We start from the raw sequence: 72,089 nt of genomic DNA on the forward strand, positions 1-72,089 counted from the left end.
CCTCCGAAGTTAGAATAAGAACCACTGTTGGAACAACAGCTGTCCCCAGCACCACAGCCACAACCAGAGAAGGCACAACCGTCATCGCTACCACCACCAGCACCTCTCCCCCTCAGACTGAAGGTACAACCGTCATTGTCCCAACAACAACAGTGCCCACGCCAGCAACAAGCACTGCCAGCACCTCCAGGACTACCCAGAGAAGTACCACAACATCCTCAGCCACCTCTGCTCCAGGAGAAACCTCCACTGCAGGAACCCAGGCACCAACATCTCCAACTACCACCTCCGAAGTTAGAATAAGAACCACTGTTGGAACAACAGCTGTCCCCAGCACCACAGCCACAACCAGAGAAGGCACAACCGTCATCGCTACCACCACCAGCACCTCTCCCCCTCAGACTGAAGGTACAACCGTCATTGTCCCAACAACAACAGTGCCCACGCCAGCAACAAGCACTGCCAGCACCTCCAGGACTACCCAGAGAAGTACCACAACATCCTCAGCCACCTCTGCTCCAGGAGAAACCTCCACTGCAGGAACCCAGGCACCAACATCTCCAACTACCACCTCCGAAGTTAGAATAAGAACCACTGTTGGAACAACAGCTGTCCCCAGCACCACAGCCACAACCAGAGAAGGCACAACCGTCATCGCTACCACCACCAGCACCTCTCCCCCTCAGACTGAAGGTACAACCGTCATTGTCCCAACAACAACAGTGCCCACGCCAGCAACAAGCACTGCCAGCACCTCCAGGACTACCCAGAGAAGTACCACAACATCCTCAGCCACCTCTGCTCCAGGAGAAACCTCCACTGCAGGAACCCAGGCACCAACATCTCCAACTACCACCTCCGAAGTTAGAATAAGAACCACTGTTGGAACAACAGCTGTCCCCAGCACCACAGCCACAACCAGAGAAGGCACAACCGTCATCGCTACCACCACCAGCACCTCTCCCCCTCAGACTGAAGGTACAACCGTCATTGTCCCAACAACAACAGTGCCCACGCCAGCAACAAGCACTGCCAGCACGTCCAGGACTACCCAGAGAAGTACCACAACATCCTCAGCCACCTCTGCTCCAGGAGAAACCTCCACTGCAGGAACCCAGGCACCAACATCTCCAACTACCACCTCCGAAGTTAGAATAAGAACCACTGTTGGAACAACAGCTGTCCCCAGCACCACAGCCACAACCAGAGAAGGCACAACCGTCATCGCTACCACCACCAGCACCTCTCCCCCTCAGACTGAAGGTACAACCGTCATTGTCCCAACAACAACAGTGCCCACGCCAGCAACAAGCACTGCCAGCACCTCCAGGACTACCCAGAGAAGTACCACAACATCCTCAGCCACCTCTGCTCCAGGAGAAACCTCCACTGCAGGAACCCAGGCACCAACATCTCCAACTACCACCTCCGAAGTTAGAATAAGAACCACTGTTGGAACAACAGCTGTCCCCAGCACCACAGCCACAACCAGAGAAGGCACAACCGTCATCGCTACCACCACCAGCACCTCTCCCCCTCAGACTGAAGGTACAACCGTCATTGTCCCAACAACAACAGTGCCCACGCCAGCAACAAGCACTGCCAGCACCTCCAGGACTACCCAGAGAAGTACCACAACATCCTCAGCCACCTCTGCTCCAGGAGAAACCTCCACTGCAGGAACCCAGGCACCAACATCTCCAACTACCACCTCCAAAGTTAGAATAAGAACCACTGTTGGAACAACAGCTGTCCCCAGCACCACAGCCACAACCAGAGAAGGCACAACCGTCATCGCTACCACCACCAGCACCTCTCCCCCTCAGACTGAAGGTACAACCGTCATTGTCCCAACAACAACAGTGCCCACGCCAGCAACAAGCACTGCCAGCACCTCCAGGACTACCCAGAGAAGTACCACAACATCCTCAGCCACCTCTGCTCCAGGAGAAACCTCCACTGCAGGAACCCAGGCACCAACATCTCCAACTACCACCTCCGAAGTTAGAATAAGAACCACTGTTGGAACAACAGCTGTCCCCAGCACCACAGCCACAACCAGAGAAGGCACAACCGTCATCGCTACCACCACCAGCACCTCTCCCCCTCAGACTGAAGGTACAACCGTCATTGTCCCAACAACAACAGTGCCCACGCCAGCAACAAGCACTGCCAGCACCTCCAGGACTACCCAGAGAAGTACCACAACATCCTCAGCCACCTCTGCTCCAAGAGAAACCTCCACTGCAGGAACCCAGGCACCAACATCTCCAACTACCACCTCCGAAGTTAGAATAAGAACCACTGTTGGAACAACAGCTGTCCCCAGCACCACAGCCACAACCAGAGAAGGCACAACCGTCATCGCTACCACCACCAGCACCTCTCCCCCTCAGACTGAAGGTACAACCGTCATTGTCCCAACAACAACAGTGCCCACGCCAGCAACAAGCACTGCCAGCACCTCCAGGACTACCCAGAGAAGTACCACAACATCCTCAGCCACCTCTGCTCCAGGAGAAACCTCCACTGCAGGAACCCAGGCACCAACATCTCCAACTACCACCTCCGAAGTTAGAATAAGAACCACTGTTGGAACAACAGCTGTCCCCAGCACCACAGCCACAACCAGAGAAGGCACAACCGTCATCGCTACCACCACCAGCACCTCTCCCCCTCAGACTGAAGGTACAACCATCATTGTCCCAACAACAACAGTGCCCACGCCAGCAACAAGCACTGCCAGCACGTCCAGGACTACCCAGAGAAGTACCACAACATCCTCAGCCACCTCTGCTCCAGGAGAAACCTCCACTGCAGGAACCCAGGCACCAACATCTCCAACTACCACCTCCGAAGTTAGAATAAGAACCACTGTTGGAACAACAGCTGTCCCCAGCACCACAGCCACAACCAGAGAAGGCACAACCGTCATCGCTACCACCACCAGCACCTCTCCCCCTCAGACTGAAGGTACAACCGTCATTGTCCCAACAACAACAGTGCCCACGCCAGCAACAAGCACTGCCAGCACCTCCAGGACTACCCAGAGAAGTACCACAACATCCTCAGCCACCTCTGCTCCAGGAGAAACCTCCACTGCAGGAACCCAGGCACCAACATCTCCAACTACCACCTCCGAAGTTAGAATAAGAACCACTGTTGGAACAACAGCTGTCCCCAGCACCACAGCCACAACCAGAGAAGGCACAACCGTCATCGCTACCACCACCAGCACCTCTCCCCCTCAGACTGAAGGTACAACCGTCATTGTCCCAACAACAACAACAGTGCCCACGCCAGCAACAAGCACTGCCAGCACCTCCAGGACTACCCAGAGAAGTACCACAACATCCTCAGCCACCTCTGCTCCAGGAGAAACCTCCACTGCAGGAACCCAGGCACCAACATCTCCAACTACCACCTCCGAAGTTAGAATAAGAACCACTGTTGGAACAACAGCTGTCCCCAGCACCACAGCCACAACCAGAGAAGGCACAACCGTCATCGCTACCACCACCAGCACCTCTCCCCCTCAGACTGAAGGTACAACCGTCATTGTCCCAACAACAACAGTGCCCACGCCAGCAACAAGCACTGCCAGCACCTCCAGGACTACCCAGAGAAGTACCACAACATCCTCAGCCACCTCTGCTCCAGGAGAAACCTCCACTGCAGGAACCCAGGCACCAACATCTCCAACTACCACCTCCAAAGTTAGAATAAGAACCACTGTTGGAACAACAGCTGTCCCCAGCACCACAGCCACAACCAGAGAAGGCACAACCGTCATCGCTACCACCACCAGCACCTCTCCCCCTCAGACTGAAGGTACAACCGTCATTGTCCCAACAACAACAGTGCCCACGCCAGCAACAAGCACTGCCAGCACCTCCAGGACTACCCAGAGAAGTACCACAACATCCTCAGCCACCTCTGCTCCAGGAGAAACCTCCACTGCAGGAACCCAGGCACCAACATCTCCAACTACCACCTCCGAAGTTAGAATAAGAACCACTGTTGGAACAACAGCTGTCCCCAGCACCACAGCCACAACCAGAGAAGGCACAACCGTCATCGCTACCACCACCAGCACCTCTCCCCCCGAGACTGAAGGCACAACCACTATCACAACAGGCACAACAACAGCGCCCACGCCAGGCACCACCACTGTCCACACCTCCAATACCACAGACAACTGCGTGGTAGAGCGCTGTGCCTGGACACAGTGGTTTAATGTGGATTCCCCTACTCCAGGCAGCGAAAATGGAGATTTAGAGACGTTTGAAAACATCCGAGCCGCTGGGTATGAGTTGTGTGATGAGCCACAGGACATCAAGTGCCGAGCTAAAGATTACCCTGACACCATTGTGAAAATAATGGGACAGAAATTTGAGTGCAGCCTTGAGAGGGGGCTTGTTTGCAGAAATCAGGATCAAACAGTCAAGTACCCCACGTGCTTCGACTACGAGGTCTCAGTGCTGTGCTGTGACAAGAAACACTGTCAGACAACAGTAGCACCCACAGGAACCACTGTGACCAGCTCCACAACATACTCAACAACAGAAACGACCACAGTAGCAACCCAGCCTGCAGATACACAAACTCCTGTCCGCACGGTTCCACAGAAAGAAATAACAACCACTGTAGGAACAACTGCCCTCTCAACAGAAGGAACCACTGTAATCACACCAAGATACACAGTGTCCACACCGGCTACCAGCACGTCCAGGACTACCCAGAGAAGTACCACAACATCCTCAGCCACCTCTGCTCCAGGAGAAACCTCCACTGCAGGAACCCAGGCACCAACATCTCCAACTACCACCTCCGAAGTTAGAATAAGAACCACTGTTGGAACAACAGCTGTCCCCAGCACCACAGCCACAACCAGAGAAGGCACAACCGTCATCGCTACCACCACCCTCACCAGCTCCACTTCACCTGAAATAAAATTCAGCACCACTACTGGCCCTGCAACTGTACTCACTACCACTCTTCCTCAGTTTGGGAGCACCACAGGTGTTACTGAAACTCTATCTACATTCTTTTCTACTACTGTGGAAAATATTTCTACAACAGGTTTCTCTGGTACCACTGTCAGCCCAGGTATGTCATTGTCTACTTATTAAAATTTTACAACCTGCTTTTTCTTTATACCAACATTTATATCTTCATGTTCTGTGGCTTCTTCTCCCAAACCTGTCTCTCATTTTACGAATCTATGACCATTTATATTGTTCCAAAACTCATAAACCAATTTTTAACCAATCTGCCCCCTTTTTACTAGTACCTATATTTGATAGCTGGGTTAACTTCATAGTACTAATTCTTACTTCAATGGAGAAAGTTGAAACTTTTGAAAAGTTTAGAGGTAAATCTCTTAAGATTTGCCAAAGTCCAGATGTTATTCAATGTATAATGAAAAAATTTCCACAATCTCCACTTGTGAATAGGTCAAATATTTGAATGCAGGAAAAATTTGCTTAGTTTTCCTGAATGTTGAATAGACCTTTTGAACATGTTAAAGTTATTAGATCAAAATCCTGTACCTGCAAACTAAATTTTTACTTGTGCTCAACAGTAGCTTCAACTGGTACATCACAATCAAGTCATGTTACAACAAGCACTCCTTCAAGCTTCGGTTCTTCCACCAGCACATCCGTTACATCCACCAAAATAACTCCATGCTTTTGTCATGTGTTTGAAACTTTATTTTCTCCGGGTAAGTATGTTATTTTATGATAATCAAAAATTTCATAAGCAATATAAACTCTTAAGACTCTATTCAATTAATGATAACCACTCAAAACCACCTAAAAATAGGACTTTTAAAAGATACAGAATACACTTTATATTTTCACAGTATTTTCTCGCTTTTTCTCCCTATGTATTTTCATTCTCATAATTTCTCCTCCAATTTTCTTCTACAGGGGAAGTGGTATACAACAGAACAGATAGAGCTGGCTGTAATTATTATGCACTTTGCAGCAAGGAATGTGAGATTGAGCCCTACTATGGGCCATGTCCTGTGACAACTCCTGTTCCTTCAGTCGCCTCCTCAACTACATCACAAGCTGCCTCACCAACCACAGCAACAACCCTCACAACTTCAGTAGAAAGAAACTGTACTGATGTCAGTCCTGCACGAAAGGTGGTTCCCGTCCCTACTTTCTAATACAACACTGTTGCAAAATCGGACCAATTTCTGTCCTTTAACAGCTAATTCAAATCAAACTCCATGTATCTCAATAACGAATGACCTGATAGCACACTATTATTTAACCTGGCATTACCAGACTTTTAAGTAATGTCTAGGTGGAAAAGCTCACTAAGACCATGGCAGAGACTTTGGTTTTAATAAAAGTCATTTAAATTTCACAGATATAGGTAGACTAGCCATGAAACATAAAATACCATTCTTTTTATGCAGAAGAAAATTCTGTAGTTGTTCTGAGGATACCTGCTCTTAAATGATGTGCTAAGACAACTCCAATCAGAATTTCCTACTAATTTTGAGAGTATATGTTAAGTTAAAACTGAACAACTAGAATGAAGAAGCATTTAAGAATAAATGATTTACATATTTTCAGCCTGGAGAGGAGTGGATAAATGAATGCCAGAAGTGTGTCTGTGACTCCCTCACTGCTACTGTGCAATGCCAGCCGCTTCCATGCCAAACAGCTCAGCAAACAATTTGTGACCTAGGATTTGTTTCCATGGCTGTGCTACCACAAAAAGACCCATGTTGTCCTGAATTTGAATGCCGTAAGTATTAAAAGTACATGTATTAATACTACACTGTATGCTCCAGTAAATTACATTTGCACTTCCATTAGCATCCAAAGAAGTTCTTCATATATCAAAGTAACAGCAAAATCTTTCTTAAATTGTTCTGTCTCAGTGAACACACAATGATTTTTAGCTAAATATGCATTAAAGCTTTGTTTTTAAAAAATGTTATTTTCACTTAACTTTGATGAGAGAATGGGTGGGAGAGTAGAATAATACTTTGAACAATCACTGGTCTATGTAGCTCAAATATCTCTGTACCTGTAATTAATTAATGTTATCAATGCATCTTTTTCATGTTGTTAATGGAACATTGGAGCACATTAACATTAGTCTAAATGCAACTAAACGAAGGTACATAAACATAAGAATAAGTCACTAAACACTTAACAGTTAACTACAAGACCAAGTAATAGGGACCAATAGTACAAAGTGAATTGTAATCAGTAACTGAACTGACAGTGTATGAAAAGTAATAATTACACTTACATTGTCACCAGATGCTCGTGAAAATAAAAAAATCCTAGTTATATTAGTTTATTTATGAACACACCTTTTATATACACGTATTTTATGTACATATACTTGTGCAAAAAAATAAAAAGAAAAAAGTACCCATAAATTAAGCCTGAGAAAGCAAGGTCAAAACAAAGGAACAGGCAAGTTTGAAGCAGTTCTGTGAAAGACATAGATAGGTTCCGTCATGTCAGATTTACATTACCACAGCAGGAATACATTTTTCTACAGAGTCAATCTTCTGTACAAGCCATGTTCTGAAAGGTCATAAAGAATCAATAACTGAAGCATCTTTGTATATCACTGGATTCCCAGGGTTCAAAGACGAAACAACTAATTTAATTTGAACCAAATATTGAAAGGCCAAAAAAGGGATTTTTCAGGCATAGCTCGAGTTTGAAGCCATTTCTCTACAACTCTTCCAGCTAATTTAAATGATGAAACTTTACTTAAATATTCAGTTACACTACATATCAAGTCTAAGCACACAGTTGGATTGAATTCAAGTTTTCTGTACTCTCTGTGCTACTAACAAAACCTGATAACATCTTGACTTCTCAGGAAGTCTCACAATTTGAGTTATTCTGTAATTCAATTTTTGTTTTGTTTTTCAGAACCAATACCTGATGTCTGTGTGATTAATGGAACGTTGTACACGGTAAGAATGATGTAGCAGTATACTGCTGGAAGTCAAAAGTACATCCTTTCTCCCAAAATAAGTCTTTGGGGAAGTTCTTTTCCCAGTACATGTTTTTTAGGGTTTTTCACTCTAGCCCTTAATTGGAAGTTCTTTGGGTAAATTCAAAATCAAATTTGTCACAGAATGAATAGTATAAAACAAGAATGTACCATTTTTAGTGATGTACTGTCTTTTCAAGCTTCCTCTCACTTCTGTAATTAATGACTTTGCCAGACAATCTGATGAATAGTCCAAACTTAATTGCTCTTTGAAATAAACCCAGAGAACCTTAAAAAACCCCACAAACCTAATGTTTTTGATTTCATTGATACCTAAACCCTTTTGCTAAAATTGGTACTTATGTCAGTAATTCATAATTTAAATATTAGCACTGGAGTCTTTGGGGATACATTTCAGAAAGACTAAAATCCATACATAAATTTAGATCTCTGCTTATGTAGTTGCATATGTAAAGGCTTATTTTAATCCCTGTTTTTAAATTATAATTATTTTACAACCACTGAGCATAACTTACAGAGAAAAAATATTCTTAAATAGAGTATTGAAAAGCTGGTAAAATAATTAGACAGAACAAACTAGTCTTAATTTAATTTCATTAATTTACTGCTTTTACATTGCTTCATTTAGTTTCCTCTTAATATGAGCTTTCCTGCAAGGCATGAAGCCAAAAAACTCTATGTTCAAAGAGAATTTGAGAACTGTTGTACTTGTACTTCAGCAACCTTAATGGTGCTCAACAATGCTTTCAACTCTGCCTTTATGTTATACAGAAACTGTTGGCATTTGAATGTTTGGGGTTTTTCTGTCTTGCAGGTTGGGAAGTCAGTAGTAATCGATTCATGTGAGAAGTGTACTTGCAGTTCAGAGAAAGACCCAAAGACTAATGCAAACATTATACATTGTGAAAGAGTCCAGTGTGAGACATCTTGCCCACTGGTGAGTTCAGGTTCTCTAGGCTGCCCACTCAGCTTACAGCAAGACTAGAATTCTCTATCACCAATTCAACATACTTCTCCTTCATCTCTTTCTGTGTAGGGTTACCAATACATGACTGAGGAAGGAGAGTGCTGTGGGAAGTGTATTGAAGTAGCTTGCAAAGTCAGACTCAGAAACAACACTGTTCATGTGCTTAATGTAAGTATTCCTTTCATTTTCAGATACCTCCGTTAGCCCATACAAGTTAGAACAGCTAAGAGTCAACTCATGTCCCTTACTGGTAAAAATAAAATACTGAGATTACTCTGAAAAACAATGTATCAGCTTTCTGAGTTGAACATTATTTGGAATCAAATTCTTGTTTTTGTGACAAATGGAGCAATGGTTTCTAATTTATGGTCTAAGTGTTCAGAATCAGGATTTAAACTTTCAAGCTAGCTACAGTTTGCAGAATTTCATTTTTGCCACTTGAAAGAAATTCAGAAGCATGTGAGAATCTTGAGGAGTGAGAACTTAATTAGCTCAGACATACTTGATCACAGTGAAAAAAAATAACTTTTGCTTTTCTTATAAAATATTAGGTTAACGAGATCCTGCCACTCGATCAATGCAGCCATTACAAATGTGAAAAAATTGAAGATCAATTTGTTGCAGTCCAGTCTAAAAAAGTATGCCCTGAATACGACCCTGAAGAGTGCGATCCTGTAAGTTTTAATCAATTTTTCATTGACTGAATTCAGTTTTCAATGAACAAGGAGGGACAATGAAGAATACAACAAATCACTTCCACTGAAGTTGCAGGAAGTCTTAAGAATTAAACTAGGCTTGCTCTATGATTAATAAGAAAAGCATAATATTTTCTCATGAGGCTACAAGTATTCAAGACTCCTAAGGTGAGGACAGTAAGTCATCCATTGTTTCATTCAGGGTTCATGACAGAGAAGCCTTCTGCCCAGTATCAATAGTGCTAATTTGTATAAATGCCCCCCACCCGCCTCCAGGGGCTTTAGCTAGCTCTGTTATTAGAAGGCTTTGGAGAGAATTACATCAGGAACGAGATAAAAGATACCAGAAGAGGTCCTTTCCCCGGGATGTTTGTCCCAGGTGTTTAATCTTCAAAATTCCAGGGGGGAAAGAGACAGAACAAGGAAGCACGAGACTTACGTAGCCCCCTGCTCAGGGGAAAGATAGCTGGACCACAGCCAATGAAGTCAGGGAAGGAAGGAAGGAAAGAAGGAAGGGTCACTCTATGTGGTAAGGAACTCCAGGGGGTCAGAAGGGAGAAACTATTCCCCCAGAGAATTACAACACTAATTCATATTCTTACTCATGATTGTCATCTGTGCACTAACACAAATCCTCTTTTACTTTTACAAAGGACGAAGCAGAGATTACATATGATGGCTGCTGCAAAATATGTAAACGTAAGTAATGCTATGCTTATGTGTTCTGCCTGAAGAGCACCCTATTCAATTTGTAACTATCTTTGAGCGGATGGAAGGATTCTTCACTCATGCTGTTCTCACATAGTCTATATATAGTCCTGTCTTTCACTGTTTATTTAAAAGAAATATGCAATTTTTTCCCCTGATACTAAATACCACAAATCAAAACAGCAATGCTCAGGCCTCTGCATTATCTTTCAAATGCTCTTTACAGCTGAAATCAAAAAATAATCTGACAACTCCATATACATTACACAGTATCCACCACATCAACTACATGCAGATTCTCAGTAGATATCAAGCACTTTGAAACTGGTTTGCAATTCCTTTAGTTCAGAAATAGAGAACTGAAGTATATTTTCTCTCCTCCCCCATTCTTTATGAAGCTAAAAACTGCAGGCCTCACACGAAGGAAACTGTGATCCGCCACGGTGACTGCGAGTCTTCTGAACCTGTTGAGCTGTCCTATTGTGAAGGAACTTGTCCTAGCTCCTCAATGTAAGTTCTAAAAATTAATTTAACATCTCTATGGCTTCCTTTATACTGGTCTGTCAAGTTAATTTATCACCCAAAGGTACGGAGGGAGCTGGATAAAGTGCTCACAAAGCCACTTTCAACCATTTGTCAGCAGTCTCATTAACCATGGAGGTCCCTGTTGATTGCAGGTCAGCAAACAAGATCCTCATCTACAATGAAGTTTGGAGAGAGGATACAGGGAATTGCAGGCTTGTCAGCCTGATCTTGGCGCAAGGGAAGAACATGGAGCAGATTATACAAAGTGTGATCAAAGAGTACATACAGGGTGAACAGGGGATCAGGCCCCAGCCAGGATGGGTTTGGGAAAGCAGTTGCTGTTTGACCAGCCTGATCTCCTTCTATGACAGGGTAACCCACTTAGGGGATGAGGAAAAGGCTGTAGATATTGTTTACCCAGACTTTTGTAAAGCTTTTGACAGCCTTTCCCACAGCATTCTCCCAGAGAAGCTAGGAACTCATAGCTTGGACAGATGAACTGTTCACTGTGTAAAAAACTGGCTGGATGGCCAGGCCCAGAGAGTGGTGTTGAGTAGAGTTACTTCCAGCTGGGGGCCACTCACTAGTGGTGTTCCCTGGGGCTCAGTGTTACAGCCAGTCCTGTTTTATATCTTTATCAATTGTGTGAGGTTCAATAAGGCTCAGTGCTGTGTCCTGCCTTGGGTCACAACAACCCCAGACAGTGCTATAGGCTGGGGCAGAGGGGCTGGGAAGCTGCCCAGTGGAAAAGGACTTGGGGATGCTGGTGACAGCAGCTGAACATGAGCCAGCATGTGCCCAGGTGGGCAAGAAGACCAAGGGCATCCTGGCGCGGATCAGCAATAGTGGATCAGCAGGACCAGGACAATGTACTCGGCTGTAGTGAGGCCACACCTTGAGTCCTATGTCCAGTTCTGTGCCTCTCACTGAAAGAAAGACAATGGAGCATATCCAGAGAAACAAGGACATGTGGGAGCCATGTCCAGAGAAGGGCAACAGAGCTGGGGAAGGGCCTGGAGCACAAGTCTTGAAGTGCAGCTAAGGGAGTTGGGAAGTGTTTAACCTGGAGAAAAGGAGGCTCAGGGGAGATGTTCACTCTCTCTACAACTGCCTGAAAGGAGGGTGTAGTGAGTTGGGGGTTGGTCTCTTCTCCCTCTTCTCTTAGCTAACAAGTGAAAGGATAAAAACAAACGGCTTCAAGTTGCATCAGGAGGGACTGATTGGATATTAGGAAGTATCTCTTCACTGAAATGGTTGTCCAGCACTGGAAGAGGCTGCTCAGGGAAGTCGTTGAGTCACCCTCTGTGCAAATATTTAAAAGACATGCAGGTGTGGCACTTAAGAGACATGGTTTAGTGGTGAACTGGATAGTGCTGCGTTAATGCAGCATGAATTTATTGCTGCATAATGCATGAATTAAATAGGATTCAATGGAAGCAAGAATAGTTTCAGTATTGAAGATAAAGGTAACAAAAATAACATTCGTAAGTGTGCATGAGAAGGAGGAAAATAGGATATTAAAAAAAAACCCCAAACCAAACCAAACCCTCCCAAAACAAAAAATCATTGAGGGAGTTTTCTGTGTGTTTTTAATGAGATGCATTTTTCCCCCTACGGAACACAGGTACTCTCTTGAAGCAAACCAGATGGAACACGAGTGTGGTTGCTGCCAGGAACTCAGCACCCAAACAAAAGAGGTGACCCTGACTTGCCAAAATGGAACCACCATAAATTACAACTATGTCTATGTGGAAAACTGCCAGTGTGTGAATGCTTGCTCTTCACAAACCACTGCAGCACGTGATTCCCAATTCCAACAATCCGCAAAATATGGCTCCCAACTGCAACAGGCTGTATCACTTGGTTCCCAATTGCAACTCAGCTGAGAATATGATCACTGGAAAAAGAAAACAGACAACAGAATGATGTCTTCCCCAGAATAACTTGTGCTTCTTCTTTAACATTCTTTTTTCATGTATTGTAAAAATAATAATAAAAAAATAGTCAATTAAAGTGTAGTGTTTGGATTTTTAAAAAAAAATTTACAGTACTGAAGTGTAAAACAGATGACTGCAATATACCTCATGTAACTTACAGAAATATGCAAACACATACTTTATCACAAAATCTGTATTTGGAGTAAAAGAGAATTATGGGGTCTTTAAAATATAAAGGAAGAAAACATTGCAGCTACATTGCACTTTTTAATCTTAGTGAAAGCGTTATTGCATAACCTTTTTATAGACACAATAGTCCTAACCCATCTCAAAAACAGTGACAAAGGTGTTTTATTTAATCAGTAAAACTTTCAGTACTTTCCAATTACAGTGACTGTTCAATACCCATCTTCACTACCTAAATGACAGACAGTTCAATGAATGGCATCAGAAGTTTTCTGACTCAGAGGGGCATATTCTCCCATGGTCTTTGGGAATACAGCCCTCTTCCTGGACTAGGTAAAATTCCCTCACCCATGTCCAAAAAGCTCTTCCCACTGGCATAAAAGGTACAAAGATGAAAAAACTGCTCTTACTTGCTCACTTCCAGCTCCTTTAGCTTGTTCCTCATGCTGCATGTACTGTATGTATTTCAAATGTGCTTCTGCATACTCACTCATCACGGAGCAGTGTGAAGGATCTTGCTACCACTCCATCTGTCCAACACTGATGTGTGGCCACCAGGCTTAGGTCCAGCAAGCCTCAGTTTAGTCCTTTTCCCCTTCAATCCAGTTTAATGCTCTTTCAATGAGCACTGCACCCTTGTGCAAAGATCTTTTTCTCTGTTTGAGACAAGTGTACACCAGCTGTTGCCACCAAGTATCATCAATCTGCTGGTTCTCCTTGTTTCTTCCCTCACCATTCCCTCCAACTGGAAGGATAGAGGAGAACACTACTCCTGATCCCATAGTAACTAGGTGTCCCAAGGCCCTAAAATCCCTTTTGATTTCATCCTTGGCCTTCATACTACAAACTTCATCATTGCCTACATGAAGGCAATAATGGGTATCAATCCAAGGGCTGTGCCAGAGCTAAAAGTTTCCTCATTACATCTCTAACCTAGCCGCCAGGGAAGCAGATGACTTCCCTAAGAAGTGGGGCTTGCCAGGAAATTGGAACTTCTGTTTCCCTACTGGAGGGTCTCCTATGACAATACCTCATCTTTCTTTCTTTCTTTCTGGAGGCAGTTTCAACACAGTGCATAGGGGAACTTCACTCGGTGAATCTTCCAACATAGATGAACCATCATCCAGTTTCCACTTGCAGAGCCTTGCACCTATTAAACAAGGGCACCTGGGAAGGTGGGGTAGTCACAGAGGAGTGTCCCAGCTGTACCAGCCAGGAATTTGTAACCATTCCCTCACTACATACTCTTTTATAACTACTTAAAGAATAATCTAAAAAATAGCTGCAAATGTTTAAAATCAACTTGAATACTCCACATTAAACTGATGACTATTACAGATAAAGTAGAAAAATATTGTCCTGTGACTTAAGTTCCTGATGATCCATAAAGAAACATGCACAGCAGAGACATGGAAAGTGTACTTTTTCATTCACTGGACTTATTTTATAATTGGACATAATTTTAAAATAAATTGAATCATCCTTCATTCTCTTTCAATGGTAAATACATTGAACTTATAAAAGTTAACCATTTTTTGTACACTGAAATGTTTTAAAAACATGTTCTAAGTGAACTCTGAGTACTTTAAACAGTAGTACTTCGTAGTTCTCTCATCCATGGAAACACAGATGTAGCTAAGATAATTTTCAATCTACTTGCTTTCCATAAATTCGCTTTTCCGATCTATATGCAAATTTTCCTTCAAAAGTTATGGTATAACCCAAGTATAGTCTATTTGTTCTTACAAAATTAATTATGCTTTTTGGCAAGATAGTAAAGAAAATACTTCTAAAATATACTGCTGTATGAAAATAGATTAACTTGGGTTTCTGACTAAGCTTCCTGAGGATCTAGAAGAGAAAGCTCAAGTCTTCAGTAGGACACAACTCAAAACTGCAGAGAAGATTGCTTATATGGGCTTTCATTTTTCCTTCTTATTCTAAGAAAACACATATTTGCATTTCTCCTAGAGGCCTTGCTCATACTGATGCTGTGATGTGTTTTAATAGTTCAAAATACATTGATTTTTCTTTATACCCCAACACATCATCACTGATTAACACTGAAATGAAAAAGCTAATAAAAATACAAAATGCAAATAGATGCTTCAGCAGCTGTAAGAACACCAACATTTATTTAAAGTAAACTAATTTTTGCTCTTCCTATCTCTCACAGCAAAATGGAGAAATGTGAAAGGAAACTGTAACCTTTGACAATAAATTAGGGTAGAAACTGATACTCAAGGGCTCGAAAAAAGTACAATTTGAACATAGTTTTATTTCATAGTAGGTACTCAATACATTAAGGAAATAAAGAAAAATCAGCTGTGAGAGATTCCTCTCAACTACCATTTGTTAAAAAAAAAAAAAAAAACCACACCAAAAAACAACCTCTTGATTAGAAAAAAAAAGCCCACTATGAATGGACAGTAAATCCCAAAATGTTAGCTTGATAACACAGTAATACTTCAGACTAGCATTTGGTTAATAATCACAGTTACCACTGAGCATGGTGATACTGTTAAGTGAGAAAGAGGGCCCCAGATACCTTTGCCATCACAGTACTAGAAAGAGATGCTATGCAACCCAAATCTTTCAAATTCATTATATATATTAGCAGATAAAGCCAGCTCTTTTTGTAGGCTGGAATATCACACATGGTCCATTTAATAACTCTTCACATGGACACCACTCTTATCCAGAGTCCTCAATCCTCCACACTGCAGTATTACCTCCATACCCACAGGCTGTTTTTCCCTCTTCCCTTACCCTCCAATTCTGTCCTTCAAACAATGCAGCCTCACTACTGCCTTCTTCTGTCCTCCAGACCTGCATCACCAGAATATTTCCTTGAGAAAGTAGCTAGAGAAGAGTCAGAAAGAGGCACCTACCTGTAGAGGAATTCTCAAAGTACTTTTGAGCATTTTATTGTTACTGTTCCCAGCAGATGGCTACATGAAGAACCAGTATAATTTGCCAACCAATGTTCAACACTGAATAAAAGACAGTAACCAATACTAGAATTTTAGATCGGTCTATAGACAAAGACTCATACTGTGGTGCTCTCCAACAAGAGACATAATACACTTTCATTCAGATGATACATTTATTAAATTAGAATGAAAAAAGTTAATGTACTTTAGAGTGCAAGAAACATATTTGGACACTGGACCTCGATACAGAGAAACAATGTCTTCAGAATAATTACAGCAAAAAACATCCTCTGTACGGTATTACATATCAACCAAACAGGCAGTAACGTTTATAAGGGGGGAAAAAAACCATTCAGTACCATCAGCAGATGCAAAGAGCAGTAGAGAAGTTGCAAGGATCTAGCTAGACAAAAAATGTTCCTACCTTTAGCAAGTTGAAGCTCTTGGCAGGACTCAAACTATACTGAGAGCACTAACTTTTAGCAGATGCCTGTCTTATACAGCTGATTTTGGCTCCCAAGCTGCTGGAAGCTGTTGAGCAGAGGAGCAGCATCAAACACAGTATTATCCCATTAGCATTTTCTCAAAAGCTACAATCATGACTGACAATTTGTTTGTTATAAACAAAAAAACCCAAACTTTCTGTTCCAATACCTTATTTCACAGACCCTGCCTTTTTTATTCTCTCTCCAATTCAAACCTAACAACAGCTTATCTGGAAGGATATGTATGCTGAAAAGCTGAGTAGGCTGATGATTTTTTTCTTTTTAACAAGAGAAAGTAGCACATCTTGATGTAAGAGTTTCATCTCTAATGCTTAATTACATAAAGACAAAAAATCCACAGAACAATATTTAAGTATAGTGTAAGATAATGAAATCCATCTACTGGCCATACTGCTCCTACGTATTCTATTTTCAACTCATACTTGTACCCTGTTTTGCATAAATTTGTCTAGGAAAAAAAAATACACATTAAAAATATATTTAAGAACAGGAGTCTCCCTCAGAGGGCCAAAGCCCAGTTTATGAAGAAAGCTGGCTAGCTTAATTTTTGCACTTACCCCTCCTGGCAGTTAGGACTGAAAGGTGGTTTTGTTCCGTGCTTGAAATGGAGCTGTAATGGGATGCAGTACAATTTACCAGCCATTCAGTTGAACCATGACCACTTGCTTTTATGAAAAGCCGTATTATGAATACCGCCGTTTTATTATAAAAATTCACGTATGTACATTTTCCCTGAATTGTTCCATCCCTAGCAATTCATGCTGTGTAAAAGTTAGAGCACAGGACTCTTCCTGGAGGTATCTAAGCTTTAAATCCTTACCAACATTCATCCTTTTGAGTCATGATGTCATAAAACACTGTGCTATAAAGACCAAACGCCTCTACACCTACTAAATCACAAAATTTACCATGACTGTAGGGAAGGGGCAAGGCTAGTTTCTTGAAGAATATCCATTTAATGTTAGTAAACAAAAGTGTTTCTACAACTACAGCACATAGAACTATAGCCTTGAATTTCATTATTCAAAATCCACTAGGAGGATGTTTAAAGACACTTATGCTTTCAATAGGAAATTTAAGATGTTAAGGGATTCATAACAGAACTTAAAACTGTATATAATGAAAAGACAGAAACTGGGATGATTTTTGGTGCCATATTTTAAAAGCTTCAGTATTACTTTTAATGATTAAAAAAATAAATATTCATGCTCTACTGCCAGTGCTACCTAAAGGCTACTTGAATGTAGATTGGGGTGGGGGGGGAAGATAAAATCAGGTTTCCATCAGATAATAAAGAAAATATTTTAAGCATAGGACATGAAATAAAAGTAGGGGGAAGAAGAGAATATGGGTTGTCATTCTCTATTCAAAACCTGGCTTTAATGTTCTCGTGAATCGCTCAAGAGCCTAGATTTCAAGTGTACATTCATTTCAACTCTTGAAAATATAAAGGTCTATGGCTATTGTAAAAAGTATTTGAAACCAAACATTAAAGAGACAAAACAGCAACATTGCACATCACTGGAAAAATAAATTGGTGCATACTATTTAAAGTGCATTACTTTACAAAAACAGACACTGCAGAAATTTGTCCAACAGGTGTAACTGGTGCATAACTGTATGATTCTGCAGCTCCAAAATCAACTCTTCGTTGAAAAAATTACACTAACAATAAATACAAACACCTCCTTTGAGGATCAGACTGTAACTCAGATATGTTAAATTGTCTCTCACAAAGAATTTTATTTCCATCTGTATCAAATAATAATAAACTGACTACAGCAGCTGTAGTCTAACAAGTCACTGAGCAATTCATAATACCATTCTAAGACCCTGAAGCTACTTTTCGTGCTTATTTCTAACTATAGGAAAAATACAATTGTTTTCCTACTAATGTAAAGCAATAACTTTGCTGAAACATAGGTATAAAGAAAGAAGCCTTATAACCAGATCAATAGATATCTGCTTTTTGAATGTAAGACAACATCTTAAATAATTCTTTACGGCTTCAATCATTTTCCAGGTGTAAGTATCTTTCCTTCTGCACCTATTCTTTGAAATAGCCACGGGAATGCAGAAGTAGTAGTTAAGTGCAATTAACTGTGGGAGTACACTAGGGCTTAGTCCTGTTCTCTGCTACAGCAATACATACTGTGTGAGTTAAAAGTTACCTCCTAAGATTTTACAGATACATAACAATACTATGTGGGAGGACAAAGCCCGAAATGCACACCAGAAAATATATTGCTTTGGTGCCCAATGACTAAATTGAATTGAAGATGCCCATTACAAATACCAACAGCACAACCTAGAAATTTAGCTTATTAAATTAAAAATCTTCCATCTAAAAGGTGTGAATATATCACAGTAATAATTAAACACCACAGAATAAGAAAGGGCCTCTCCTTTAACTTCTGGCAAAAATATGCTGCTTGCTGAAACCTAAATACTTTTAACAAATCAGTTGTATTTAAACAGCAAACCTTCCATGGAAACAGTTTTTTTTCCCAATCTTACACTAGTAAATTTTGTACTGCATAGAGTTACTTTAGAAGGTTATGAAACAGGGGGGAGAGAAAGAAACAAAGCAGCATTATTCCCCATCCCATCAGAATATAGCCACACAGGGCACAGCTGATAGTAAAGATGCTTCACTGCTCTATTGTAGGACATAAGCTAAACTGCGTATGTACAGACTGAGAAAGAAAGAGAAGAAGATCCAACTGTCCAAGGAGAAAAGGGGTTTAATCTGTCACACACGATGCACTAACAGAAAGCTGTTGGGAAAATCCTCCTCTAGCTAAATCCCTGGCTTGGCAAGTAAAAATAAGTGGCATCGAGGACGGGGACTATGCAGGAAGTGGGTATCTATGATTCTTCAGCCATCTGAAGTAAGGAGTTGATAGCTGCATCCTTGTTCCCCCTCTGAGCTTCGAGCACTGAGCGGATTACTTCCCTGTCCATGTTGGGAAACATGTCCTGGATAGATTTCAGGTCCTCTTCGTTACACAGGTGCTGAGGGTTGACCGCAGGAGGGGGTATTGCCACTGGTACCATGCCCGGATTACAGACTGCAGGCATCCCTAACAGGTTAAAAACAAAAGAAAGAAAGCCACAGAACATACATTAGTAGGAGGGAAAAGAAAAACAAACAAACAAACCAACAAACCCACAACAAAAACCTCCTGTGATTTTGAAGACGAAAGCAGCTCATGACTTGTCCCAACTTCAGCATTTATCTATTTTAACATGCACTCCAGAGGAGGAAGAAGATTACAGAAATTATACCTACACTGTTGCAACTGGAAAATAATTTTCTGGAACAGGTTCTCTCCCCAAGGTTATATTCCAGAAGTTATAAACTACAATATGGCAATAGGTACTGTTCAAAATTAGGTACAACTTACATTGAACAGGTTCACACATAATTCACTAACCAAACACTAAGCTCATCACAGAAAGGTGTGGTTGGTTTTCCTCACCTCATATTTTAGTTTCCAGTGTATTTATGTTGTGATGAAAAAAATGGTTCTACATGAGCAATTTACATAGCATATATTTAGAAAGACAATGAATGCAATCTCCAGCGTACTCAAAGGAAAGCAAAGTACTTTGGTCGACTAGGAGACTGGACCACACAAATAAGCAACTTTTAGCAGATGTTTTTCCTGGCTAAAGTTCCATGCAGCCTGCAAAGTCACTATGTGGCAAAAGAGCAACACCTCTAGGGGCACACACTGCTTTGCTCATCTCTCTTCCAAAGGATAAAATTCATCTGATCTGTCATTTTTTGCTAACTTCTTGTATATCCATGTAAAATAAAGCACTGGCAGTTTACAGAGTTTTAAAAATGAGTTTTCCTATTCCTGTTAAAAGAAATTGCTAGACAAAATCCCTTTTTCTTCACATAAGAACTTTTACCATTAAGCACAGAACCACTGCTGAAAACACTACCTTTTCTTCAGTATAAAACTGAAAACAGATAATAGTATCTATCTACAGTCTTTTGTTATCACTTCTGAAAATTGTGTATTTCATTTCTTCTCTGTGTAGTTTCAGATCCTTGAATATCTTAGTCCCACTCTTTTATGAGTTAGTTTCTGCAGTTATCCTGCAGAATTTTTAAGGCAGGGCAAGGAGAACTACCTGCAGCTAGACAGAAACAAGTTCTAGTATTAGTTTTCTATTTGCTTTCAAGCATTTTATGCACTGTTTCAAAGACTATTCACCAGATATTTTTAGAGTAGTCTAAAATAATTCAAAGACCTTCATGTACAGTAATGACCAAATTGAGAAACTGTCACCAAATAAGCATTACTTAATATTATTCTTTAAACATACTTTAACATCAGACTTAATATATAATTTTATTTCCCTTTTATTACAATGAGATCCTTCTGCAGCCTGTGGCAGTCAGAGAGGCTTAGAAAACTGTTAAGAGTTTTTATTTTGACAAATTGTCTTAGTCCCCTCACTTACTTTTTAAAGAAATCTGATGCACCTCACCAAAGGAGGTACATCAGATTCAACTCCTTTCATTACATGAATAATCACCAATTTTTATTTGTTCATTAGCTTTTAAAAATAGATTTTAAACCACAAGTTTACCTTTATTGCATCAGAATATCATATGATAGAAAGAATGCTTAGCAAATAGCATTTTCCAAATGCAGCTGAGAAGGTGATATACACAGACCACGCTGTTCTTTATGTACTCAAAAACATTTTAATATACAGGCTTTTCCTACACAACCATGTCACTTCCTGCTAAAGTTTACCTAATTACATGTTTGGTTTAAAGCAGTTCATTCTAGTCTTCCTGGGTTTTAATCATTCTATACAACAGAGAAACTGGCTACTTCAAAAATGTTTTTAATAGAAACTTCACTTTGCTATCCTCTAGTCCTCTGAAAGCAAGACTTCCTTCACATTCCAATTACGTTTTCCTGAACTACCTTAGATACTTATATCTTTCTTATTATTTATTTACAAACATGATTCCAGATTTTCTGCTTCCTTAAAATAAATAACTTCTGCTTCTTTTACACATTTGATCTTCAAAAGCCTTGCTACTCACTTAACTTCATAACCAGTTTAGATTTATCGTAATTTTAACACTTTTACATCCCCATATTTGGGAGATCTACCAATTTTTTTCAGAAACATACTTTACTGCATTACTTCATGCTTCTTAGGATTCTCTGAGCATTGGTTTTGGGTTTTTTTGTTTTTTTTTTTAATTTGGCACACATTTTCTTTGAACATCTAACTTCTTTCACAGTATTTAGGTGGCCTGTTTGCTTTCTATCTATGATCTTAATTACTTCTCTGTGAGTTAAACAAAAGATGAACTATTTGCATCATCAGCAGAAAATATGTATTTTATACAGCTTCAAAATAAGATCTCTTTTTGAGAACCGCCTTTCATAGATTACTCAGGAGTAGATCAGAAGCTGCTTCTCTTCTACTGAATTCTGACTAACTGTGCAAAAATTGTAACAATGAAGCATATGTATAAGCAGTATAATTTTCAAGAGTGCCTCTTTGCAACCTCATCTCTCTTAACATAATGATTTAAGTACTTATGTGATTGAAGATATTGCAATTATATTTTACTACTTCTACTCAGACCTAACATCGAAAAAAAAGAGCAAAGAGCATTTTTAATACTTACCTTGTCTCTTCAGTATTTTCTTCACTCTAACTAAAATGTCTATACTCACTTTAACCTGTACAAATGTTTTAGCATCCCAGTGACTTGTTTCTTCTGTCAGCATAAAAATGCTGTATTATAACTCACATTCAAGGCTGTATAAGCTAAACATCAGCTCTACCTGACCAGGTACTCTAAGTGAATACAGTTTGGCTGTGAGCACTGCATCCAGGATTTCACCTCTTTTCTATTTCTTTTCTCAACTTTTCTCAACTCCCATCCTATCTGAAGGAATTCATTACTGATTTGTAAACACCTCCCTATTTATCTATGATCACCAATTCTGATTTCTAAAATTCCCCTTTCAATTATCTTAAGTTTTATTAGAAGAAGAATAAAAAAAGGAACCCAGGAACTTTAACACACAGGCTGCATCTACTCAAAAAGGTTCATATGAGTCACAATCTCATAAATTTGTTACCTGCACACTGGAGCCACATTTCTGCCCAGCCATTTGCATCACACCTCTACCACATGTATCTGTCACCTTTTCTGCACCACCCTAAACCTTGGCTCCACAGCTTTTTATGGCCTTTGGACCACGGTGCTTGGAATTCTGTCTGGCACTATGTGAACACACTGCCCATCAGACACCCTGGAGGAAAACAACTGTGCAGTCCTCACCAACACTGCAAATACACTTCACGCAATTACCCAGCAGCATTTTGCAGTGCCTCTTCTAGAGCTTCAACAAACTTCAACTCATTCCTCACACTGCCTACAAACAATGTAGGCATTTAAAAGGGGCATTAGAAGATGTGCAGCCTCGAAAAAGTAAAGTTGCAAAGTACCTGAAGGAACCAAGCAATAGAAGTTATGTTTTACTTCTAACAAACTTCACAATATTTTTTTACTAAGTCATCAACACCCTAAGATTATCCAACAATCAGCCTGAACAGTGAACTGTCCATACAGGAGGTCAGTTTAAAGTATTAATCCAAATTAAACGTGAGGCTCTTTTCTCAAGCACCACAGTATCCTACAGCTTACCAATACTGTTTCAGTGCCTTATCAGTGCCAAAATAAAATCAAGATTAAAACACAGTCTTCCTCACTGCTTTCATCAGAAACAGGTAATTATGAAGCCAGACATCTGGACAAGCAGAACTCAAAAAGCATTTCCAATATAAATAATCAATTTAAGACACAAGAAATTCTTGACTGTATTGTTTCTCACCAAGGATTTTCAAAAACCATTTTCTCAGCTCTTATAGTTCTAGCTTGTGCTGTCTACAACTAGACTGCACACAAATAGAGATAATATATTTTTAATAAATACCTCCATGATAAATGCTTACTTTGCATGAAACTCCACATCCAAGCTATACAAATACCAATTTAAGAGTACTTTGGGTTTTTCCACACTCGGGCTAAAAGCACCTATAATTTCTGATTTACAAAATGGTAAGTAAGACTTAAGCATAAACTTGAAGAACTATGCACTGAAATTTAGCAAATAGACACATATGCAGTCATTAGAGAACGTTATAATAAGCTTCCAAATTATCAATGTTCAGTAAAAAGCTGCTTTAAGTTAAAAAACCTCGTATCACTGAGAGGTGAAAACTGGAACTAAACAATGTAAGAATCCACTATTGGTGGAATTGTGGACTCCTGTGTTACTGTCAAATATTAGATACATGTTATAAATCAGAAGAATGGAGCACTGTTTTCCAATTCAGTGAAATGGCAATGGCAACCATGCTGGCATAAGCAGTGACATTCCAAAACATGAAACAATAGCAAGTCAATTGCTATAAGCAGCAATGAAAGCATCAAAGCAGAATTAACAGGGTAAACTTTTTCCAACTGCATACAAGGCATTACACACTTGTAATTTTATTTTCTTTTCAGTCAAGTGCCCTGTGTTTAATTTCTTAACTCATTATCATTGTGTCCCATGCATAGAGTCTTTCAGAGTAAACTCAGGAACCTTCTCAGCATGAATTCTTTCATTTAAATGAAGAAACTGGTAACCCTTTTCTAAAAAAAAAAAAATAAAAAAGAGATAGATCTTAAAGATTTTTTTTCCAGGAAAAAACCTCACTACTAAAATATGCATGCCATCTCATTTATTTAAATGTTGCTTCCTTGCAAACTACTAGAAAAACTAAATGCATGAAACAACAGAAAATGCTAAAACTCCACTGCTCTGAATAAACCAAATATGTTGTGACAACCACAACAATTTTATCTACAACATCTTTCTGAAATTCAGGACATCAAGAAATGACATCATATCTCACAAGGAGTCATCCTAAAATTTTCTGAATGTATTTGATTGAAGACCAATGTTTTTATCAAAGATAGCAGTGTCATGGCATCTTCGCACAATTCAAAATCAAAAGTGTCACAGTAAAGGAAGTCTAAAATGAAGGAAAACTGATTTCCTGTAAAATGATTTGCCTTTAGAATTCTAGTCAGGTACTTAACTTGACATGGATGTAAAACAGAAGTGCATGAAAAATATGCACTGATGAAAAAAGCGTCACTTTTTAAAAAGAAAGCTTATCTGAAGACTAATTAAGGAAATTAAGACTAAGGCAATTAGCAGGTTGTCTTCTTAAGTGTCACTGCTGAATTCAGTTTTTTGCTTTCAAGTTTACCAGAAGTCATGACATTACCTGCTTCTCCACTAATCTTGCAGTAGTCAAACAACTGCAAGAATTATGTTTCTCTTCTAGAAAACCAATACTATCACCCATTGTAGCTCACTGACATACAACAGCTTCAGAAGAATATCATAACATCATCACATTATATTCATCAACACTGTTATCAGCAATCAGTTTAACCACTGTGGCTCGAAGCTGAGCAGATGCCTTTAAAGACTTTCCAACAGGTTAGAGAGGCTCTAATAATTTGCAGAAGATGCATTAAATTGTTCTATTGTGACAACCAAGTGGCAATACCTTGTTATACAGTCTGCTGTAACAAATAAAGCTGTTTAGGTGAGCTCATGCAAAGACTCTTGAGTCAATGAGGATGGGAGTGAGAAAAGAGCTTGGAAACTTACCCAGAGCAAAGTACTCAAGCCCTAAAGACAGGTGAAAATGAAGGGACAAGGGGAAAGGAATAAGACATGGGAAAGAAATATTAATCTATTTTTAAAAGGATAGTAATTATTTACCTTCCAAAGATGAAAGTTGGATAAAATGAGGCAGTTGGGCAAAACCTAAATTATCTAATACTAAAAAACTAAAAGCTGCTAGGATCCAGTCTCTCAACTAACTTGCTTCAGCGCTCAGAACAAGTTTCCTAAATGCGTTGTTTATGCAGAAGTAACAATCAGGGGAAATGTTGCCAAAATAAGTAAGTCACCAGGTGTTTGCAGCAAGGATTGTATTTTACAGACCACAAAGGACAACATACACCCAATGTTTTCTGAACAAATACCAGTACTATCACAAGCTAACCCACGATTCTCAAAAAGGACAAGTAAAGGAACAATGTACATACACACACTTGCCTCAATGAAAAGTGATATTCTTGACTCTGACAGGACCCAGAAACACACAGGTTTTTAACATATTTTGTAAACTCCCATGTTAAAAGTAAGTAAAAGCAAGCTTCCTATTTATCCCATAAATATTTAGCTTATAAGAAATAAAGCTTGCTTACTGAACTAACGTTTTTTAGCTCACTGTCTCTGGTACTGTTCACTACAAGAAGACACTGCAAGCACCAGTATATCAAAATATTCTACAGTTTAAATTAAGTAATCTTTAGAAAAAGAATCAGGAAGAGGTGGTAGATAAACTCAACTTCTCTAACAACAAAAACAACGGGTTCACAAGTTCTAGTTTTTGCATACCCAATCCATAGATACATCAACTATGGCAGCTATAGCTTGTAAGCAACACCTAGTGCTGTTGTCAGAAGTTTTCAATGTTAAAATTTTTGCAATTAATTACCACAGTGCAAGAATATACTATGGCCACTTCTGTTCTTACACAGCTCCATCTACCACCAAATGTGAGGCAATGAGCATTCCTTTTCTTTTCTAAGCTCATTTGCTTACCACAATGACTACCTGCTTGTTTATACTGTTGACCTCAGATTGTATGACAGAGCGTGAGAGTAATTAGATGCTTCAGCATTAATTAGAAGGGTAGTTAATTAGAAAGTTAGTTTTGAACAGAGATTTTCTTTTCCTGAAAAACAACTTGGCCTTTGTGACCTAAATTTGACTCAACCATTGCTCTTTAAAGCACAGTTATTTTAGACAGTTAACAAGTAACTGTAAAAACTGTCTGGATAAGCATTTTAGTTCACCTCCTCTATTTCCATCATAGATAAGGCTTGGATTCTGAGTCTTCTATAGAATCCCCTTCACTTCAAATACAATAAACTATTCAATGATGCTCTTCCACTCTTCAGAAGGAAAAGCAGAACTTGTTTACTGACTACATTAATTTAGCTGCAGAGGTAAAAAACCTGAACTAAAAATATGCAAAGCAGGAGCACACTGATGTCCATTACCCTTCCTGAAGGAGTCTCAAAGGGAAGAGAGCAAACACTGTACAGTGTTACAAAGGAAATGTGCAAACAGGGTGAGCCCAGAAGACACAAACAGTTCAGTTGTGCAAGGAAGGCCAGCATCTTGCATGCACCTTTCTGAAAGAGTTTACAGAATTCAGAAAGAGCATCTAGTTCAATATACAGAAAGTAATTCAAAAAACTCCAAGATGTCAGAATTCTAAGATGAACTATTGTTTCCTTTTAGATTTAAAATTACTTTTATTAAGCCATTAAATGTATGAAACAGCAAAAGTATTCTGCAGCCAAGTCACTTTCCAACTCCAAACCTAAACATCCATGTAATTATTATGAGTAGGTCATTGATTAGTAAGTCAGAGCTTTAGAACTCACAGTGCTTTAGGAAATTTTGATGATGTCCACAGAAATTCTAGAACAGCAAACACAAAGCACAGTAATATTTAAAAAGAGTAAAAAACCTAAATGTAGGTCAAAGGTGGCTTTTATGAAGTCAAGGAAGTACACTCAAGCCTTCCCAGAATAAAAGAAGAGTTCAAATTCAGGGGTGGAACTTTGCAATGCTTTACAATTACAAGTCACAGATGCAGGAAGAATTCTGAATACAGAATAGTACTATAGTAGCAATTAAAACAAACATGCTGGATCTTGGTAGAAAGGCAATGATCCACCATATAGACCCCAAATTCTTAGCTGCTAAAATGTCAGACATTATTATCACTTGCAAATTATTAGTTATTTCTTCACTTGTCCAAATAGCAAATATTCTCAAGATAAATCATTTGCAGAATATCATGATTTGAAGGTCCAATACTTGAATAGAAAGTCTGAAGGTCTTCTATCAGTTTTATCTGTTCAGTTCTATGTCTAGTTTCAATTATACATGAAACTAGTCTCTGCTTCATTTCTTCTGTTCATACTCTGGCACAGAAATTTTAGAATATGAATATTCTCATTTTGATCTATTCAAGAAATTTGCTAGCACTTTCTATCAGATCTTTACACTATAAACAAGATGACTATGTTTGAAGTTCACTGCAGAAGGTCTGGTTTACCACAACAGAATCACCCTTTGGAATGTACACTCCAGTCCAAATCACTTCACTGGCAAGACTTAAAATCTGACAATTAAGCTACAGAGAATAAAAAATCACTTAAAATGATGCAAACTGCATGTTTTCATCTGGGTATGAAATAAAGTATGCAGTCCAAGTTTTCTGTATTTTGCTCTAACTTAACTCTGTAAAAATGAAACAGGAGATATGATACCTATTTTACATATCCACTCTTCTGCTGATGAAGTTTGTTTTTACAATGAATGGAATTTTAAATTCAATCATCTTGTAGTCATTTTAAATTCAATCATCTCCTAGTCTTACAAAAGAAAAATACACATATCTGTTGTGTCATCCCTTAGCACTTCAATTATGTCCCACACACACTATCATTCACTCATAAATTTGCATGCAAAGAAGTTGAAAATATGTGAATTTATCTCTTACTTTCCCTGAAGAGTACACACACTGAATAGACAGCCATAGAAAAAAATAGGGGGTTTAAGAGCTGTAAGTGAAACGCAAACTCAACTGAACTTATCAATTCCCTAAGTAGGACAAATTCAAATTTATTTACATACTTTAAACTTTTCATCTTTGACAGAAAAATTACAAAACATAAGTTAACACATCTTTCTCTACAAATCCAAAACTCTCTTTGAACAAACCAAAAGCACTGACAATAGTTGCTGTAGTTATGTAAATACATCAAAAAGAGCTATCTCAGTTCTCCCTAACATTTTTCATTTACTAAGCTATGAATACTTCACATGCTGTGTAGCACGTTTTTTTCCAACAAAGCATCTTCAAAGACCACAGCAAAATGAATCCTGTTGTGGGCTAGAGAAGCTGCAGTTCCAACAGCACAATTCATTTGGGGCACTTTCTCAAGGGCAAACAGCTTCAGACATGGCTTGCCAATCAATTAAGTAAGCACAACTTAAGAGTGCAGCCTGCTAGATAGCTGTTCAGTGACCTGATCGAAGTACAAAATAAATACTCAAAATCAGAAGCCTTCACAACTTGATAGACATTTTAATCCATTTAATCAAACTCATGCAGCTCTATTGAACGGGGTACAGGACTGAAGGCAGACCTATACTAAATTTGTTCCCTCTTCTCATAAAAATGTATCATGGGATAAGCAGTTAAGGAAAAATAGTTTATAGCTTCCTTTACACTCTGAAAAAACAGGAGTAATTTTGCATTTATTTCTGCAACATCCTTCATCTGGATGGTTCACAGTCTTCAAGGAGAGAAAACTTACCTGCTATAGGCACATATCCGACTCCTTGCTGATATACAGTGGGCATCAGGACCACTGGCTGGGGCTGCATCATCATGGCAGCTGGCAAAGACTTGACAGAAAAGGCACAGATTAGAACAACTCAGGAAATAGCCAAAAAATGTCAGCAATTAAAAGTGTTTGCAAGCAAGTCATCACATTGCAAATCCACGTTCAACAGTACAATATAACTATCCTGAGTGCTAACCTATACTAAGCAAAATCTCCAGCAAACTAACTGAACTGCTATCTTTCAAATGGCAATTAATTTGCCTGTGAATCAATCACATCATGTCAAACTCATCTTTCGCAAGAGTTATGAAATGTTGTTATCAAAATGCATTAGTTTAAAATACAGGTTTAATCAGCTTTCATGCCTTAGTCTTGTGAAATGAATACAAAAAAGAGTTATCATAAATTAAATATTCTACAAAATCTGATTTTTGTTCTCATTTTTTATTTTTAAATGTCGTACACTGCTCCTTAAAGCAATTTTTTGTTTAAATCAATTATTTTTGAAGTAAAACAATGTTTTAAACAAAATATCAAATTAACTCTATTCCTTTTTACCACCACAATCACATCAGTTATATTTCAGTTCAGTTTGATCCTTGAAAATATTGAATATTATGAACAGTATATTCACAGGGAGACAGTTTTCAAGGTTAATTATAAACTCTTTTCTCCCCAGGGTAATGAAACAACTGTTCAGAATGTGGATTTCAACTGGGGCAGAATGTGGATTTCAAACAGCAGGGAATATCTCTTCCCAGCTGTGCACTCAACAGCAGCTTGGAACTTTTGATGATATACAAGTGCAGTAGGAAGCATTCAGGGCTGCAAGTGCTACACGTTATCCGACAGCTACTTGAAACAAAGGTGACAGATGAGAACACTCTAGGAGCTGCTAAACAAACCAATGAAGTTCGTGGCCAATAGCATCAAATGAACAAAAGGAAGTGAAAAATAATGTCATCTGAAAGAGCATTCAAACTACCCAAGAAATACCTAAGATAGAGAAGAGTTTCCATTATTTTGCTTTTAAAATGACATGAACTTTTAAAGATTTAGGGGGGAAAGGTTTTTGTTAGATTCCACAAAGCTTTTTAAAAATTATTATTATTAGAAATGGCAATGGACCATTTAGCTGAGGATTTCTTTTTTTATACGTATAGTAGCACAGTGTTAAGGAAATTTTCCTGTCTGACCATCCAGGAGCCACTCTGGCACCCACTCCAGTCTGTACCTGCTGAGACCAAGGCTCCCTTTGCAGTGGGTGACTCCAGTGACCCCGTGGGTGCCCCTCTTGGCTCCCTGTACACCCCACACTCACAGTCAGACAGGGCTTCCTTACCAGTGTCTCAGACATCTGCATCCTTAAAGCAATTTAATCATGGTGCAGTAACTCAGGAACAGCTCAAGCTGCTGCCTCTAGGGAGGGACTCTCAACAAAGGAATCCCTGGGCTTTTACACCCTCACAGTCTGTGCACCCAGACAGTCTGGGGTCTTCCTGCCGACCCATCAGCTCCTGCTGTGTCCCAGTGTCCAGTCCCCTGGCCTGTGCCACAGGTCTCTGTGGCCTCTGTGGTGCAAAGGGGCAGCACCAGGTCATGGTCCCTTTCCTGGGGCTCCCACCGTGTCCCCCAGCCAGGGCACAACCTGCAGCTCTCACTGCAACTGCACACTGCTGCTCTCAGCGTACTCCTCAACAACAGAAACAAGCTGAATTTTGGTAACTGTAAAACAAGATAAATACCCATCTGCCACCTCACCACAAAGTATTTATTATCTTTACAAGTATTTTGGACTGCTAGTTCCAGAGTTAGGCATAATTATTTTAAATGCCAACACACATGAACACCCAGTATGGTACAACAGAACTACTTCAGTCTAAAATATCTCCCTCCTACTACTTAAGAAGCTTCTCTCCCTTCCCGGCTTACCGTGTATGACATAACCAGATTAATCATTCCCTCCTTGTCATCACCTTGCCTTCCACTCAAGCTATACCATTCATCCTCCACATTTCCTTGTTTCAGAGACTCAGGAATTGTAATGTGTGTCCAAGCAATGCGGTCATCCATTGAAAAGGCTCTCTGAAATATAATTTGAAAAATATTACCAAATTAATTGTCCTGAATAAACCCCCAAATTTAAAAATATCCTTGACTAACACTTCAGTTCTATGCTATTAACTTTGTTACTTTTATTCCCTTTGAAATTACTGAAGTGTCAATAAATATTCTGGCCATTTCCTTTCCAACAAGGATGAAGGACATTTTAAGTCAGATTATAGATTGACTGCAGATATTTAGTAGCAAGAAATTGAAAACCTGAAGCAGAACACTCTAGAAATACAGCATCCTAACATCATCATAGGCTGTGTGAATCTCATGACATCACATCAGAGGCAATTACAGGAACATAAATAGCTCCTGTTTACTATGATAGGCTGTGAGCTCCAGCACGAAAAAGTACTGACCAGTTCCCCTGTTGCAGCAATTAAACAGACACTTGAACCAATCAGCTAAGCCCTCAAAGCAGCATCCAAAAGCCTCCCTTGTGTAATGACCACACAGCTGCTGCACTGTCATGCTTTACTACACGCAGTGAGAGAGGCAGCAAAAAAAGGCAAACCATGACTTTAGCCTTAGCTGTAGCCTTTTAGTTTCTCCTAATAAATCCTAGTGACTACACACAGTCTGTATTTGACAGTTTTCTCAGAGCTTCCAACCTCTTCCTAGGTTAAAATAGCACCAAAGAATTTTCAAGTAAAACAGCATTGTACCACAGGCTATTTTTAATAGGGACAGTGAAGGACATAAAGCTGCAGGGCATTTTGATAGCCAAGAGGAGCTTAAATAGTACTCAGATATCTTTTGCTTCTCTTCCTTTGCAGGCAAGCTTGCTAATGCCCTTTTATCAGCTATCAAAGAAAAGTAACAATTCTGACATTCTTGGGGAAGAGCAAAGCCTTCTGAATTGCTGCTTTTGGAATTCTGAAAACTCTTTGACATCTCCCAGAGAATACAGCAAAGGAACTGTCTGTGCTAACTCATTCCATTTTTGCAAGGTTTCACCCAAACCTCAGTCCAAACTGGAGATGGGGAGGGGTAAGAAAAATACATAGCAGTTCTGACCTCATCAAATATCTCTAGATAAAAGGAGTCCACACCCGGGGGAACAGTGCATTGAATAACTTTGTTCCAGCGGGGGTTCTTGGCTCCATTATGTGCTGTTGGAGTTTCATACACAGCGTATCCCAGCCGTATTCGACAATACGGATCCATGCGCGTCATCCCGTAATTCTTTGCCAGTTTGGCCTGAAAAGAAAAGAACCCAGGAAGTGTATTAACTTGAGAAGTTAATTACTATTAGTTCACAGTAAGAATCAAATATTGAGCAAAAGACTGGATTAAATTCTATGACAGAGAGAAAAGAGTTAAAAAAAAAAGAAAAAGAAAAACGGCATTTGGATTAAAACATAAACCAGTAACACCATTGAGTGTCTGGGAGACCTTGAAAAGGGAACATCTTTTTAACCTATTTATTGTAGAAAATACACATCTTCATTGTAGCTAAAATAAATTACTCCATACCAAAGCAAAAAATACATGATTACAAGGACATTGTAACAACTTCAATTTTTCCCCGGGTATCTGATCTCCATCATACAATCACAAATGTAATGTCATAGGCAGCCTGTCCTCTTTCACTTAAGTTCTTTCAAGGGATGAAATACAGAAATCCAATACCTTCAAGAATATCACAGAATCCAAAAGCACAATCTGCAAATACAATACACTTCTTCAACCAGATTTTCATCTTCTATAGATTAACTATACCATGGCAAGTCTCCTATCCAGAATGCCACGTCTCAATATGCAGCCAAGGTACCATAGCATTTCTGCATAAATTTCTAGACAGAGAGAAAAGAGTATCTCTTGTCTGTTGTACTGCCATCCAGAAGGACCCTGACAAGCTAAGAGAAGTGTATAGACAGGAATCTTGAAGATCAACAAAGAAAAACAATATATATGACAGTAAGACTTTGGGCCAACTGGCTGGAGAACAGTTTTGAGGAGAAGGATGTGGAACAATTTATAAGAGAACTATTCCCTACAATATTCTCAGAATTACTAATGTTTTCCAATATTAAGCACAAGAATTACAGGAAGCTTCTGAACAGAAGCTTTCAGAGAAATCTGTTCACTGCCAACCCCCCCATAAGTTTATTTGATTATGTGCTATAATAGCAAGGTTTACAGGAAATCCCTGCATCAGGCAACAACGAAACATGAAACTGGACAAAATGGTGATGTACAAAAAAATGAAGCAACAAAACCTTTAAGAATTACTACCCATTTACAAGTAATTTAGTGACTCAAATTCCAACACAAAATCTTTTTGTGTCCACCAATTTTAAAAATTGCATTAATTATTTAAATTACTTAATTGTACAAAGATGGCATAACTTATACCTGTACTACAGTAATACTGAGTCTTCCTACTGTACCCATTGCTCCTCCATACTGTAGCTGCTGAGCTGCCTGGGCATCCAGCTGGATTTGCTGCTGCTGCTGGGTTGGGGTAATGCGAAGAAAATCTTGAGGAAGCTCACCAACAAACACCTTAAAAAACAAAGAGAGGAAAAAAAATGAAGACTTGAAACTTTTATAATGGGAAAGATATGAATATAAATCCAAGTGTAGCAAATTAAGGAGAATTTAGTCTTGTTTTGACAGCATGAACAAAGAACTATTTAAGTGACAAAACTGCCAACTCATGTAGCAAATGTTCTCCTTTTCAGAAACAATAATTTCCAACATAAGCTTCTGAAAAAAAGCAGGACTAAGAGCTAAAGCTGCTCTGCAACTAAACACTGAAGTAGTCCATACAAAAGTCAGAACTACAAAGTTTTACAACACATTCATATGTGGTATCTGATGGCATCCAGTTCTTTCACTTATTCATCACACACATTGTGTCCAATCATTCCCATGCCAAGACACAGCACAGTGCTTTCATCTGAAAGGTCAATTCCACAGTCACATTAAAGATAAGATTGTAAACCAGGATTTCCTATGGACCAAATCCTGCAATGCAATAAAGATGTCCTAATGTTTTTCTAGTATTAAACACAGCCAGCCTGCAACTAACCTTGGTGACAAAATTCCACCACATTCAAAACAACAATGTGGGAATTAAAAATCTGGTCTATCATGAGAACAAAAAGCAGTAGTAGAGAACTTCTGTCACATGAGCCAATACGAATCAGCATTCCCCATGGATTTTCTGTTAGCTTTACAGTATAAAGGGAAAGTTTCTACCCATTACTTGTTAATTCAACAACTCAGGTTGTTTCTAGGTTTTAAACGCTCAGTGAACATTATCAAGTCAAATACATTTTGTCATTTTAAAATAATAAAAATCTATAATAAAACTTTTAAAGGCAAAAAAGTGTCATAGAAAATTTATAATTAAGTTGCATTCATTTCTGCTGCTTATAGAGTGTATTACATATTTAATATAGAACTGTTTACCTCATCAAGACAAAAGACAACTCAATTTCTCATGCTGCAATCCCAAGCAAGATTACTCAATCATGTATCTGGCAGATGCATGCCTACAGAAGATAATTTAAGAAGCTAACAGGCCTTGAGGACATAGCTTTTCAAGATTACACAGCATGTGCATGTCAACATTGCATCTTGGAGACAGGAATTGCAGCTCTTGCCAAATCACATGTATGACTATTTTGTACGATTATCTGAGAGCCTCGGGATCATGGCAACAGGAGGAGTCACATGCCAAAAAGGAAGTTTATCTGAAAAGTTCAGGAGGAAGCACTGAATGCCTGCTGCTGGGCTATTGGGAAGCAGAGTAAAAAGGGAATCAGTTTTACTTACAAGCACCTTAAAATTTTACAATTAAAAACCTAAGCAGCTGAAGTTTTAAGAAGTAGAAAGAAAAAAATGGGCAGAGAGAGAGAAAACTAAGCTAGAAGTTAATAATTAAAGAACATTTATGTAAGTTTGGCTGGCAATGAGACAGTGTTATAACAGCCTTCTCACTGGAATACACATCATTTTAAAATAAAACATAATCCATTTAGGCAAGCTCTGAAATGGCCCCAGAATTAGCATGGAAATGGCATTTACAGCAGAGCAGGTGCCCCTCCATGCCTGGTCCTCCAGAAAGTTTCAAATCTGGTACTATTAGCACCTCCAGGAACAGACATCATAAACACTTCCCATAGTCAGAAGTGATGGCTGCACCCCTGGAAATGGAAATGCTATTTCCATATTATGCAAGCTACCTCTGTCAAACTCTCATAAAACAGGATAGCCTCTTTTGTCTCCACCTTCACATGGATATTGGAAAGCTGAAGTCATTCACAACACAAGTCTAATAATAGCTTTCGCTTTTGAAATTTTATTTCCTAAAAGTTTGCCAATATCTGCTCCAAAATAAAATAAACTTGTCTCTGTACTGAAGGGGAAAAAGTCCATAAAGGAGACTGAAGTTTTCTTACAGCAGCTAAGCCGATTCTAGGTTATTTAGTTGCCTCACACAAAACCCCACTCTTATTCTAGAGCTGCAGAGCTGACATACACAGAAACTAAAACCATCCAGTGCTAACAAAGTTCTCAAAAGATCTAAGTGGTAAACCCCTCCAAAAGGGAGGAGTGGGGAACAGGAGATGCACACACTCACATGCTCAGTTCTGACAAAGATTTGGTTCACAAGTCCTGGTGATATAGCCTGTAAAATATCTAGGAGATGTTTATTGAATGAAACACATTACTCAGAATGTTCTTACACTAATTATCAGCTGATTCCATATTGATGGAGACAAATCAGTATTACGTTATCTTTTTATCTGTAAACAAAACAGATCAATTTACATCTTCCTCAAAGCATTTAAAAGCAGGCACATAACTGCCACCTCCCAACCTGAATTAAAAATATAAAGTTAGGTAACCAGAACTGAACCACAGGTTTTATTTTAAAAGCAAGGAAAACATACATGACAAGGCTGTGTCACTGATCCTACTCTACAGCTGCTTTGAAACAAACACACTTTCCTCTACTATAATAGCACTTCAGAAAGAATGTGAAATTCAAGCATGTTCTGTCACTAGCTGCAGAACAAAAAATTAATTCCATTTTAGCAACAGGACAGGGATGGGACTACAATCCAGAAGACAAATTAAAAATAAGCCTGCCTTATAATCACTTTCTAATAAACTTTACTGACAGCACTGCATCTCAAAAATATGGCTTATCTAGAAATTGAATAATATTGTCCCTCCCATCTGCTACAACCACCCAAGAGCCAGTTTTGTGGATTTTCACAGTAGAATGCTGGAGGTATAAAGACTGCATCTCAACTTCTTCAAACTGAACATGGTGTGATATTCTATGTGCTATGTGACGTAACTGAGGATGGGGCTGTCTCAGTCTCACCTTTCTGTTTCTTATGCAACATGAAACGGTGCCAGAGAGTCGTAAAGTGGGTCAGTGTAAAGGCCTGACCAGAACAAACAAGGATTGGAGGTAAAGGGAATGGGAGGTAAATTGTCAGAACCTTGAACTCACTGATTCTGCAACTACTGGCACCTACCTGTGTACGGGAGGGAAAGGGACAGAGCCAAACACAGCCACAAATTTCCCGAGTTACAGAAACATTTACCCAGACACAACACACTCAGGGAACCATAATGAAGGTTTCCACACTAGCAACTACCAAGGAAGCCTAACACAAAACTTCTTCAGAACATCAAAGAGCTTTAAACACTTAACTACTCAAAAATTTCTGACTATTCTCCTTTAAATGCTTTTACTGTTTTTAAGAAAGAAAAAGTGAATGACATAATTTTGAGCTATTATTCTATGCTTTACACACTGAAGAAAAAATTGGTACCAGATAGGAAGCATCCAGAGGTCCTGAAAAAGCCTGTATTTGTTCAAAGCTGCTCTATAACATCTTTGAAAGGTCATGGAGATTAGAGAACTGCCCTATAACTGGAGAAAGACAAATCTCATACCCAGCATTCCAAAGGGCAAGAAGGATGACTTGAGGAATGACAGGGAGGTCAGCTTCACTTCAGTAACTACGAAATTCATGGAGTAAGCGCTTTGGGAAGACATTCCTTGATACATGAAGGAAAAAAAGCCAAACAGGGATTAGGAATAGCCAGCCTTTACCAAGGTTTTAAAAGAGTAAAAAGCTGATGAGCCATCTGCCTTCTCAAAAACAAGAATATATAACTAAGGAAAGTGCAGAAGGTATCAAAGCTGGATCATTACAATCTGAAGGGGTGGAGTACTGGATGGATGAAAAGCTGACTAAGGCATTGAGCTCAGAAGCTGAAGTTCAGTGGTTAATGACACTGGAGGTTGGTTAAAAGTGAAGCTGTTCAGAGGTCTGTACAGAAATGAACTTATCTGTCTAATATTTTTCCTCAGTAATAAAAGGTGAAGACAAAAGGCATCCTTATCAGTTTTTAAGATGACATTAAATTTTGGGAGAAACGACTGGTATAGCTGAGGACAGGACCATCTAGTGAGATGGAAGAATTCACTGGCAGGAACCTCATGAAATTCAACAAGGGCAAAGACCTGCACTTTGGCCAGAAAATGCCTGGCAGCGGTACAGAGTGGAGAACAACTGGCAGGGCTGCCTGTACCTTTACAGAGGTGGAGAGCAAGCAAAACACGGATGAGCAGAGGAATTCTTGCAGCAATGAATCCTAATAGAAAACTGCATGGGACCAACAAGAATCCAGCTAGTGGGCTGAGAAAAGGAAAACACTGCTGGACCACACCTGGAACACTGTGATGGTTTGGAGCCCAGCAGTACATGAAAAATTATGAACTCAGCAAAAATCCACCAAGAAGGCCCATGAAAAGGGCTGGAGCTGAGGACTTGTTTAGAATAGCAGAAAGTCAGAATGCACCTTCAGTAGCTTTCTGGTATCTGCAAGGAAATCACTGAAAAAACAGGCCCATGTTCTCTTCTGAGATGCAACACAAAGAAAAAGAAGATCTCAACTGTTCACCTAAAATGGAGCCGATTTCACACAAAAAAAGGAGAGGGTAAAAATATGTGCAAAGTACGGCAAGAACTATGGTATACAAACATGAGTTAAAAATTCAAGACAGAATGAGTGTCCCTATGACATCTGTGTTTTGGAGAAGTAAAGGTTCTGGGGAGACCACAGAGCACCTTCCAGTCCCTGAAGGAGCTTACAAGAAAGCTGGAAAGGGACTTTTGACAAGGGCCTGTAAGGGCCTCTGATGAGTAGTGACTATTAGGGAAATTAGGAGCAGAAGTCTATGCAGTCCTAAGTTGTTACTTAATCTAATTTTGAAGTACCCAATGTATTTGCCAGCATGGTGGATAATCATGGAGAATAACCATAGACAGTAATTTTGGGTATGACTGGCTAGATAAGGAATCACAAAGCTTTGATGGCTCAGTCTTAACCTAAAGCCGGGTCAAACTGTTTATTGGATTATTAATTATTAATTAATACTCTCACTTGTAAAAGGTATCACTTAGCAGTCCTTACATATTCAGCCGTAGTTTAGATTAAAAAAGCTGTTTTGTTCATAAAAGATTACAAATGTGAAGGTATGCTAATTTCCATCCTGAAAAGGGCCAGAGATATCTATCTATATTCTAGCAGAGTATTTACACTAACAGACAGGATGAATTCTGTTTCATCTGAAAAACTACGCAGCAATAAGAATTTTTAATTACACAGCAAATAAGCAGTGTCACAAATAAGAAAGCGCAGGTACAAGACTGACAACAGCTCACTTTAGTTTCTTACCCACATGAAACAACCTTGAGTATTTTCTTGCTTGTTCAAACATAAAGACTGAACTGTTCTCACCAGCAGTAAAGAAAAAAGTAGTTCCCAATCCTTTAGCACCATTTAGTGGCTATTCATTTGTAATGCAGTTGCATATATAGAAACTAGTAGGATTTTATCTTCCTCTCTGAAGAGAATTAAGAAAGGCTGGAATGTACCATATAAACATCCCCAGCTCTGAATGTCTGCTTAATATTGCATAATTTATTCATTCATTTGAAAACATTCAAATCTCTAAAGTGGGTAAGGAAGAAAAACATATACAACAACGTTAGCAACACATAAAAAAACCCCAAAAAAATAAAAAAAAATTAATAAAAATAAAAAAAAAAAAAAAAAAAAAAAAAAACCAAAAAAAAAACACCCCCCAAAAAAAACCCCAGAACCTGAAGTCCAGAAAGCCAAAGCTACATGAGATCATCATATGCCTTTTGTCAGGCTTCAATCAAGTTTAGGAAACAAAAGATTGCCAATATATTATACAGGAGTACCTGGGAAATTCTAGAACAAGACATCTGGAAGAGTGACATTCAAGAAAGACCAGGGAGTTATGATAAATAAAACAAATAAAGCACTTTAAGGAATAAAACTGACTGTCATAGGAAAAGCGACAGCAGTGCAGTTTTTCAAGATTAGCAGTAATTCACCTCACTGTTCTTTCTACAAGGCTGCATAAATTAAAAAAAAAAACCAACAAAAAAACCCACCAAAAAACTAGCTCTTTCCACATGAAAAATACAGCAGTGTAAACTTATTGTTTTTCAAAAAAGCCTCCATAATTTTATACTGCCAATGACTCCCAGATCCTTTCAGCCAGAGGAACAGACAGGAGCAGCACATCTGCTGATGTTGTAACACCCGGTGTGAGGTATGATTATCCCTGGGCGAAACCAGACAGTAACATATTCCCAATAAACTGTCAGCACCACTTCCCAGAAGGCGGGTAAATCGGTTTTACGACGGCTCAGCTCCCGTCCAACACGCACGCCTACACCCTACACTGGATGCGCTTTCAGCGGCGGCTCCGGGGACAGCGGCCCCACCGTGCCCGGCCGAGCCGCCGGCACAGGGAGTTGCGCTCCGCTTCCGTGGGAAAGCGGTCTAGCTCCGGTTCCGTGTAAGCATTTCCCTCCTTGGAAAGGCCTCTGGGTAAAGAACGGGCAGAAGAGCCGCCTCAAGGACTCCGCACAGTTAGGAGGGCCTTTCCCCTTCCCTTTCCCAAAGCCTCTTCGCAGAAGAGGAACCGGGAGACAAGGCAGATTCCCTCCCCCGCATCCCAGCAGCCTGGAGAAGATGAGAGGGCTTTTCCTCTCCCCTCTGCGGCGCGGCCGGAGCTGGGACAGGGTGAGAGACGCCCTCCCCCAGCGGTGCTGACAGAGGCCGGACGGGCCCATCAGGGTCTCCAAGCCGGGCCTCGCCCGCCCAGCGCGGCGAGCGGTAACGGGAGGTCTCCCTGAGCGGGCCCCTGAGCCGAGCCCGCAGCACTCACCGGGCCCCGCTGGGTGGTGACGGTGGTGGCCATGGCGCCTCGCCGGGGCCGCGGCCGAGACCCTTCCTTCCCCTCCTCCTCCTCCTCCTCCCCCGGCCCCTCCAGGCCGCCGCCGCCGCTCCAGCCGCGACCGCGGTCCCGCCGCCCGTCACTCAGCGCCGGCCCCGCGTCACCTGACCCGCCCGGCCCCGCCCCCGGGGCAGCGCAGCGGCGCCCTCTTGCGCATGCGCCTGCGCACGCACCGGGAGGGGCGGGGAGCCGTCCTGCGCCTGCGCCGTCCCGCGCTGCGGCCGCCGCAGCGGAGCTGGGCGCCGCGGGGGCACCGCGGCCGGTAGGGGGCGCCGCGGCGCTGCGGCGGAGGCGGGGCGGGACGGCGCCTCAGGCCGCCATCTTGTGCCGGGGGCGCCGCTCCCGTACGCCCGGGGCGCCCCGCGGGCCGTGCGGGGTGTGCGGGGTTTGGGGGCGCTCCCCGGCCCCTCCGCCAGCAGTGGGGGCCGTGTGGGAAAGGGAACGACTCACTGGCTGGCCCGGCCCCAGTGCTTTCCCAGAGCTTGCTGATCAAGCGCAGCCCTTTCCGGGAGAACAAAAGCGGCTTTAATATTCATCCGACTGCTGCTTCGGGAGATAAAATCTGATTATTTCAAAGCCTATTTAAATAACATAACTGTTTCCCGTTGTTAGGGCTGTTTCCTGTTGTCAGGATCTGCTGCACAATTTTAGCCCTCAATTAAAATTCTAGTGCGGATTTCGGCAGCTGGAAATAGAACAGTGCAATTAGGAACGCTCCAAATATAGCACCAGCTTTTTTCTTTTTTTTTTTTTCTTTTTTTTTTTTTTTTTTTTTCTCCCTCCATTCTCCACTAACATCTTTTTGCCGTGGGAATAGCCTCATCTTCTTTACTTCATAGAATCACAGAATGCCGTGGGGTTGAAATGAGCCTTAAAGATAATCCAGTTCCAACCCCCCTGGCATGGCCTAGACCAAGGTGTTCCGAGCTCCATCCAACCTGGCTTTGAACATCGCCAGGGATGGGGCATCCACTGCTTCTCTGGGCAACCTGTTCCAGTCTTAGTGATATCTACTGTAAATTTCCACTCTTCCAATTTGTACGCATTACTCCTTGTCTTGTCACTGTAGCTCCTTACAATGGGTCCCTCTCCAGGTCCCCTTCAGACAGCAGAACGTTGCTGATACGTCTCCTCACAACATTCTCTTCCCCAGGCTGAACAGCCCCCACTTTCTCAACCTGTCTTTGTAGAGCAGGTGCTTCAGTCCCCTTATTAAATTCATGACCTTTCTCTTGACTTGCTCCAACAGTTCCACATCCTCCTTATTCTGGGGACACCAGAGGTGTGTGCAGTACTGGGGTGTGTGCAGTACTGGGGTGTGTTGCAGTACTCCGGGTGGGCTCTCCCAAGAGTGGAGTAAAGGGTGAGCATCAATTCCTCGCCCTGCTGGCCGGACTCCCTCTGATGCGGCCCAGGACACAGTTGGCTTTGCACACGCTGCTGGCTCGTGTTCAGTTTGTCGTCAACCATCACCCCCAAGTCTTCCTCTGCACGCAGAAAGTCCTGACATTATTAGAACGTTACAGTCTTGACATCATGAGGGCAGGATGGAAGAAAAGGAGTGTTAACAAGCTTCATTGGAATTCTTACACTTATAACCACACAAGCTACAAAATTAGTTTGGGTGAGTCATGAGCCATTACAGTTTTACTCACCATGGATTTCATTCCAAGACCTCATCTAGTCGTTATAATTTCAAAGAGATCAGACAGAAGACATTATTGCCTCTATGAAATTTGTATCAACAGGAAAAAACTAGTAATATTAACTCAGAAATTCTTGAGATTTGTTTTGTCCATACAGAGATGCTCAGTGACTAAAGTGAACGTTGTCCCTTCCTGATGGTGCTGCCACTTTCTAACTTCATTTTTTATTTTCCTGTTTTATTATTGTTCTCATAAAACCCGCATAGAATCTGACAACTTACCTTTCTAAGCCATTCTAAGCATTTTTTTTTCAAGGTTTTGTTGTTAAACAAGCTTCCCCCGGTCCTTGAATGGGTGCCTTGGGGTGGCCTGAAGCGGCACGGCAGTGGCGGCACCGCCACCTGGCGCTCGTCTCCGGAACGACAGGCGGGCTCCGGCCGGGGCCGGGCGGGGTGGCCTCCCCAGGGAAGGACAAACACAGGCGGCGGCGCGTCTGGTGTCAGCGCAGTAATTAAAGCGGGAATGTAAGCCCTGGGAAAGGTGAGAGAACAAAAGTCATAAAACCCTCTCATCTTGCAACATATGAGCATCGTTAAGAAAAGGTTGAAAGGTAATCAAAGAAGCTATAATGACAATAAATTGCGTTTATCTTGCAATAAACGTTTAGACGTCAGTTTCTCCTGTATAATTCTTTTATTCTCATTTCAAGTCTCTTCTCTGTTGTTCCCAGTTCTTCATCTACCCTTCACATTTGTGATAGGCCCATTTGCCTCTTTTTATGAATTTTTAAGAGCTTAGTATCCCTGAAGACATTAGGTAAAACCAGACAGCTGGTTGTAGATGTGTAGAGACAAACAAATACACATCCTCATAGTGGGATTGCTTGGAAGTTATCAAATAGACATTTCTGCCTAGGCTGGCTCCAGAATGTGAAAGTGTAGATAGCACCTAAGCTTTTCTTCAAAATCAGAAACCGGTGTCTCAAGGTGGCAGAGGAGAAGAGTAACACATATGATGCTGCCCTCACTGAGAAACAGTTGCAGCGGAATTCCTGCCAAATTAATTCTATGCTTGTTCAGAAACCCAGAAGGAACTCTTAAAAGGCTGAGGAAAGTCTGATGCTATGGGGAAAGTGAGGGGACACAAAGCTCAGGTGGATAATGTCTGACTTCCTTTAGGTGTTTATTTAGCACACAGCATCGGTGTCTGACTTGAAAACTGAAACCTGTCAGGTGGCACTTTAAATATATAAATAGCAGCAATTAGCGTGGTGAGAGAACTATATTTGTACCTCTGTGAAAATAGTGTACTCTTAGGAAGGTCAGGCCTCCCAGTTTTTTAGGTAAGGTACCTGTTGGAATCCTTCAGTTAGGAAGTAAATATCAAACTTTTTGTTATTTCATCTCTTCCCCAGGGAAAGCTCACAAGTGAGTTGAGTGGTTACATTTTGTGCCATTTTTAGTATCTCTTGATACTGGGCGAGTTTCCACAGTCATTTAACCCCACTGGTTTATTGTGGCTTACAAAAACAGTGAAGTCACAAGAAGGCTTTAAAATTAACTCATAGCTGTGCAAAGGCTGGTGCATAAAAGCAGAGTAGTAAATCACAGTTGGGATTTGTCTGTTTCAGAGATATTGACCTGGCTTTGCAGAGGATCTCACAGTGAACTGGCAAAACAGGTTTTGGGTTAAATTTTGTAGGTGTTATGAGCATACAAGAGTACTATGGGATGACTCTGTGTCACTTCCACTACTGGCTCAGATACCAGGCAATATCAGCTCTTTTTTGCCATGTCCTCATAGGGCTTTAGATGCCACACAAAGGGACAATTCTGTTGCATAAGAAAATAAACAGCTTTTGTGAAATGCAGAGCCCAATTCCACCATCATTTCTTTCTCATTCTTGCCAAGCTGATTTGAAGTGAATTGCAGGTGGGAGTGACAGTGGAGAAGGCCAAAGGGATCCACTGCTTTGTGGATCCATACTAGAGTGCAAGTGCAGAAAAAGGAAAGGGATGTCTCAGGCTTACAGCTATAGAAAAGCCCTTGGTGTCCTGGTGTGCTGAGCTTGTTGGGCTGTATGCAGTCTTACACGGGGGCTGGACACGGTACCAAACACCAAACAAGAGACTGCAACACTAATCTTTTGTTCATGGTGCCAGATCAAGCCTGGTAATGTACAACTGTGCTGAAACAGGAACATGGAAATCTCAGATGGTGCTCGGACTAGCTGTAACAAACAATAATTTCCACTTCAATGGCATACAAGGTACTCACAGTGCATTGCAAACTTTTAATTAATCCTCACAGTCCAGTTGGGATGCAGAAGAATTACATACCCCATCACAGAGGAAAGATAGCTCCAGCATGAAACATGGCAACCCTGGAGCAGTGGACAACAACATTAGCCAGGCATTTCAGTCAGGACAGATCCTGCACTGAGACTAGAAGAGAATAAATTAAAGAGAGAAACAATTAAATACAGACTGAAGATCAAAATCAGTGCTGCCTCCCTCCTGACACCGCACGATGAAGCAGAGCTGTTAAACAGCAGGCAGCTCACCACTCTCACAAGCACTGCAGAATTTCATACTCCAGTGTTAGAGCTGCTGATTGAGCCAGATGACTATTGGCAAACGCGTTGTTGGAGCAATTGTGGGGGATTCTACCAGCAAAGCCGAGAGCACTGCCGAGCAGCTAATAAGTGGCTATTCTTCAGTCACGCTGCACTCAAAATAGCTTTCCAGCAGAGGAAAAGCAAATTCTATTGGCTTCAACACCTGGTTGAGCAACTTAATAAGGACAAAATTGAAAGTTAGGGCTGAATCATTATTTATTTTGTAACTACATCTTCATCACACAGTTCACTCCAAAATGGAAGCTATTTCATTTCAAATCAGGTTTGTGCAAGCTTTTTCCATAGGTTCATTCAGCACAGAGGTGAGGAGAAGGTTCTTTGAAAACAATTTCAGACACCAGCTGCTTCAGAGGAGGAGAGCAATCTACAATGATAAGAAGAAGACTATCTCCTTTTTCTCCAGTTCTGCCACACTTTTCCCAAATTGTATTTTTAAATGTATTTTTAATGCACCAGGGAAATTTTAGCAGTGCAAAACTGCATTTAGTGTTATTTTGGTAACATGTTCACTTCCAGACAGTGCTTCAAAAGAGATGAGCAAATAGTTAGAAGAGCAAAATGTCTCTGTCCTGTGCACAGCAGACACAGAAAACCACTTGTTCCTCTTATTGAAATTACCTTTTATATATTTGAAAGTTGCTATTGTTTTACCTCTTAGATTTCATCTCACTGAAGTTCAGCTATTCACAGGAATGCCAGGAATGTCAGATTAAACCTATCCTAATTTCTTCAGCCTTTTCTAACAAGTATACCTTTCTGAAGCCTGATAATTATTGTTGTATTCTTCTGGTTTTTTCCCAGTAGGACCAAAATTGGCTGTGTCCCCATACCAGCTCAGATGTCCAGCTCTCTACAGACAGCTTCAAGGAGAGCTGAAGAATTGCTAAATGTTTTGTAGATGATAACATGGGCTATAAATTGCAAGTAGGGATTGCCTTTTTTGCAGCACAATCACATTGTAAACATCCAAATCTCTGACCAACATGCAATTATTTTACTTGTTTGTCTTCATCTTATGTTTCTGCAGTTCATTATTCTTGTCTAGGTGTGATGACCTATTTGTTTTTATTGAGTTGCATCCTCTCAACTCCTCTTGGTGTTGTAATACAATGTATACCTGTTATGTTTGATTGGCAAAAATACCTACCCACAGTAACTGTGAATAAATCAATGTGTTTGTTCATTTGTTTAAAACCAAGCTGCTCTCTTATCCAGAGGTAAATCTAGCAAATTATTTTTTCTCATCTTTTTTATTTAATTAGATTATCCTTTTTAAATCTAGATTATTTTTGAAACAAGAGGATTCTCTGCTGCCTCATGTAAAAAAAAATACAGACGTTAGAATTTATTATTTGAAAAAAAAAATACTAAAGCAATGTAGATTTTGGCATTCTCAGCTCACTATAGGAGGACTTGCAGCATTCTCAGTTATGATATCCTTATTTGTACCTAGTACCATGCCAGGCTGTGAATAGATGTCCTGTTCATGTGCTGTAAAAATTTCCACATATTTATTTCACTTACTTGGTTCTCCTCTCAGAAAATAAAATAAAATACAGAGAAAAAATTTTGAATTTTTGAAGAAGGGATTGTTTTTGTCTGCTCACCAAATTTCTCCTCACCAAAATACAAATTAAGACATAGAAGGGAAGCAACAATGAAAAATAAGAGGGAAATTACAGAGGAAGAGGTGACAACTTCCTTCAAAATGGTAAGGATGTTGTTTTAGAGTAATTCTAACGAGCCAATTTTTTTTTTTTTTTGGATACCTTTCAAATCATAGTAATTTTGTTCATATATTTCCCATTTGATCTAATATTTTGTGTAGGCTCAAGTAGTACAAATTTCTTAATTCTTAAGTAGCGAATTTCTGGGCAGGAATTCTTTTATTCCCACTCCATCTCCAGGCAAGCAAACATTGCTTTTCTGCTTACACAAGTTCATTATAGAAATCTTTACTCATATTTCCAGCAAAGATAGTTTTTTGCCTTTGTAATTTAGCTGCCTTGTTGATTCTCCATGATCACATCATATACATGCAGATCAATGTGCTTTCTCCTATTTCCAACTGCTATTTTTTTCAGAAGAGGCACCAATTTTCTGTGTGTAAAAGGATTTCTGCATGTTAAACGGCATACTTTCTCCTACTGGGTATTTCAGTGTTATAGATACTAGTTTTATAATTAACAGTGAATATGATGAGGACTCTACAGTAATAGTGGCTGTCAGTGGTGATATTCAGTAGGTTCTTTCCCTGCTTGGCTCTTTCCCTAGGTCTTTATATTTGGTGCCTAACCTCCTGCAAGGAAATCATTATTTTCTGTTAGATGTTTAATCACAAACCTTGCAAGGAAATCTGCTGTTTTCCAAACAGTGCAGAACTAACTTCATTACCACATTGACACGCTAGATACACTTCCCAGCCCTAAAGTCCCATCTTCTTAAAATATATTCCCTTTGGAAAAGATTATTTTCAAATAATTCAATAGCCTGATTTGCTATTTCCATCTTTCCTCTAGAGTATTTCTTGCTGAACATGACCAGCTGTGGGGGACAGGGCAAGTTGCACAGAAAAACACTTGGTGCCTGCAGTGAGATTTGTATATGTACTGGCTGTGGTTTCTGTGTGGTCAGATCCTCAGCCTCCTCTGAAGTCAGCACAGATGCACAAAGAGGATCTGGAGCTCTGTCCAGGAAGGAACAGCAGTTTTGCTTCTCTGCAGAACTGCCTTGGCTCAGCCTCAGGGAAGTCAATAGGAGCTGCAGGAGTGCAGCACCTCTGGAAATGCAGCACATTCAGCAGCTTTTTACCTTGTTTCTTTCCAACAGCTTCAAGTTTTTATGGTCCTAGAGACAGTGCAGAGGTAAAGCAGTTAGATACTGAGTCAGCTTGAGCATTCTCAAACATCAGGACAGGACAAGTTGACATCTGTAGCTAAATATTTCAAGCATTTCCCAACTCCTTCTTCTGTTCACTGATTATTAGGTGTCACTATAGAAAGTGTCACCTTAGTGTTCAGTCATATTAGTATGCGACTGAAGAGGAAATTAATTTTTCCCTGCAAGGGAAACTTCTAATGAGGTATTTGTCTTGTGTTTAAAGCTAATTGCTTTAAACATGAGAGAAATAGTCATCTTCTTAGACTTGCTGAAGATCTAAGTTCAGATTCTGTAGGCTCTATGATCTTAGTAAGTGGTTTGATCTCTCCACGCTACCTCTCCACTCCCAAACAAGTAACATTAGTGCACCCGTTGAGTGTTACAATTCTGCATGCTCAAGGGCAGAGTCATCTGTGACGATGGAAAGTGTTTAGGACAAAAGATCCTTTTGGCCAAGGTCTTCAGTACTTACTGCAACATGTAATATTCATTTTGTATATGCAATGAATTGCTGCTCTAAGTGTGGCTTTAACCAAAGTTCTAATAAACTGTAAAGAAAGCAAAAGTTTGTGAGACACACAGATATTACAGATCTGTATAACACATATGCTCACGTACCTGTTTCCAGTCACTTTTTTCTTGCCTTCCCTTCTGCTGCTTATAGCATCGTGTAGCACTTCCTGGCACATATTGGTGCCTTCAACACGAAGGTGGTGTCACCTGACTGTAATTATAGAGATTTCCCCTGCAGGAATGCAGCCCTACAGCTATATTCAGAACACAAAAAATGTGTGAATTAAAAACACAACTCTGCTTTTTTATGTGATAACCAAGCACATAATTTCCTTTCCTTTAGTTTTTTTTTTTTTTTTTTTCCTAAAATAAAGACAGAGAAGACAGAAACATCATAGGATAATCTAAGCCTTTATACATCATTCATGAAGACTACCAATTGTAGAAAGTGCTGCATAGAAAGTGATTTTTCTTCATTCTTGTTCTTTATCCATGGTTTACCAGAAAAAGCCTTATTTTAGCATGACCTGTAAATACTGCTATTGAAATAGTTTATCAAAATCAGGGAGTATTTGTTTTCTCTCTCTGCAGAATTCACCAAATATTTACATGTCATGTGAAGTAACAATTTTATGCTGTGTAATACATTTGCAAGCCCTAATACTTCTCTTGGCTCCTACAGAAGCCTCTGAAGTTTTATGTAAGCCACCCTCAGGTTTCATGTGTATTATGGATACAGGACAGCTGATGAAGCTAGTTGGGAAGATCTGTTGAAAAATGAAGGCAACAAAGCTATCTACCCCACTGCAGAGTAATCTTCTGTGACTCTTCCCAGGATGTATTTCTGGAACCATTTCTTTGTGACAATTTTTCCTTTTTAACTTTGACCTTACTAAGCCTTTGTTTTACTTGTAGCTTTCCTGTGACACTGGGCAACAAGAATTAGGTACCATGAGTCCGGTGTTGCAGAGGTGCAATTGTCAATGAGTATCAGGTACTTCAGTTCAGATTACCTCGGCACAAATGCCTCTGTACAGGCAGTTCACATTCCAGTATTTGTATTATCTGATAACAATAGTACTTAAAGGTCTCTATTTAGATTGGATTCTAATTGTACCAAGCATTTCCTCTGATTAAACCATTTTTATGTGTACATAAACTGTTCTGACTGATGTTGTTGATCCAGAGTAAGAGATTTCTACCCTCAGCCTTTGCCACAACTCCTGTTTGCCCCCTTCATTTTGTTCTTTCAACATTTACCTTATCATTCCCTCATTCAGTTCTGTAAATTTTTTCGAGTTTAACACAAACAAACAAATGCTCTCAAGTATGAGAATAAATACACCATTTAGTATTACTGCCTCATTATTCAGTTGGGGAACCAAGATATGGGAAGATAAGTGACTTGCCAGAGGAAAAGGAAGAAGGACGCAGGAAGAAAATTTAGCTCCTCTGAGTCACAGTTCAGCATCTTAAATTCTTTGTTCTGACTTCATCTTACCCTCTGAGTGTTGCCCAATCTCTTTATGCTCAAACTTCCCTCATCCAAACTGTATCTCTTCTGATTTCAAAGGGTGGCTTGTCACACAGGACAGGCACAGAAGAGATTAAGGGTTGTTCTGGGCTTTTCATCTCTGGAATTTTTCTCCACTGCCACTGCAACAAGCTACAGTGAAATTGATGTGCTGGAATCACAACTTTCACCATCTCAGATTTTTTTTTTCCTTTATCTTGTTTGTTCTGTGAACTGTTTGTTTTCCAGCTTCTGCCTGGCAAGCATTGTCTACCTGCTTTGTGCATAAATATAAGGGATAACTCGAAGGTTCAGCATGGTTACCAGTTGGCCAGCTGCCATGTTGGTCTTTAGGATTTAACTTTTCATCCACAAAAATTACATGTATTTATCTACTTGTATTTAAAAAGTTCCACTGGCTATTGTCTCTAGATGCTCAAACACAAGCTTTTACCCAAATGTAAATATGTACTGCCTGAATTACTGTCCACTAATGAAAGCCCTTCTTGACTAGCCTAAACTAACATACTCTCCCACATCTTTAAGTTCCTCCATGCTCTTTCTCAAAGTCAGGAGAAAATATATACTCTGCAATCTGCAGTGTGATCTGTTAGTGAAAACTTAGAAGCTGACAATCTAGCAGGGGAGTGGATTCCAGGATTCTAGATAAAGCACTGTACATTCAGTCTGATTAGCACAAACTGCATTTTTTTGCCTCCTTTGCCTGAAGCAGTGAGTTCTCTGTTGGGTTTTTACTACATGCAGCTATCTACTATAAAATATATTCACACTTAACAATCTAGTTGAAAAAAACCCAAACTTATGCTCAGAACCTTAAGCTAACTTGATTTCCAAAACCAGCCTACAGGAACTCATGTATTAATGCACAGAAGGGATGTCATCGTTTCACCCTGGTAGGCAGCTGAGCAACACACACCTGCTTGTTCTTTTCTGCCCCAGTAAGGGTAGAATCAGAAGAGTAGAAGTGGGAAAGCTTGTACCTTGAGATAAATGGAGCTTTTTTTTTTTATTTAAAGGGGATGGGGAGAAGAAGCAGCATAAACAACAAAGAGAGGGGGAAAAAAACCCCAATAAACAAAACTAGGTGAAAAATGTGACCCAGAAGAAAACACTTGCTTACCACGGACTGATGCCCAGCCCTGAGAAATGGCAGCTCATGCCAGCCTCCATCCCTCATTCCCAGTTTTATTGCTGAGCATGGCCTCATGAAGTCTGAGATATCCCTTGTATCAGTTAGGGTCACCTGTCCCAGTTATGTCCCTTCCAAATTTCTTGTGCACCCCTAGCCTTGTCACTGGTTAGGGAGTGTGAGAAGTAGAAAAGGCCTTGACACTGTGTAAGCACTGCTCAGTGATAATGAAAACATCTCTGCTTTAACTGAAAATTTAAAATGTAACATCACACAAGTTATTGTGAAGAAATTTAACTCTATCATAGTCAGAACCTGTGCAAGGGAAAATTACTAAATGTGGATAGCTTGCAGAAGCTTTATTCCTAAATTGTACATTTTTAAAGCTGAAGTATGGATAAGGATTTGCACGAGTATATCAAATATATTGCCACTAAACACAGTGGACTGTTTTGACTGATAAAATAGTAACAGAAAAGTCCAAAGCAAACTGTTACTATCAGCAAAACCTTCGAGATATTCCAAATGTAACAGAAGACATGTTGCGTTTTAAGCAGAGAGTGAGTCTCCAGAAGCTTGGCTTCAGCATGTTTGTGCAATAAGGGAGAAAATGGCCAGGATCTGTTCTTACCACTACTGCCAAAAGTGCATCTTTCTCAGCTAATTCTTATAGTTGTTCTTTCACTTGCAGAATCAAATTCCCCTGAACTTCCCTGAGTTTATAAAGTTGTTCTAATATGTTCCTTAACTGGTGGGCTCTGAGTTTTTCTTGGTCATACACTTTCTCTTTCAATCCCAGTATAATTTGCAAGAACTCCAAATGTTCAAACTTTCAATGCTTAAATTTTCAAACCGATTTCTTGCTCCTAATATATTACTCTTTTGCTACATTTTATTATCTTAGTATGGGAAAATATGGCAGGACATTTCCATGATCTTTGCCTTCAGCTGTTCGTTGATTTAATCAAAATTTTTACTCTGCAGTTCTAATTGTTTGATTTGTTGTGTTTGACTTTTTGTGTTTGTTTTTCAGTGTGTTCCTGGCATCATCCACTTCTCTGTATAGGTTTTCTACTGATGTCCTCAAACAGTTTGCCTTGGCTTGCAGTCTCCTGAACTCATCCTTCAAATCTTCACTTTCTTTCAGTAAATTCCGATTTCCAATATCCAGCTCTGCTACTGTTTCTCTGAGGTGCCATCTTTTATTTTCTAAGTTTTCATTTTTGAAAGACAATTTATTAACCAGAGTGGTTTTTATGTTAGAGGAAGAAAGCATGGTCAAGGTGGCAGACCACTACTGTGCTCTCACCACCTCCAGCCTGTCCAAGTGTGACACAGATGTCACTATTCCATGGTTCCAAATTGCCTGTTTTTACAGGATGGCCCCTTGCTTGCAAGATGTTGTGATAAAAATATCAGAAGGTGTTTTAAGAAAATGAAGAGCTTCAGGGTAAAATTAGTTCATTAGAAATCAGTTGAGAGTTAAATAGGGCACAGAAGTATAGCATTTTTCAAAACAGGGAAGTGTTTGACAGAGTGGTGAAAGGCACCAGGTAGGACTGATGCTTTTGGTATATTTACTGAATGAATATTCGGAGAGCTGTTATGAGCAGAGAAGTGACCCCATTTTTAGATGACATAGCATTCTGCATGTTAGAGCAATTCCAGCTGAATTGTACATGAGATTCTTAGATAACAGTAGCCATTTAGGAGACAAATGTGGAAATCATGGTGCATAGATCAATAAAACAGCAATCCCCATAACATTAACAGCAGCAAGGAGAATTCATACTGCATTTAAAAAAATGGTAGAGTGAAAAAGGACCTAGTGGGGTGTCCTTGCAGCAGAGCTCCTCTAGCCCTCTCTCCTTGGCTCTCCCATCCATCTCCTGCTCCTTCCTATCCTTCTCATCCACAGTTTCTCTCCAGCCTGAGCCTGTGGTTATGTACCCCAGGTTGGCAGTATATTTTCTTCCACGCCTCTACTGTGGGCATTTTCAAGGTAAGAACCAGCCTAGAATCCTACCATGCTGCCTTTCATCACTCTATGTTAAATGCTTACCTCTTTTGAAAGTGATATATTTCTGTGCACTGTTTAACTCTCAGCTAATTTCTAATGAAGTAACATAACCCTAAAGCGCATAATAGCACTGACTATTACACTAGTGCACAGCACTGATTCTCATTGCTATTCTCACACTAGCCCCATCCTCACGTACTACAATACCAGAACAAGTAAAGCAGGCTGTGTAGGGTTGCCTACCCTATTCTCATGTGGAGATCTGTGGGACCTTTAGAGCATGCATGTGTTAGAATAATTAATGAGGTTTCCAAGTCCAGCTCATCAGTCTTCAGAGTTTCTTCAGTGTGTCTGTCAGCAATTCCTTTGCTAATGAGCGTTCTTTCTGGGCCAGAGTCCACAGCTTCCATTAGCTTCCAAATCCTTACTGTGGTGTGATGTGGCTCTCCCTGCACTCAAATTCCCACTTCAGTTTGGTGTGACTTGTAACAGGATGAACATATCCCACACCAAATGTCTCACTCCCCATTCTCAATGTCTGGAGTACATACCTTGTCCATAGAAGCAAAGGCAGACATTCATTAAATGGAGCCTGGGTAGTAGGGGAGGATTTTATTCAGTTGCAATCTATACCTTTTTGTCTGAATAAATTTAGGCGAGCTGTATTAATACTAAGCTTTTTTTTTTTCCCCCTCTCTTTTCTTCCGCTTTTTGGCAGTGTGTCTCCCAAAACATCATTTTGAAACCAATTAGCAGGTGCATGGCACTGCAGAACCAGCAACTTTCCAAAGGATCTTCCCTGTCTCTGCTGATTCTCTTTCACTACTGTTACATAATCCTCTCCTTCTGGATGAGTTATTCTTCCATTTTCTGCTGTTCTAGCATGAAATTACAAAGCCCCATACTGCAAATTAGATTTCAGTAGGGTTATCAGGTGTATCAAGAATGCCAATTCCAAATGGCCTCAAAAAAATGCCCTTTTTAAATGTCTCATGAATGGAAGCATCCACTAATATTGTAGGAAAAACAGGGAGAAAAGGCAACAGGAGCAAGAAAGTTTGTGATATATTTTGCATTGCAAAGCTGTAGCTTGTTAGCATAATTTTCAGTGTGCAAAGTCCTTTTTGTTTCAATAAGGCTGGAACATGCTGTAGCTCTGTGTGTGGAGTGACTCACTTCTAGTAAAATATCTCTGAACAATGTCCCTTTAAACCACACTTCTCTATGAAGCAAAAAGGGTGGGGAAGAAGGAAGGAGATTCATAAATGTGCCATGAATTTCTAGAGAAGGGAACTCTTGTCAGGAGACACCAGCTTTTAACCCATCCAGGGTTCGTTCATCGTAGCTGACCTTCACTGTAGCAGCACTCCACCAAGCTGCACAAAACCCAAGGGAGACTAAGGAGAGTGATAATCACTGGAAAACCCTGCTGATGGCTTCTCAGTGGCTTCAGCCTCCTGAGGACTTCATGTGGCAGTTTCAGAAGTGCAGCCTCCCTGTCTGTGAGGCTGTATATAGATGCAGGAGAGAAAGACAAACTCTTGGAGACAATAGTGGGAGAAAAGCTGAGCCTTCAAAACTAAAAGAAGCTGCACATTGGACCGCTGTGGTTTGTCATAAAACTGGAGAAGAAACATTTACATTCGACATAATTTAATCTATAGGTATTACTAGAAAGTAAGGCAAAAACTTTAACTTTGTATTTGAAAGGAAGTTGGAAAGCCAGAGAGTTATACCACAGCTAAGCTGGACCTACTGTATTTAAGGAAGTATTCAGGAGGTTTGGAGAGGGGATAAGTAAAAGGCAGTAAAGAAAAATGCCACGTTGAATAACATGGAAATACTCTATAACAGCAGAAATCAGAAAGTTATCATGTATTTTGAACTCATTCCTTATTCAACAGAATGATTGTTTATATCAAAAGGAAGCTGTCAAAGGAAGGAAATGAAAATTTGGCCCTAACTTAATTTCATGCTGTCCTTGCTTTGGACTGATAAGCACCAAATTAACTTTGTGTTAATCAAGAGGCTACAAAACATTATAGAGATGGATAATTTCTGCAGATTATGGTAAAAAAATATTTTGTCTGCACATTTAGACAATACAGCAGTGCATTTCTCCTAAAATAATTAGTTTTACAGTATTTAAAACTTTTCATGCACAAAAGTGGAAAGGCTTAAGAAACCTTTTTTCTCTTCTCTCTTCAGACCCGTCTTCCCTATCCCCCTCTTCAGTGCTTCTCCACTTCCATTCTCAAAACAGCAGGAGAGAAAATCAAACAAAAAATCATGTTGTTCTGCTTTCCCTTTTATCATATTCCATACTTGACCCAAGAAATTAGGAAGCAATTGAAAGCTTCTGTTTCAACTGCCCACCCTGTTCAAATTTTTCCTCTCATTTTGTTTACCCAAAACTTTGCTTTTTAAAAAGCTTGCTATTGTGCTTGAATGTATGTGTGTACTTACAGACATTTCTGTGCCCTTGTTCTTTCATTCAAGTGATATTACAAAATGTCTTTTCATTTCTAACAGGGTTCAATCATTTCTGTAATAAACATGTCCTTCAACACAATTCTCAACCTTAATGCTTCTCAAATGTCTCTAACGATTTCTAATTTACTGACATTTTCCCCAAGCCCCTCATCAATTTAACTATTCAAATTGCTAACACTGTTAATAATTCCTCAGTCTCCAGCAGACCCACTACAGACCTTGAAATCCCTCTGCTGCCTCTGCAGACAAGAACACATCTGGATGTGCATCCATACCATGCCGGATCAGAGTATTTATTAGCCTGGCAGCAGTGTCTCATCACCATGCAGTATAATGATTAACAGCTTCATTCTCACCATTGCTATCCAGAAGGGCCTCTCACGGAGTCATTTCCTGCCCTTGCTTCTGTCTTACAGTGGGGTAATTTCACTTACTTCAGCACACAGGGAACAGCAGAAGCACAAGGGTCTGTACTGCTAAGGGTTTGTGGGGAAGATTTTGAGAAACATTTGGAGCTGCATGCCAAATTGCCTTCCGATTTTCTTTGAAAAGTCCAGATGTCTGTACTTTGGGGAAGATTTGAAGGGGAAATAGATGCAGGCTGACCTGTCTTCAGACAAGAGCCCAAATTTTCAGAATGGCCCAACATATGCTGTACTGAGACATTTGGGCTGAAGATATTGAAATAAGCTCTGCATGACCTTGCTGCACAGCAGCTGAACTGCTCTTACCCTGTGCTACATAAAAAGCATTTGGAAATGGCTCGTCTGTAGGAGGCAGTTCAGACCTTGGAGTGTTTTGAATTCCAGCTTTCTAGACAAAACTCCCATGTAGTGGCAGCTTGTTAAGTGGCTCACCTCAAAATTTCCTGGACAGAAGTGCTGCTATCTGTGGTGGTACACATTCAGGTAGCAAAGTCACATGTGACAGTCCCCCAGAAAAGAGACCTTCCTGCTTGCACATGCAGAAGAAAGAGATGAACTGCCTCTGCTGACACTGGCACAGTCAATGAAAATAACCAAATTTGGACAGGAGATGGATGGCCTGCAGTAGATAGCCAGGAGAGCGACTGTAAAGCAACAGTGCTTCAAGGGAGAATCCCTGCAGAAGTGCAGCCCACTAATTAGAGCATGGTAATTAGAGCATAAATCTTTACCTGGTAAGGATTTCTATAGAAAGATGTCTTTAACCACAAATTTCTTGATTACCAAGCTACTTAAACCTTCTGGGTCTTGGTTTTCTTGTTTGTGAATTTAGGGTTGAGATAATCATCCCTGGGCGATGTAATTAGCTTGTGTTTACAAAATGCTTTGTGGTACTATGAGGGATGTTACTGGCTGCATGCAGGGAGTGATTTTTCCGTGGGACAGCATGTGTGTGTTTTTCAGCCTGTCTTGACAACTATGTTTTCCATGACACTGGGGTATTAAAAATTTCTGAGCAGCTTGAGTGATGGTCTCAATGCCTTTGGAATTGTGGATAACTGTGAAATGTTGTCCACTGAAAACAGAACTCTGCCTCTCTGAATAGTATTTGCTTCTTGAAATACAATTTTGCTTCCATGAAAAACAAGTTAGAAACGAATCTAGGAAAATAATGGCAGAATGAAATGTCAGTCCTCCACTCAAGTAGCATATTGAGGAAAATAAAAAATATTATTTTGTAGCTTTGATGACTTCCTATGAGGACTACAAAGTTCATAGAATAATAGAATAATAGAATATGCTGAGTTGGAAGGGATCCATCAGGGTCATCAAGTCCAACTCCTGGCTCTACTCAGGATGCCCCAAGAGTCACACCACATGCCTGAGAACATTGTCCAAACTGTTCTTGAACTCTGTCAGGCTGGTGCTGTGGCCACTTCCCTGGCAAGCCTGTTCCAGTGCACAAACACCTTCTGGGTGAAAAACTATGTCAGGAAGCAGTCAGTGTAAGGTATGAACATGCATTAGAAAACATAAGATCAGGGTTTAAAGCTCTTCATGTTGCCATTGTATTAGCATAAAATCTTTATTTGTAACCCTTACTCTGCCAAAAGAAAGGAGAAAAGAAAAAGCCACATTCCCTGCAACTCCATGTTGACCACAATCAGATTGTTTCTCAAAGACATGAAGGAACAAAATCATAGAATCATTTGGGTTGGAAAAGACACTTGAAATCATCAAGTTCACACGTAATCCTAACACTGCCAAGTTCACCACTAAACCATGTCTCTACATCCCACATCTTTTATGTACCTCCAGGGATGGTGACTTCACCACTTTGCTGGGCAGCCTGAACAGTGAAGAATTTTTTCGTGTTGTCCAATCTGAACCTTCCCTGGCACAACCTGAGGACAGCTTCTCTTGTCCTATCACTTGCTACCAGCTGCTTCCTATCACTTGGGACCAACCCCACTGCAATCCCTTTTCAGGCAGTTATAGAGAGTGATAAGGTCCTCCCTGTGCTTCCTTTTCTCCAGGTTAAAAAGCCTCAGCTCCCTCAGCCTCTCCTCATAGGACTTGTGCTCCAGTCCCTGTCTCCTTGTACTCTGTTGTACTTCTCCAGACATACTCCAGCACCTCAATGACTTTCTTCTAGTGAGGAGCCCAGCATAGGACACAGGTCCTGAGGTGCCACTTCAGCAATGCCCAGTACAGAGGGACAATCACTGACCTTCCCTGTCACCAAGGTTAGGCTGACAGGCCTGTAGCTCTGTGGATCCTTCTTCTGGCCCCTTTTGTAGATGGGCATCACATTTGCTAACCTTCAGTCAACTGGGACGTCCCCAGTTAGCCAGGACAGCTGGCAAATGATTGAAAGTAGATTAGTGAGCACTTCCACCACCTCCCTGAGTACAACAGATTTGTGTGTGTCTAAGTGGTATAGCAAGTCACTGACCATTTCTACTTGGATAATTGTGTTTTCATTCTGTTCCCTGTCTTTCAGTTCAGGGGGCTAGGTACTCCAAGAACAACTGGTGTTGTTGTCAAAAACTGAGGCAAAGCTGGCATTAAGTACTTGGGCCTTTTCCTTATCCTTTGTTGTTGTGTTTCCTCCTGCATTCAATAAAGGATGGAGATTCTTCTTAGCCGCCCTTTGTTGTTAATGTATTTATAGAAACATTTTTGTTTCTATAAATTTACTGCACTTGTCAAATTAAGTTCTAGTTGGGCTCTGGGCCTTCTAATTTTTTCCCTATATAACCTCACAGTATCCTTGTAGCCCTCCTGAGTTGCCAACCCCTTCCTACAAAGCTGGTACACCTTTTTTGCCCAGCTCATCCTTGGGCAAATGGGGACAGCCTGCTCCTGTGTCTTTAGAATTTTCTTCTGGAAGAATGTTCAGTCTTCCTCACTCCTTTGCCCTTCAGCCTCCCAAGGGACTCTCTCAAGTAGGTTCCTAAACAGACCAAATGAACCTTAGTGTATGTATATTTGTATATATGTATGTACAGATAGATAGAGCTACACTCTATTCTGAAACCAGCAGACAAACCACCTTGTTGAATGGTAGTAAAATGAAACGGGGACATTAGGTCACTGACTCTCAGCCACTCAAGGTGTATTGGAAAGAAGATTGGACCTCTGCCTTCTTTTTTCTGACAGCTATTCCTTGCAAATGCAGAGAAAGTACTCATTAATCTTCCTCTGTTTGATTTCTGTATTTCTGATGAATTTTAAATAGACAAGTGGGGCCAGTTCACTTTCCCTTGCAAGGTATTTTCTCAATTGCTTTTTACCTTTGAGACCTTGTGCACTCAAGCTCTTTGCAATGTCTGCTTTAGAGCTCAAATCTTGACTCAGGAGCCCACATCTGAAAGCACAGTCCTCAATATTATGACTGGAAGCAGGAATTATCTATGACTTTTTAATTCTCTCTCTCGTCTATCCATGAAGCAGCTTAGTTTCTTGTTCTCATTCACTTCATATCCCTTAAAATAACCTTGTTTTTTCTGCTTGTAAAAGGACTAGTAAGAACAACTTTAAGAAGTAGACTCCACCTTGACATTAATAATTAGAAGGGTCCTTGTAATGATTAAGCGTCCTGAGCTATAAACATGCTATCTGCATATGCCAGAAAAATAACTAAAAAATATAGTATAAGATTCTGTAGAATCTCTCTCCCTTAGAAACCACTTTGATGATGTGAAACATTCTTGTATAAACTTGAATGGAAAGGGAAAGAGAGCACCAGTTCTGTTGCAAATGACAGAAGTGACAATGGCGACTTGAAGTTTAGCAAGCCCAGTCTACACAAGAAACTGAAGTAATTCTAAATTAACATAACTAATTAGCAGCCTGAGATAACTTAATTGCTATGCAGAACTTCCCAGTTTTAGTTAGCATTCTGTATTAACTACTATGTAATTATTAAGGCACCATACTCAGCACCAGCCACTTCATTATCATTAGTATTGCTCCAGTCTCAAGCTTGAATGCCGATGATTAATAAAACACAATTATTTACATTGTAATTGTGGTATTTTAATTAAACTGAAAATGCACTTCGTTTGCTTTTTGTCAGAGTGTTAATTTTTTTAATTAAGGTCAAATCTTTTTGTCAAGCCTTTTTTTAAATCCCTAATTGCAAGTTAGATAGACTGATTTTTTGTCATCTGAAGAAAACATTGTGACTGTTGATAACAAATGAGTCTGAGTAATAAAACAGCCTCATTGCTCTGGAGTTATGTAATCCCAGTGCTAATAAACAATACCCTGATATGTGTTTTCCATTATTCTTAGGTAACTTCAGTGTATGGAAATCCCACTTAATTTTCTTCTAGAATTAGTATTTGTAAGGGTCAATTTGTTACATTATGACAATATTTTGAAGGTCCTGTTAAGACCAAAGAATTTACAGATGTACAAGACCAAGGGTGCAAGAGGAAGTGTTGCTTTACAAAAGTGAAATGATTTGCTCATTGTCACCTAATGTGTTACTCTATTCCTGAGCCAGGAACAGAGTCAAGGCCTCCCAACTCTTATTTCTGTGCTTTGATGATAGATCACTTTGCTCCTCCTGTTAGCAAGTTTAGAAATGTCAATTTTCTGGAGAGGAAGAGGCTTAGTCCCTATTTTCACAACAGTGCTCCTGGCCTTAATAATAATTAAAGATTTTTTAATGCATTTTTGTAACACTTCTGATTTCAAGGGGTTTCTTTCTGATTTACATTAGTGTTAGATAGGTCAGGCCCAGAATTAATAGCTTTCCTCAGAATGTCTAAACACAGTCAGATTTGCTTTTACAGAGGAAGAGCGATTTCCCCACCATTACCCAGAGAAATTTACTTTTTATTGCAGCAAGTTCTGCCCCAGTTTTTGCCCTCTGAAAGACTCTCAGCATTAGCCATTAGAAACTTTATAGGTAAGCTTCAGTTTCTTTTTATATAGCCAGAATTTAACTTAACTCAAAATGTCAATGTGTTTGCCTTGGGGGAGAATAGGAAGGAGAATTACCCAGTCTATTTCAGAGATTAGTCTTACTTGTGCTTGCTTTATTGCTATATCTTCCAAGTTACAGGACTGGAAGCCCAGAGGTGAAATGGCTGAACACTGGATCAAAAGCCAGGGTTTTGGGAGCAGAGTGAGAGAGGATTTGTCAGGCAGACTGACTGAAAGCCATGATAGACAGAAAATGAAGACTGGAAAAGATCCAGAGGGGAAAAAATACCTGTCCATTTAGAAAAAAACAGATTATGGAAAGGAGGATGCTTTTAGGTGGGCCGCTTAAAACAGAAGCAAGAAAATAGCAGACTTTGGAAGCTGAAGACAATATAGGAAGCAAACTTGGAAGGTGAGAAGGGGAAGAGAAGGAAATGTTATAATTGTAGTGCCACTTAAACATGATCTAATCACTGGCCTGGGCACATCCAAGACCTCTGTACCTGCTCAGCCCAGCACAACAATGAAATGAGTGACTACCAAGAAAGGGGAAACTAATTGTCTGTCTATAGCGATAATGCAGATATCTCTTGAGCTGTGCATTAAGCACTTGATGAAACTTACACAGGTAAAGACACTCTCAGTCTATAGGGAAGAAAAGTCCATCTCTGCTATGCAGATTTATAAATACGTTCCCATAATCTCTAGTTTTTAGAGATGTCAACTAAAAAGCCCTGCCACAAAAAAATCTTTTCCCTTTATGGGATAAAAATAGATAACTAAGGCATAAAAAAGAAAAATCACACAAAACCTGATGCAAAAGCAGATCAACAGCTAACATGAGAAAGCCTTTTGTGAGAAAACTCATGCAAGCCTTCCCATCCACTTCAAATTTCCCTTTTACATTGGAAAATCCTCATTTTTAAAGATGTAATTAGCAATAATTGTAGGGCTTTGTGCTCTTGTCATTTGATTCTTCTGCTGCCGTAGCTTCTGTGAAGCTGCTATGGTCTTGTATAAGCAAAAGATACAAAGCTCCTACTCTAGGGATCACCTGCTTATTTTTTTTGCTGCAGATCTCTTAATATCTGGAGATTATTTTTCAGTTACTTAAACAATTCTGTCTGAATTTCAAGACATTGAAATAATGAACAGGGTGAGGACAGGGGATTTCTAGGCATTAAGAGGAGTACCTTCATTTAGTCCAGAAGCAGACATATAAAGTTAGGGATGGCAGTTTGATTCCTGAAGCTATTGGTGGCTTTGGGAATGACAGAATTTGCTAATTCAGTGAGGAGATAACTGAGCTGATTTACTACAGCTAAAGACTGGGCTTCATTCTTCAGTGCTGTACAGCCATCACAGAAGTGTCCTCTATGATGGCCTCATTAGCTTGGAAAGATCTCAGCTAAATTCTGCTGTTTAGATAAAACAGAAGGATGCTAAAGCTTTGTTCAGTTAGATTTATTATCAACATTCTCATCTGTATCTGGTGAGAAGAGTGACTTCTCTTCCAGAGGTAATCCCTGCCAGAGTAATCCCTACTCCTATCACTTCAAGATTACTTGGCTGCATTGCACTTTATCTCAATGCCCCTGGGAAACTCAAGCTGAGGAACAATTCTATGACCAATTTCCAAAGAGGCATCATGACAAAATTATTATTACACCAATTTTTCTGGGTCTGTAGCAGCTGCTACTAGGTTTCTAAATAGAGTTTAAAATGCTAGGATCAACCTGTAAATCCCTAAATTTATGGGATATAGTTACCATAGACACTGCCTCTTGATTCCTTTGAAACTGTCCTGGCTGAGATTTCTGGAAACACTACAGTGGGAATTCTCTGACTACAAATCAAAAGGTTCACAGTCAGAATGCTTTTCACAGGGATGGGTTAAGGGCAGGAGATACTTGGGATGAAATATGTATTTGGTAAAAGTGAAAGGAATAGGTTTGTGCAATTTTACTATGAATTCCATGTATTTGCAGTTCAGAGAGTAGGAGTGAAGAGCAGGATATGAGTCTCCTCTGCACAGGGACTTTTATGAACTTATATCTATTTAATTACTCCTCTGTACTTAGTGCTTTTGGGGCAAGAGACTAATGATCTGATGCAAAGCACTGTCACCTGAAAAATTCCTATTTAGATTCAATGGCTCTAGAGACCTATTAAAAAGAACAGCCATAGCAAAAGCACTTACAAGAAATCCAGGCTAGTTTAATGTTAACTTCTGTATAGAATAAAAATATTTTCATAAAGCAAAGTCACAAAAGTACGATCTCCATGCAACAAATTAGATAAATCTTGAATGCTTTGCATGATTTTTCAATATTTTATAGTAATTTCATTTAAAGAGCCTGTTGTTATGACTACTTGCACATCCAAATATTGTCTTTCATATGATGCTTGGCTTCTGATTTTTAAAAATGAAAGAAAAAAATTACTTAAAGCCAAAAGAAAATTGCCCCATTACATGGTTGAACTGTCACTTCAAAGAGTTTTGTCAGAAGATGGGGCACTGCAAAGATCTCAAGATGTATATTTCATTAAACAAGTAAATACAAAGACAGTCATACTAAAAATGCATGGAATAGTAAGAAACATCCTACTTGAATATAAACATTTGATTTTGACATAAACCACGACCACTCAGAGAAGTCTCATTTTTTTTATGCCCAGTTGCTTTTGCCACAGTTCCTTTCTTCATCAATTCTTTCTTTGGTGAATTCACAGGGAAAGTAGAAAACAAGTAGTTCCCACCCCTCCAGTGTTGCAGTATTGGCATGTGGGGTTTTTTTAATTAGGTTAAGTTTATGTTTATTTTAGTTAGATCTTTCCTAGATAGACCTAGATAGATTTTCTTTTAGATAGTATATGAGGTAATTGGGGACTTAAGGAGTCTGTCTGTTTTTAAAACTTTAATAAGTAATCCCTCTGGGCCTTTTACAGCTAAACACCAACTTTCCTATTCTCTTTGTATATGCCAGTTTGAATTTCACGTCTGTTTCTTAGTTCCATATGATATTCCCCCAATCATTGCCAAGGCTGATAGGTGAGTAGCAAAGGGAGCTGTGAAGTTTAGAGCAGGACAGGATAGGCTCATGCTTAAGGTAATCATTGATACCCTGGGAAACTGTATTTGTTCCTTGCCACTGTGGCAGTCATCAGAAAACATGCTGCAAGAGAAGAAACCACATATTTTACATGCATTCATTAATTGCTTCCTACGCCTTAAGTATCTGATCAGACAAGCTAAGAATTTGCAGCTAAAATTATCATCAGTGAGAACTATTTCATTTATAATGCCCAACACAAAGTGAGGAAACAATTTGCACTCAATCACTCTGTCTCCATTTCCATCTGGAAAATGTGAACAAAAATAATTAAATTAACAAGACTGTTGTGGGGAAAAAAGTGTGAAGTACTGGCATACTACAGTGATGACTGCCATGGGAAAACCCACAGGGAAATTAACAATCATCTCTTTTTAAGGATTTGATCCATATTTAGCAAGTAAGTAAGATCTGCTAAGTAAAGAGGAATGGTAATGAAATTATTTTTATTGCTGGCTAATATTCACCCCTCTTTCACTGAAAGCAGTGTGGTCACCTAAAAAAAATCCTGGCATGAGATTGTATTGCATTACAACAGCTTAAACTCAGAAACTTCTCAACTTTATAGCTGTCTGGCCTTTTAACCTTAGTGATGAAGCTAGTGTTATTCATATGATAAACGGCAAACCCATGGCTGATTACAATTCCAAAAAATTGATTTTTAAATAAACAAATTAAGGACACAGCCTCTATGTAGTATGTAAAGGCTCCATGGATCATCCCCAAAATTACAGCATATAAGCTGTGAGTGAGTTTTCTGATAACTTACAAGTAAATCCATTAAGTAGATTAAGTTAAATTAATTAAAAACAGTGTCCTACCAGAGATCTGTCATCTGTGACACATTTGATTTGGATATGAATGACCTTCCTGACAAATAACATAGATACAGCCAACTTTTCAGATAGCAAAAAACTACCATAAATTCCCTCTTTGAAGACATTCAATGGAGGTTAGCAATTGTTATAATTATTTAGGTTAGCGACAAGCTTGAGTCAAGTTAGCATGTGTCAGCATTTGTGGAGATCAAGCAGAGAAAAATTAAATAGGGGTCTGAATGTCTTAGTCTGATCAGGGAAAAGCAACTCTAAAACTGTTAGCTGGCATGAAGACTCAGGAGAGTAATGAACTGGCAGTTTAAACGATTATTAAGCTGAATAGTGTCTGCCAGGAGGACACAAAAGCTCTGTCACTAGGGAAGATAACCAAAACCACAGCCTAAGAGACTGACAGCTCCTCATCCCAATATCCTCATATTCTTTTTTCTGTATCCCCAGAAGACTTGGGAGCAATGCAGGCTTCCTCAGAGCACAGTGAAGCGGGAAAAACCTAAGTTACGTACTGTGTCTGAATTGAATGTCCCAAGAGTGACACTAAATAGTGCTCATGTCTGGAAATTGCTCTAGGTAAGCACTCTGACTACTTAATCCCAAGCTTACGCTTACATGTGTGACTGAATTTGTGCCTCTGATTCCCTGGATCCTTAGCACTTCCTTATCGTGAAAAATTTTGTCTAACTTTGCCCTTCTTAGGTGGTTGCTCCTTAAGGTGCCTTTAGACAAAAACACAGTGAAGATTACATTCTTTCTAGAAAGACAAAGAGGCTCTAGTTTGATTTATATATTTTCTGCTTTGTCTTCTTTCTGTCCATGGTGCATCCTCCAGCTGTAAATCTTTGGAAAGCTCATGCCCTTGTGCCTAAACTGCTGTGTGAAGCAGAGAGATGGACAGTGCCTCAGTGGCCACTGCAGGGAGACACCAGCCCATTGCCAAATCTGAGATGCTGTAGAAAAAGTCTTTTGTTCACATTGGGAGTCCATGTTTGGGGGTCCAAAATAACCCTTTTCATTATTTGGGGTTTTGGAGAGGTTTTTATGCATAACATGAACTCATGTATGGTTAATTATTGACAGCTTGTGGTTTAACCCCAGCGAGCAACCAAGCCTCAAGCAGCCATTCACTCACTCTCCTACCAGCAGGATTGGGGACAAAATTGGAAGGGTAAAAGCTGCAAAATTTGTGGGTTGAAATAAAGGCAGTGTGATAGGGAAAGAAAAAGCACCACACACAAGCAAAGCAAAGCAAAGCAAGGAATTAGTTCACTGCTACCCATGCCCAGGCAGGTGCTCAGCCATCTCCAGGAGAGCAGGGCCTCATCATGTGTAGCCATCACTTGGGAAGGCAAACACCTTAACTCTGGAAGTCCTCTCTTCTTCCTTTTCCCTTTATATGATGAGCATGGTATCATATGGTGTGGAATATTCCTTTTACCAGCTGGAGTCAGCTATCCTGGCTGCATCTCCTCCCAAACTTCTCATCCACACCCAGCTCCCTTGACAGTGTGGTAGTGTGAGAAGCTGAAAAGGCCTTGGCTCTGTACAACCCTGCTCAGCAACAACAAAAAACTTCTCTGTATTATCCTCATGATTTTCAGCACAAAGCCAAAACACAGCCCCTCTGAAGAAAATTAACTTTACCAGCCACTCTGAAGAAAATTAACTTTACCCCAGCCAAAAACAGCACACAGCTGCTGGGAAGTGGGGGTATTCCTTCAGTCATCACTGATTTGTTGGCCACAGATCTGTCCACAAGGGATGGTGGAATATGACAACTTTGCTACTGTTACCTGCCAGCAGCTACATTGAAGGAGATTACAATATCCCTGCGTGTCCATCAGTTTGACTCTCCATAAGGAAGTCACTTTGATACCAGTTTACAGACTGGAGCTGAAAGTATCATTTTTTCATGCAGGAAAAACAGAAGCCTTGGGGAAATCAGTGGGAAGACAGAGCTGTAACTCAGAACAAGTTACAAATTAAGTGAGACAGATGCTTTTAGAGAAAAGTTCTAATCCACAATGTAAGTCAAAATTCCTATCAGTGGGAACAGTGGATGCATTGGTTCGTAGAAGTATACAGATTATTTCCCCAGTTTGTATACAAACACTAAATCAATGGGATTCCTGTGTATGCAAAACTTACCCAAATCGATTATTTCTATTGGGTGTTAGAGTCTGCCTGCAAGACAAATTGCAAACCAAAAACAAACTGAAACCAAAACGAAGGCTACTGTGAAATGTACTTTGAAATCTAATACTTGAAGAATGAGTTTACATTTAAAAAGGAAAAATTACAAAAAAAATTACAAAAACAATTGTCAGTAAGCATTGTGTTGATAAAGATAACCTCTCACAATATTTTTCTGGCATCTGTGCACTTCTACTTGCATTGTTATTCTACCTCTGTTCCTAAATCATGGAAATGTAAGACTTCTATGCTTATTCGTATTTCTATAAAGTGTTGTGTGAGCAACTGAGCAAGTTGACTACTGTCAGGTAAATGAAGGCAACTGATTTGTTAGCTACCCCAATTAACCTCTACTTGTGTCCTTTCAAGTAGTCCATCCTCACTGAACTTAAACTCCCATAAAGCAACACCACCACCTACAGCTCAAACATCAAACTCTTCACCATATGCTAATTGCACCTCTGTCTGTCCTGAGGGTAAAAGCTTTATCAGATCTAAGAGTAACAGATTACTTCTTCTGTAAATATGTAGTATCACTTTATTTTTCTTATTATCCAAAATAGAGTTTGGTTTGGAAAAAAAAAAAGTAGCAAAAGAAACTAACACCTCAATGCACCTTGTTTAAAAGAAAGATCCTTCTCTATGTCTTCATCCTGCATTTTGACTTCTGTATTCCAGGAATCACCATGAAATGTCTTTCTGCCTTGTAAGCAGAACATTTTAGTTCCAGAGGAATCCAAGTTCCTCAGAAAATGGTGCTTCTGTATTTCTGTGAGAAATAATACCTTTGTCAGCAATGGGAACTCATTAGGTGTATACTACAGAGACTTCTTTTTCTACTACTAAAAATGGATACCTCAGTATAAAAATCATTTTCCTCCAATCATTTTTCAGTAATTATTTCTTACTTTGGTTCTTTGTCCCGTGCTGCCAAACATGTCTTGGGCAGGCTGAAAGGGATACTTCCCCATCAGTTTCACAAAGGTGGGTGCAAGGCTGCATTGTACAGTTGAGAGAACCATGGTCTCCGTGGTGACAGTGACAGAGAAAGCTAAAATCTTGTTACTTGCAGATAATAGAAGTTGAAGGGAAGTAAGAGAGCCCACAGATTATATTCTGTCCCATGGTCTTTATCCATTCCTTCACAAAGTAGTAAAACCAATTTGTAAGTGGCTTTTGACTGCTTGTCTGCCCTAGAAAGCTGCGTTAGTGGTTTTTGCACTAGCATAGTCTGGATCTTAGAGAGAACCACAAAAGCTTCAACACAGAAAAGGGCAGTGATTACTTGAATTTATTTTGTGTAACCCTGCCTGTGCCTGTTTATGCACCATGTTTTCTATTGTCACCAGATGTACAGTTATGCAGAAGAATGCATACAAATTGTTCTTAAGATGCAATCCTAAGCCACTCACGTAGCTGTTTATAGCTTTCAGCACCAAGATATTGGTTTATAGCTTTGGCATTAGTCCAGTCAAGAAGGCTCTGTTCAAGTCTTTTGTACTGTCTTTTTGCATGACTAACTAAGTCATGTTCAAAGGGGGCTGAAATGTGTTGTTTAAATATTTTGGGGAACTGCAGGTAACAGTCATCAAAATTTAAAAATTTAAGAAATGAGTATGTGTCAATTTAATGGCAGCTTTGTTTAAATAGAAAGCCAAAAGTTCATTGGCGAGGAGAATTTCTTTGAGGGAAAAGGTGCAGAAAGCTTAATAAGATTTCACTTAAAATTTTGCAATTCATGAGGTCCATGGTACTGATACTAATTTACACTGGCTGAAGTTCTGAGTTTCTCTTTTTCTATTGCCAGACATTTACAGTATTCATTACGTGCTATATATTATATTAATACTTACAGGAGTTAGAACTGATAGTAGAAAATGACTGCTGCCAATGCTGAAAAGTGATTTATGGTGATTTATCATTAGATACATCCACAGGGATCTGCTGTGCAAACACCTAAGCAGCCAACAGAGAAGACCAAGAAGAATTTTGAAGATGCCATTCACTGGTGCTCCATTCTCTGAGGAGCCACAAATGTAAGCAAATGTGGCCTGGTTTAGCATTAGAGCTATAACCTGTAACTCCATCATACCCAACCCACCCTGCCCGTTGGGCTGGGTTCCCCAATAATGGATCTGTTCTTTTGCTTACAGGATTCAATTGAGTCAGGAAAATGCATTTCTGGGGTGGATCTCGACAGTATTAGCTGGGACACGTCTCTGCAGCCCGACGTGGGGCTCCCCTGCCCCAGGGGGGTTCTCAGCAGAGGGACTTTGCCAGGCTGCCCACCAGAGGGCACTAAGGCACATTTGCACTCCGAGCCTTCGGGGCGGCAGAAGGTGGAAAAGGTGCGCACAAGGGAATCCTGTGTACTGGAAGGAGGTGACAGATCTCGCCAATGGAAACGCGTTGTGCCCTCATACAGCCGTCCCTGTAAGACCATCATTCACTCCTGCCAATAGGTCAGATCAAGGATTATTTGCCACCGATCAAATCCCATCTTTGATGTCAAACACGTGCATATTTTGCCTTGGACGATAGAGAACACAAAGGTAATGTGCTACATTATCTGCCACAGTTGTATGGTTCCTGGGAATAGCTTAAATGCATTGTAATGTCACTAATGCTGGCAGAACTACCAGCATGACTTCTGCCTGAGAGGGCAAGACAGTTTTGACTTGTAATTATCCAAATCATTACAGATGAGGTTGAAAATTTTTAGAGCGATCTTGGTACTCAAACATCTGACTTAGGCTGACACAGAGCTGACTGACTGTGAAAAAACTAGCCAGAAGTCTGCCACTTATAAACAAGTACATTATGCAGAAGGACCTCTCAAACAGTAGGATTTGGTATAATTTGTCCATAAACCTAAATCTTCTCCTGTCTTTATATATCTTATTCTCATCTATGTTACTCTGCATGTTCCTGTTGCTGGTATTCCACCTTGAGCTCTATCTAGGGCATTCAAGAGTAACAAGCATCTTCAGCTTGTGTCACCAATAGCACAATTTTTGCTATAGCAGGAATTAGCCTGACCCTTTTGGTTTTTGACTCTTCATGATTCTGTTTCTCAAGCAAAACTCTTCCTACTTGTCTCCTTTGAGACAGCTTAATTCCGCATCATTAATAATCAGATGGATCTCATGACATATATTAAGTAGCTAAACTTTAGAAAAAAGTATTTAGGTTGAGGGTTTGGGGGTTTTTTTTTAACTTTTGAGTGTCCAAAGATTCCATGGCTTTTGACAAGAATTAGAGAAAAAAATAAAAAAAACCAGCTGTATACTGGCTGCTGAATTGGGATTCCAAAATTTGTTTCTGTTAACTGTTTTTAACCCTGTTTAAGTGTTGACATCTCAAATGATGCCAAGTAAATTATTTTATCTCTATACCACATGCCTGTGGTTACCTGGGGAGAGTCATCACTGGGAGAGCAATTGTCACATTCTTATGTATGACAAGTACTTTGTAAGAGACAGGTTTTCCCAGGTTTGGACTGCTACATGAAATTGCAACATGAAATCTAATAATCTGTAAATGCTGACATGAACAACATATGTGCAGCATATTCCCCTTCTAAAAAATGTGTTCTCTCTTGTAAAATTGTCTGCCAGAATGGAAACAGCATTAAGACTAGGTTTTGATTTCACTACCACTCATGTTGGTTTATTTGGTATATTTTTAAAACATCTATTTATACTTACTCAGGGTCTGTTCTTTGTGCTTTTGAGAGATATATGACACTCTTTCCATCTAAATTCATTACATGTATTTGCCTACTTTTACTATTCCAGGTCAGGCCTGTTTTACAAGTATTTCTTTCGATGTGAGTTGTGTGTTCCTCATTTTAGGTATATTTTGTTTTTCCTAATAGCAAGTGAGATCGATTGAAAACACAATGAAGTATCTCTTCCATGGCCTTTCTTATCCTGTGCCTTGCAAGTTCTGGGATTGCTAATGTCAGTTTCTGTGATTTATCTCTTGGGGTGAAGTTGTTCTGACCTGCAGTAACAAAGTACATCATTGTTGGCTTGCATGTTATAAAAATGATGCACAATACTCACATCTAAAAGTCAGAATAAACCTTTTACGCAGCTCTTTGTCAGCTCTACAAACGGTTGTAGTTAATCGATGCCATAAAACTTTCCTTCAGGCACTGGTATTCAGCATTCACACTGGGAAATGCAGTTTGAGTCTGACATTTTAAATACTGGTGGTATTATCTAATGAAATAACTCAAGGTTTGAAAATTCACATCAGTCAAAAAGCACAAAACTACTGCTGAGCATTTAAAAATATCTTTTGGAGCACTGGGGGAAAAGACACTGTACAGACACTATTGTTTTCCTGCTGTTTTCCTGCAGACACTTTTAACTTGACCAGAGGTCTGCTGTCTCATCAAGTGCATCCTTGCAATCATCAACTTTAATGGGATCCATGGGCATAAGCTCATGAGGGCATACATTGCAGTCAAAATCCTTTTTGCTATTATCAACACGTGTCATGCAAGTCCTGTCATAAGAAGAAGCCCTGAAAAGCATTTTGCTACCTTGCTATAACAAAAATTGCAGATCTAGCAAGCAAGATATCAGGATTTCTCCACAATATAATTTTTCATTTTGAATTTTACTGATTTGCCATTCTTAGGAAAAAAAGGAAAGTTGCCAAGATGGTGACAAACTGTGGAAATTCCATAGGCTTTTATCTGATATTTTAATAATTAATCACATTTTCTCACATTTAGGTGTATAAAGAGTAAAGATAGCATTTGGAATTTTGCTTTTGTAAGGCCCTCAAAGAAACATGAGGCCATTTTCTTAGGATTTCCTCAAACTCTGGACACTCAAAAAAAGGATGACATAGGGGAAAGATGTAAAAATATCATGGTGGAAGAGGCAGAGGAAAAAAGAAAAAGCCTTCTGTGACTCTCCTCTTATAGAACGTGCTGTACTGTATTCCAGGCAACCCCATGCCCAGAGGCCACAATCTATCCTTAAGTGTATGTGACCTACTAACCACAGTGAAAAAAAGAGAGCAGGTGATCTGATTTACTGCTTTTCTCAGGGAATAACTTTTGCCGTGGTAGGGGAAAATTGAAGAAGTTACTCATGCTAGTGTGTGCTGCTCCCATGGGGTTCACAGACCATTCCTCAGAGCAGTTGTGTCCTAGCTTTTCAGCATAACTGGTGAAAAGGTCAGTGCAAACATTCATTCAGACATCCAAAAAAGATAATCCATGAGTCTTGTTGGAGTATTTGTTGGTTTTTTTCATTT

General features: G+C 40.0%; 1 protein-coding gene across 1 annotated transcript; it reads right to left on the reverse strand.

Moving 5' to 3' along the window:
- Positions 1-16,112: 16,112 nt before the first annotated feature.
- TOLLIP (toll interacting protein) lies at positions 16,113-40,520 on the reverse strand. Its single transcript, XM_083863002.1, has 6 exons — positions 40,389-40,520; positions 33,497-33,646; positions 32,156-32,338; positions 30,959-31,111; positions 28,997-29,087; positions 16,113-19,547 (listed from the first exon to the last, which is right to left on the reverse strand). Exons 1-6 carry the CDS (start codon positions 40,419-40,421, stop codon positions 19,333-19,335), a joined length of 825 nt encoding a protein of 274 aa, XP_083719128.1. The 5' UTR covers positions 40,422-40,520; the 3' UTR covers positions 16,113-19,332.
- Between the last annotated feature and the right edge of the window lie 31,569 nt (positions 40,521-72,089).

The sequence above is a fragment of the Zosterops lateralis genome (genome assembly GCF_965231275.1).
Source record: "Zosterops lateralis genome assembly, chromosome: 6".
Lineage (NCBI taxonomy): Eukaryota > Metazoa > Chordata > Aves > Passeriformes > Zosteropidae > Zosterops > Zosterops lateralis.

Coding starts and splice junctions, on each gene's coding strand:
- TOLLIP (XM_083863002.1), bottom strand. CDS start 40,421: ATGGCCACCACCGTCACCACCCAGCGGGGCCCG. Junction 31,112..32,155: donor ATCTAGAGATATTTGATGAG/GTCAGAACTGCT, acceptor ATTATATTTCAG/AGAGCCTTTTCAATGGATGA. Junction 29,088..30,958: donor ATCTGGTTATGTCATACACG/GTAAGCCGGGAA, acceptor TTTTCTGTCAAG/TCTTTGCCAGCTGCCATGAT.